General features: G+C 37.6%; 3 protein-coding genes across 5 annotated transcripts; all 3 read left to right on the top strand.

Annotated features, from left to right (window-relative positions):
* Nucleotides 1–45,981: 45,981 nt before the first annotated feature.
* LOC113282044 (senescence-associated protein AAF, chlorolplastic-like) lies at nt 45,982–49,938 on the top strand. Of its 3 annotated transcripts, XM_026530973.1 has the most exons (14): nt 46,091–46,205; nt 46,340–46,378; nt 46,945–47,359; nt 47,474–47,611; nt 47,693–47,766; nt 47,902–47,978; nt 48,095–48,166; nt 48,318–48,386; nt 48,470–48,516; nt 48,596–48,722; nt 48,902–48,970; nt 49,066–49,169; nt 49,343–49,418; nt 49,537–49,938. In XM_026530973.1, exons 3-14 carry the CDS (start codon nt 47,013–47,015, stop codon nt 49,729–49,731), a joined length of 1,395 nt encoding a protein of 464 aa, XP_026386758.1. In that variant the 5' UTR covers nt 46,091–46,205; nt 46,340–46,378; nt 46,945–47,012; the 3' UTR covers nt 49,732–49,938. The 3 variants fall into 3 exon arrangements, with proteins under 3 accessions (XP_026386759.1, XP_026386757.1, XP_026386758.1); XM_026530974.1 differs by lacking the exon at nt 46,340–46,378 and having other exon boundaries at nt 45,982–46,205; nt 47,480–47,611; XM_026530972.1 differs by lacking the exon at nt 46,340–46,378 and having other exon boundaries at nt 45,982–46,205.
* A 164-nt stretch (nt 49,939–50,102) lies between these two features.
* LOC113282045 (probable NAD(P)H dehydrogenase subunit CRR3, chloroplastic) lies at nt 50,103–51,270 on the top strand. Its single transcript, XM_026530975.1, has 3 exons — nt 50,103–50,380; nt 50,471–50,607; nt 50,705–51,270. Exons 1-3 carry the CDS (start codon nt 50,160–50,162, stop codon nt 50,827–50,829), a joined length of 483 nt encoding a protein of 160 aa, XP_026386760.1. The 5' UTR covers nt 50,103–50,159; the 3' UTR covers nt 50,830–51,270.
* Nucleotides 51,271–52,765: 1,495 nt separating this feature from the next.
* On the top strand, nt 52,766–58,052 carry LOC113282043 (putative clathrin assembly protein At2g01600). Its single transcript, XM_026530971.1, has 15 exons — nt 52,766–53,053; nt 53,160–53,229; nt 53,327–53,424; nt 53,803–53,941; nt 54,078–54,205; nt 54,783–54,875; nt 55,016–55,066; nt 55,758–55,823; nt 55,918–55,983; nt 56,158–56,238; nt 56,334–56,411; nt 56,636–56,812; nt 56,932–57,007; nt 57,093–57,205; nt 57,413–58,052. Exons 1-15 carry the CDS (start codon nt 52,964–52,966, stop codon nt 57,800–57,802), a joined length of 1,716 nt encoding a protein of 571 aa, XP_026386756.1. The 5' UTR covers nt 52,766–52,963; the 3' UTR covers nt 57,803–58,052.
* Nucleotides 58,053–72,089: the final 14,037 nt, after the last annotated feature.

Genomic DNA, 72,089 nt, shown 5'->3' with positions numbered 1-72,089 from the left:
TCACATAAGAGGTTTGGGGATTAGGTTTCCCAGTTACTAGAGTTCTCCCTTATATAATATTCAAATCAAGGTTTGATAGCTTTGGAACAAAGCAATCAATATTCATCGTAAGATGAAACCTGATTTAAGATTCAAGCTAATATGTTTCCACCGTTGAATGGTCTTAGCTTGTTACACACAAATGAAATATACCTTCATTTAGATATGGGTAACCGTACCTAAACGTGTATATTCAGTTGTCTCAATAACAGTTAACCGAAGTTAGCCATATGTGTTAGAGCACTTCTCGGTCGAACTCGCAAGTATTGCTATCTCAATCTTATTTGTCAAGTTTAGTTGCCAAAACTATAAGTCTTGATTTCTAGTCTACTTATAGCTAAGTCTCAGATTAGGATAGTAAGTGTAGTTGAGCCTTAGACTCCACGACGTTCATCGATTGAAGACGAAGAAATACTCAAGGGAACTTGTGGAACTTCATCAACAAAAGGTATGTGGAGACTTGAACTCATCTATCTCTCAAAAGTCTATCTACTCTATCTCCTATTTGAGACAAAAGTTGTATTGCTATGTAGACTTCAATTATACACATTTGCTATTTCGAGCTGAGTTTATCTCGCTTATCTATTTCTAGAAATATGTGTTGGTAAGCTTCGCTTTGGCCAAGTTCATCTTTACTCGTGACGAAAGTCATGTTGATTATTTCAATAACTTGAAAATCGCTTTGATGAAAAATAGTTCGTGATTAACAACTATATATCATCCTATAAGAAAGTTTAATGATCGAAATGAGAGTTTAGAACATGTAACCATCTTTGGATATAAACATAGTGTATTCTCACATTTGTGTAAAAGTCCAAAACCGGGAACCCAAAGTATGCGTATCCGTACGCGTACTGGCGGTTGTTGGAAATCCGGGTGAGTATGCGTACCCGTACGCATACTGGCGGAAAGTTCACGTCCGTAAATTCCGGCTGGAGTTTGAAAGTGAAAACCAAACTCAATCGGGTTACTTAAGTATGCGTACCCGTTTGCATACTTAGGTAGGTTACTTTCTAAAATCGATTTATTCATGAACTAAAACATTTATATAATAAGGAATGCAATATTTGCAAACCATGGATATAATGTTCATGAATCAATTCGAGTGAATCAAAACCGATTTTGCTTCGATTGTTTCTTGTACACTTCTATAAGATCTAAGCAATTGAACAACTCTCTAGCTAGTTCATTTGAGTCATTTGAGCTAGTTATAGTAAAGATGCGAATAAGGTTGATATGAAAGTGCTCATATGGCTAAAAAAAAAACTATTGTTGAACCAACTAAGTTTACACATTTAGGTACGGTTACTCAAAACTAAATGAAGTTACATTTCATTTATGTATAACAAGCTAAGTTCGATCACGGTTTAAATATATTAGCTTGAATCTAATAAGGTTTTCATCTAACGATGAATATTGAATGCTTTGGTACCAAGGTAACTTAGATTGCAAACCCTGATTTGAAATCTATATAAAGGAGAACTAGCAACTGGGAAACCTAATCCCCACACCTCCTGTGTGATACTATTTGTATAAGCTAGAGTCGATTCTCCTTTAACCTTAGGTTTTTCACGAAACCCTGTAGGTTAACGACTTAAAGACTTCATTGAGATTGTGAAGCCAGACCCAACTATTTTCTCTGTAGTTGCGTGATCGGATCTTGTTGTTTCTATCGTGTTTGAGTACAATCTTAAGATTGGCTTGAGATTTATATCTATGTTAGGCAAGATATAAAAGTAGTCATAAACACCTTCGTCTAATTGTTTGTGATTCCACAATATCTTTTTTCGTTAATCGATTAAGATTATTGTAAGGTGATTGATAATTCTAGGTTGTTCTTCGAGAATATAAGTCCGGGTTATCAATTGGTTCTTGTTCACCTTTATTTATCAAAATACGGAATAAAAACTCGTAGGTATATCTGTGGGAGACAGATTTATCTATTCAATAGACTTTTCTGTGTGATACAGATTTGTTTATCAGTTCTTCGACTTTGGGTCGTAGCAAATCTTAGTTGTGGGTGAGATCATCTAAGGGAATTAAGTGCCTAGTATCCTGTTAGGATCAAAGACGTAAGGAGCACGACTGTACCTTGAATCTGTGTGAGATTGATTAGGGTTCAACTACATTCCATACCGAAGTTAGCTTTGTAGTAGGCTAGTGTCTGTAGCGGATTAATACAGTGTGGTGTTCAAATCTGGACTAGGTCCCGGGATTTTTCCGCATTTGCGGTTCCCTCGTTAACAAAACTTCTGGTGTCTGTGTTATTTCTTTTCCGCATTATATTTTGTTATATAATTGAAGTATCATAGGTTGTGCGTTGAATCGATCAATTGGTAAACCCAACCTTTGGTTGTTGATTGAAATTGATTGTGAAAAAGAGGGGGTCTAACAACACCACCCAATAATTCGATTAGCAATATGTATGGACAAACTCCAATATACTTTTTATGAGAATCAACTAGACAATTAGACTCAGTCAATAAAAAGATATATCAAAGTGTTTATATCTCAATCTCTCGATTTGATCTTTACTCAAGCAAATGGAAATCTGCGAGTCTTCATCAAAGAGAGATAACTTGGACGGAACCAAAGACCAATGTCCAAGGATCAATCAATATCAATCAATAACCAAAGGTTGGATTTCCAATTGATGATCTTTAACGCACAACCTGTATTATTTCAATCATATAAAAAATATAATGCGGAAAAGAAATAACACAGACACCAGAAGTTTTGTTAATGAGGAAACCACAAATGCAGAAAACCCCCGGGACCTAGTCCAGATTGAATACACACTGTATTAAGCCGCTACAGACCCTAGCCTACTGCAAACTAACTTCAGACTGGACTATAGTTGAACCCCAATCAGTCTCCCACCGATCCAAGGTACAGTTGTACTCCTACGCCTCTTATCCCAGCAGGATACTACGCACTTGATTCCCTTAGATGATCTTACCCACAACCAAGAGTTGCTGCAACCCAAAATCACAGACTTGATAATAAACAGATCTGTCTCATACAAAAAAGTCTATCAAAGGATAAATCTGTCTCCCACAGATAAACCCTAGGTTTTGTTCCGTTTTAAGATATAAAATTAAGGTGAACAGGAACCTATTGATAATCCAGTCTTATATTCCCGAAGAACAGCCTAGATTAATCAATCACCTCTCTACAATCCTTCCTGACTACACAGGCGGTTTGTCGAGTTATCAAAAACAGTGAGACGAAGATGTTTGTGACTTCTTTATCTTGCCTATCGGAGAACTCTCACGATCTCAAGCCAATCAATCGATTGTACTCGTACGATAGAAGATGCAAGATCAGATCACACAACTACGATAAAGTAGTATCGGTCTGGCTTCACAATACCAACGAAGTATTTAAGTCGTTAACCTGATTTTAGAGAAGAAAATCAAAGGTTAATGGAGAACGACTCTAGCGGGCGCACTAGTAGCACACAGACGTGTGGGGATTAATTTTGCACAATGCTAGATGTCTCCTTTATATAACCTTCAAATCAGGGTTTTGCCTTAGGTACAAAGCAATCCTTATTCACCGTTAGATGAAAACCTGATTTAGATTCAAGCTAATATTTCTCAACCGTTAGATCGAAAACTTATCTTGTCACACACACTTGGGTAGACGTTTACTGGGTTTGTGAAAACCATGCCCAAACGTGTACGTGTATGTTGGTTCAACATAGTAACACAAAAGGTTAACCATATGAGCAATTCATATTAACCTAGTTCTTCTTCACCATAACTAGTTCAATTGACTCAAATGAACTAGTTAAAGAGTTTTTCAATTGCTATGAGATCTTATGTAACTACACAAGACACAATTGAAACAAAGATGATTCGATTCGATGAATCGGCTCATGAAATTTATAGCCACGGTTTGCATAAAGCATTCCTTAGTAATTTAAGTTTCATGTTCAGAGCACATATTTAGATCATAACCACTTAAGCTCACAAACAAGTTCGCGTACTTAAGGCAACCGGCAGAGTTTTCCAAACTCAGCAGAAAATCTCGGCAAAGAGACTTCCGCCAGTTCGCGGACTAAACACGCAAACGAGTTTTTTGGAAAATCCCAGCAGAAATTCTCGGTAAGAGAACTTCCGTCAGTTCGCGGACTTGGCAAAGCCAATTCCTCCGGTTTCTCTCAATCAACAAAGTTCGAAAACATCGGATTAAGGAATACGTGGTTATGTAATCTAAACTTTCATTCCAATCATTGAGACATTCTCAGAGGACGTTATATAGCCGTTATTCACAGACCGTTTCACGTCAGAGAAATTCTCAAAGTAATTGAAACTTTTCATGACTTTCGTCACTAGGTGAAGATAAACTTGATCAAGCGAAACACTTTACCAACACACGATTTCGAGAAAAAGATAAGTAGTGAATACTGAGCTCGAAATGTCAAATGTGTATGATCCAGTCTATATAGCATACGAATTTTTGTCTCATAAGAAGTAGGAGATAGAATAGATAGACTTTTGAGTGATAGATAAGTTTAAGTCTCCACATACCTTTTTGTTGATGAAGTTCCACGGTTCCTTGAGTAGATCTTCGTCGTTGTATGATGAATCGCCATGAAGTCCTTGAGCTCAACTACACCTTTCTATCCTAGTCCGAGACTTAGCTATAATAGACTAGAAATCAAGACTCATAGTTTTGATCACTAACATTGAAAAACATGCTTGATATATTAACGCATGCGATGTCGACCGAGCTATGCTCTAACAATCTCCCCCTTTGTCAATTTTAGTGACAAAACTATTAATACATATGGAATACAAAAAAGATAAACTTTAGTGGCTCCTATTCCAAAGTATAATCTTCAACGTTCCTTGAAATCTTCGTCCTTCCAAGTTTTCAAATGATCCAAAAGGTTGTAAGTTTAGCACCACCGTTGTTGAATATCCGTAGCTATAACAATGAGAGAAATCGAGATTCTCGATCATTATTATACAGTGTCATAGTATCATTATGTAACATCAAATTCCAATTGCATCACGACTTTAAAAACAATACTATGGTGATATGTATCACTCCTCCTTAGTCAATACTCCATGTCGATCATGGAAACCACTCCCCCCTACACAATGATCCGAAAACCATATGTATTTGTAGTATGAAATACATTATTTCTCCCCCTTTTTGTCAATAAAATTGGCAAAGGTAAAAGAACGGGATCATAATGAAATTTCCACAAGAGACATTTCATAGACTAAAAGAAAAAATACATACCAACTTAATTTAGATGCAATCATAAAGCCGAAGCTAAATGCATTCATCAAGGAGTTTTAAGATACAAGATAACCCCTATAAAATTCCACAGCTGTACACCCTGTAAGATATTACCATTAAGCACAAGTTCAAAAGAACTCTCCCCCATTTGATGTCATTCCCGAAAGAACAACAAGAGCGACCTTAATTTCGAAAGAAAAGAAGGATTTTTTAATTGGACACCAAAAACCATGGAAATGATTTTCTATATCCAAAACTCAACCAAATTAATCACAAGTAAACCCATGATTAATTTAATTGGAATACGCAACTAAATAAAACCACAAAAGTGATCAATTTAATTGATTGTGCTCAACATAAGAAAACTCACGGAGCTACGACTAAGATAACCACACATAGATGACTACCTTAATCGTTCAAATACTCAACATAAGGAAAACCTTACGGAATATACGACTATATCAACCAATAGAACATGATTAGTATAGCCGTTCATATACTCAACACAAGAACTTGTGGAATATATGAAAAACTCAACTAGATTAATTACAAGAGAACCTATAATTAATCTAATTGGAATACACAACCAAACTAATCACCGAAGCAATCAATTTAATTGTCAAAAGATTTTGCTCGACAAAAGAAGACTTTCAGAGAAAATAACTAAATAACCAATCAAGATGATTAATTTAGTTCAAGAATACTCAACATATAGCATCTCATGGAACAACCAACAAGGCCAATATTAATCGACATAGTTGTAAGGTGCTCAACATATGATACACAATTGAGCCTTCACGGTAAAACATAACAAAATGGATCAATGAAGATCAATACCGTGGATAACATACAAGGATCTATTCTATTTTCCATCACTATTTGCATAACGACATAATAGACTTTATCCTTGTCAAACAAAAGATTTCTAACTATTTTCCATCAAATAAATGACTGCATAGGCATAACTTTTGTAATTGTCAAAACTCCATTCGTCCTTTCATCAACACGAATATCAATTTATGAACAACTTTACTTTTGACACAATATGGGACCTTCAAGTTCACGGACGCAAACAATACATATCCCATAAAAATATTGCAATACTTCAAAACAGATTACTACTGCAATAATATCGTCCTCCAAATATTTTTAAAATTTAAAAACCAATAAATCTAAAAACAAGAAGATGAAACCGTTGGACATAGCAATGTGTAATCACAATAATGGATATTCCAAACTCTAGTAATCCTTCTCAAAAATAAGAATAAATTCTCATAAGAAGTTTCGTAGGCAACAAGACAAACTCGTAATGCACATACAAGATGATTTGTCCTTATAGGGTAGAATCAATCTTTTTCACATGGATTTATACTAATAATAGCTACCAAAGGCGTATAAAAAGATTTTCTTAATCAAAGAAGAACATACAAAGTCAATAACGACTATGCACCATAGTTCACAAAGGATGATTGTGAACATTCAAGAATTCCATAGCACTGCGTACTACTTTCCATTCTTGAACTTCCTTCTTTGTGATTCACCAACAACATTATTTTAAAAGCTACGAATTATCTTAGAAGAGTAGTACTCCAAGAATCCAAGTGCCCAAGTCCAAGAAGTGGAACAAGTGCAACAAAACAGAGCAAAACACTCAAAAACAAGAGATAGGACAAATACCAATCTTAACTCATCGAAATTCAAAGTTTCTCATCTTCATTTTGAATAGAATTCAAAGAGGAAGAGAATGCAAAAAGAATGAGGTCATTCCGAGTTCGGACGAAGAAGATACGGCCAAAACAAGTTTACCGAATATCGACGTCAAGTATGCATACGGGTTTGCAAACGAATTTTCAAGTCCGCGAACTTAAACCCATGTATTTTGATTTTAAAATATTCTATGCATACCTGGTAGGTGTACCATGTAGTCCAAACATCCCGAACTATTATTTTCAAACCTAAACATTTAAGAACCTTAAACACAGATCAAGTTAGGTAGAAAAGAACGATAAGAAAGGTATGTGAATCATTATAAGTTCTCTAAGAAAATAAAAGTACAAATCTTTCTCAAGTTTATAGACATACCTTTTCAGATAAATTCAATCGAATTCTACCGTCTTACCGAACATAATCTGTGTGCCCCAATTTTTGTGCTTCCCTCACCGTATACAAAGCAGGGCATTCCTTGGTGAGGATGCACTTCCAACACAATCAAGTTGCGTTGGGGTGAACAAAGTCTTGCTCACCACAAGTGACCTTTGGATTATCATGAAAGAGATCACTTTTAGAACCTTTCACATCCAATTCCATTTTTCCAAAAAACTTGTTAAGTTACAACATCATGGATACTGCCTTTTCCATAGTCATGGAGTTTTCTGGAAGATCATTCCTTTTCACACTCAAAACATCATTGTCTTTCTTCGGTATCCACTTCTGAGTGCGTTTAGGAACAGTCAGAACCTTCTTCCCATCACTCTCTTCTAGAATTCTCGGAAGAGAATTGGATTGACTATTCTGTTGTAAGTTAGTCTTTCTCCAATCGGGAGCATCGTATCTTGTCTCGTCTTTACGAAGTTATCCTTTTGATAACCATTACGATTGTGAAAAGGATTCGTACGACGTTTATAGGAAAATCTAGGTTTATCATAGCACTGATTCCTTTGCCTAAAGGTTGGACAATTACAACCTGTAACGTTAAGAGGATCAGTCTTAACGTATGATCTTGGCTTTACAACTTCTTGTGATTCCCAAACAAGAACATCATGAAGTTTCTCATTCCTTATACGGAAACGACATCTCCTTTCCAGGTGACCTTTATTTCCGCAATAATGGCAAACATCAGGAGTGTTCTTACCTCAATCTGTGTGTGGTAACTTTGGAGGTTGATAAACTTTTCTCTTTTGAACCTTAACTGCCGATGAAGGTATTTCACCTTTTCCATCAGTGTAAACCTTTTGTTGAGAAGAATCACTAGCCTTGACAAATTTTACCTCTTTGCTAGTACTTGGAGCATCTATTCCCTTATAGCCCAATCCTCGTGTATCACGATGATTTTTACTTGTTCCTAGCATAGTGGTTAATTTGCTTGAACTAGTATTGAACTTTTTCAAGTCATCTTCCAGCATCTTGATTTTATCAAGAGTAACAGCTAAATCAGCCTCAAGGCGTTTTTCTCGAGCACTTTCTCTGTCGTCAAAACTTATTTGCTGGGAGTTAAACCTTGCTTCAGATTCTGCAAATTTCTCTTCCAACAAAAAGTACTTTTGATAAAGATTATCACATTCAAGTGACTTCATACGTAGGTTTTCCTCAGAATCCTTGAGGATCGATTCGCAAGAACGATTCGAAAAATAAACACCTGCGTAACATCTTCTCAATTTCTTGTTTTCTCGACAGAGAGGAATCATAAGAGATGAGAATGAGAAGTTGTAATCTTCTTCATTTTCCATGAATCCAAAAACTTAACATACTATGAGACTTCCTCATCAACATCTCTATCAATATCTGAATCACCTTCATCAGAAAGTTCATCCAACTGTTCTTCTAAGAGAGTTTCCCAATCAACAGTTTTTACATCAAGAGAATGTTTAGATATTGACTTAGATGTGACAGTTCTCTCAGGTGAATCCAAGCTTTTAGAATCATCTGGTAATTTCTGAACTGGTACGTTATTAGAGATAGACTCGTCCATAATCAGATCGCTACAAACACAGACTTATAAGGTCTTTAACGTGTTTGCCTTCTCTGATACCAATTGAAAAGGCGGGGGTCTAACAACACCACCCAATAATTCGATTAGCAATATGTATGGAAAACTCCAATATAGTTTTTATGAGAATCAACTAGACAGTTAGACTCAATCAATAAAAAGATATCTCAAAGAGTTTATATCTCAATCTCTCGATTTGATCTTTACTCAAGCAAATGGAAATCTGCGAGTCTTTATCAAAGAGAGATAACTTGGACGGTACCAAATACCAATGTCCAAGGATCAATCAATATCAATCAACAACCAAAGTTTGGATTTCCAATTGATGATCTTTAACGCACAACCTGTATTATTTCAATTATATAAAAAATATAATGCGGAAAAGAAATAACACAAACACCAGAAGTTTTGTTAACGAGAAACCGCAAATGAAGAAAAACCTCGGGTCCTAGTCCAGATTGAATACACACTGTATTAAGCCGCTACAGACGCTAGCCTACTCCAAGCTAACTTCGGACTGGACTATAGTTGAACCCAAATCAGTATCCCACTAATTCAAGGTACAGTTGTACTCCTACGCCTCTGATCTTAGCAGGATACTGCGCACTTGATTCCCTTAGCTGATCTCAACTAAGAGTTGCTGCAACCCAAAATCGCAGACTTGATAATAAAAAAATCTGTCTCATACAGAAAAGTCCATCAAAGGATAAATATGTCTCCCACAGAAAAATCCTAGGTTTTGTTCCGTCTTAAGATATAAAATCAAGGTGAACAGGAACCAATTGATGATCCGGTCTTATATTCCCGAAGAACAGCCTAGATTAATCAATCACCTCTCAACAATCTTTCTTGACTACACAAACGGTTTGTCGAGGAATCACAAACAGTGAGACGAAGATATTTGTGACTTCTTTATCTTGCCTATCGGAGAACTCTCACGATCTCAAGCCAATCAAAGATTGTACGCGTATGATAGAAGATGCAAGATCAGATCACACAACTACGATAAAAGTAGTATCGGTCTGGCTTCACAATCCCAATGAAGTCTTTAAGTCGTTAACCTGGTTTTAGAGAAGAAAACCAAAAATTAAAGGAGAATCGACTCTAGCAAGCGCACTAGTATCACACAGACGTGTGGGGATTAGTTTTGCACAATGCTAGATGTCTCCTTTATATAGCCTTCAAATCAGGGTTTTGCCTAAGTTACAAAGCAATCCATATTCACCGTTAGATGAAAACCTGATTTAGATTCAAGCTAATATTTCTCAACCGTTAGATCGAAAACTTATATTGTCACACACACTTAGGTAGACGTTTACTGGGTTTGTGAAAAGCATGCCCAAACGTGTACGTGTATGTTGGTTCAACATAGTAACCCAAAAGGTTAACCATATGAGAAATTCATATTAACCTAGTTCTTCTTCACCATAACTAGTTCAATTGACTCAAATGAACTAGTTAAAGAGTTGTTCAATTGCTATAAGATCTTATGTAACTACACAAGACACAATTGAAACAAAGATGATTCGATTCGATGAATCGGGTCATGAACTTTATAGCCACGGTTTGCATAAAGCATTCTTTAGTAATTTAAGTTTTAGTTCAGAGCACATATTTAGATCATAACCACTTAATCTCACAAACAAGTTCGCGGACTTAAGGCAACCGGCAGAGTTTTCCAAACTCAGCAGAAAATCTCGGCAAAGAGACTTCCGCCAGTTCGCGGACTAAACACGCAAACGAGTTTTTTGGAAAATCCCAGCAGAAATACTCGGTAAGAGAACTTCCGTCAGTTCGCGGACTTGGCAAAGCCAATTCCTCCGGTTTCTCTCAATCAACAAAGTTCGAAAACATCGGATTAAGGAATACATGGTTATGTAATCTAAACTCTCATTCCAATCATTGAGACATTCTCAGAGGACGTTATATAGCCGTTATTCACAGACCGTTTCACGTCAGAGAAATTCTCAAAGTAATTGAAACTTTTCATGACTTTCGTCACTAGGTGAAGATAAACTTGATCAAGCGAAACGCTTTACCAACACACGATTTCGAGAAAAAGATAAGTAGTGAATACTGAGCTCGAAATGTCAAATGTGTATGATCCAGTCTATATAGCATACGAATTTTTGTCTCATAAGAAGTAGGAGATAGAATAGATAGACTTTTGAGTGATAGATAAGTTCAAGTCTCCACATACCTTTTTGTTGATGAAGTTCCACGGTTCCTTGAGTAGATCTTCGTCTTTGTATGATGAATCGCCATGAAGTCCTTGAGCTCAACTACACATTTCTATCCTAGCCCGAGACTTAGCTATAATAGACTAGAAATTAAGACTCATAGTTTTGGTCACTAACATTGACAAACATGCTTGATATAGCAATGCATGCGAGGTCGACCGAGCTATGCTCTAATAGATATATCCTTGAACATTGGTCTTTGGTACCGTTGAAGTTATCTCTCTTATATTCAATCGGGCTGGCAAACTATTATTTGTTTGATTGAGGATTGAATTGAGAGATTGGGATATAACTCTTTGATATACTTTTATTAAGATTGAGTCTAACTGTCTAGTTAATTCTCTTGTAAGTATATTGGAGTTAGTCCATACAGATTGTTAAGCGAAATATTGGGTGAGGTTGTTAGACCCCCGCTTTTTCAATTGGTATCAGAGCAGGCAAACACATTTAAGACCTCATAAGTCTTTGTTTGTAGCGATATGACTCTGTGGACGGAAGTTCATTTCTTGCATTACGCACACCAAAATATCTTCCAAAGCTTTTAATTATGCCAAATATCTTGGGATTGCCTCAAAGGATAACTCCTTAGATGATTCTTCCGAATCCCGAAGTAGAAAGTTTGTTTTATCAAATTTTGATAACATTCCCTCAACTGAGACATTTGACACTCTGTCAAAAGAAGAAATGGAAATGGATCTCACCAGAATCTCAAAAAAATCTACCGAGGCTATTGATTTTTCAAAATCATGCTCAGCTCATTGATGAATTTGAAAAGTCTCTTGGTCGAGAATGGGAACTCTATAGTATCATTGAGTCATTCTCCAACAATATCGAAAAACTAATTCAAGAAACTACCCTACTGCGTGAAAAGATTAGTGTTCTTGAGAATATTGTTAAAGAAGACTCAATTAGAGAAAAACGTTTGATCGAGACGCATTCATCTGATCTAAACATACTTCGTGTTGAAAAAGATAAACTGGGTGCATCCCTTACTCTAGCCCAATAACAGTGCAAATCCTTGAAAAAAGAAAACCCCATTTTAATGAGAAATTCTTCTGTACCGATCACCAATTCTCATACAGAATTACAGTACATGAAGAAATGTTCACCAAAGGAAGTTCCTGCTAAGAAATATTTACATAACCTGCAATCTTCTAATAGGGCTATGAATTTAAAACGGGTTCCTTCCAATGTTTCTCTTCCACGAACCTGTTCCTTCTGTGGGAAAAAGAATCACTATGTTCATCATTGTTTTGCTAGAAAGAAGCAGATTTCTGATCTTCAAAATCTAATTCTTTTCACTGTCAACAGAGTAAACTCTCTTATGACCACTATAATGGATTTCATTCCTGCAGAAAAACAGGATTCTCATAAAATGGATTTCAATGGTCACTCATCTCGAAATCCCCACAGGAATCGTGTTCCTCCGAATGGTGCAAATTCTTACACCAAAAAAATAAAACACATTCTCAGTATTTATGAGAATAAATCTGGTAAATCTAAGTCTAGATGATGGAGACATGTCTCTTATAATCCTCTGGAACCAATTTCTAGAGGTCCTAGGATCACCTAACAAGGTTATGTTGAATTCTTCAGGAATAAGAAATAACCGAAAGAAGGTAAGAAATAACAGGTTCAAACTTTCAGATGGAATTTACAACTCATCTCTCAATACTCATAGTGGGATTACATCTCACTTGTCTACCTAATCGTAGGCAATTTCATTCTTGTGTCTAAACTTGAGGAATGCAAGAATGACTTTTGGGAGATACTCAAGTCCACTATTATTCTCCATTATATTGTGTTTGACTATGTTGATTTCTTTGTGTGAAAGTAGAGTCACGTCTTGACTCCTTGTTGCTCTATATCTCTTTCTTATGCTCTGATTAATTTTTTAATTCTTGAGTCATGATGATGAGGGATATATGAAAACAGAGAGTATTTTATTCTTCTTGGATCTCTTTTGATCTGTTTTTTCTAGTCCACGAACGTCCTTGTCTCTCTTGGGAGTTTTAGGGTTTCCACAACAAGGGTGTCCCTCTCTTGGTTGAAAAACATATATATATCTTATATTGTTTTGCCTTCCCTAATATTAAAAAAAAGGTATGGAAAACTCCTCAAGACCTCAAGAAGTTGTGAATCTTAAGATGGAATATTGTTAGAGCACTGCTCGGTCGAACTCGCATGCGTTGCTATCTCAAACATGTTTTTCAATATTAGTGATCAAAACTATAAGTGTTGATTTCTAGTATACTTATAGCTAAGTCTCGTACTAGGATAAAAAGTGTAGTTGAGCTCAAGACTCCATGGCGATCATCATACAAAGACGAAGAACTACTCAAGGAACTGGTGGAACTTCATCGACTAAAAGGTATGTGGAGACTTGAACTTATCTATCACTCATATGTCTATCTACTTTATCTCCTATCTTGAGACAAAACTCGTTTTGCTATATAGACTTTGATTATACACATTTGCTATTTCGAGCCGAGTTTATCTCACTTATCTATTTCTCGAAATATGTGTTGGTAAGATTTCGCTTTGGACAAGTTCATCTTTACTAGTGACGAAAGTCATGATACATTTCAATTACTTGAAAATGGCTTTGACGAAAAATGGTTTGTGAGTAACAATCATATAACGTCCTCTAAGAATGTTTTAATGATTGAAATGAGAGTTTAGATTATATAACTATGGTTGGATATAAACATTGTGAGGAAACTCATACATGTATAAGTCCTTATTCCTTGAACCAATGTATGCGTACTTTGCTGCTCAGGAAAACCGGACCAAGACCGCGTACCAAGTCCGCGTATTTTCCGAAGTTCTCATACCGAGAATTTTTGTTGGAGTTTGTGATTTGAAAACAAACTTATTCTGGGTACTTAAGTCCGCGTACCAGTCCGCGTAATTAAGTTGGTTATATTCTAAAAACGGTTATTCGTGAACTTAAACTTATATCAACTAAGGAATGCATATTTGCAAACCGTGGCTATAAAGTTCATGAGTTGATTCGATTGAATCAAAATCTTTTTGCTTATATTGTGTCTTGTATACTTATATAAGATCTAAGCAATTGGACAACTCTCTAACTAGTTCGTTTGAGTCATTTGAACTAGTTATGGTAAAGAAGAATATGGTTGATATGAAAGTGCTCATATGGATAATCGTTTGGTTAACTACTGTTGAAACAACTAGATGTACATGATTGGGTACGGTTACACAAACCTAAAAACGTGTATTTCTTTTGTGTGTAACAAGCCAAGTTTCGATCTAACGGTTGAAAGATATTAGCTTGAATCTAATCAGGTTTTCATCTAAATGTGAATATTGAATGCTTTGTTACTAATCTAACATTGATTGCAAACCCTGATTTGAAAGACTATATAAGGGAGAACTCTAGCAACTGGGAAACCTAATCCCCAGACCTCCTGTGTGATACTAGTTGTATTAGCTATAGTCGATTCTCCTTTAACCTTAGGTTTCTTCTCGAGACCCTGTAGGTTAACAACTTGAAGACTTCATTGGGATTTTGAAGCCAGACCGATACTACTTTCTTGTAGTTGTGTGATCTGATCTTGCTGTTTTTATCGTATTTGAGTACAATCGTAAGATTGGCTTGAGATTGGTATCTCTGATAGACAAGATATAAAAGTAGTCACAAACATCTTTGTCTCATCGTTTGTGATTCCACAATATCTTCTTTCGCTATTCAATTCAAATTATTATGAGGTGATTGATAATTCTAGGCTGTTCTTCGGGAATATAAGTCCGGGTTATCAATTGGTTCCTGTTCACCTTGATTTATCAAAAGACGGAACAAAAACTCGTAGGTATTTCTGTGGGAGACAGATTTATCTATTACCGCAGACTTTTCTGTGTGGTACAGATTTGTTTATTAAAGTCTTCGACTTTGGGTCGTAGCAACTCTTAGTTATGGGTGAGATCAGCTAAGGGAATCAAGTACGTAGTATCCTGCTGGGATCAGAGACGTAAGGAGCGCAACTGTACGTTGGATCAGTGTGAGATTGATTGGGGTTCAACTGCAGTCCATACCGAAGTTAGTTTGTAGTAGTCTAGTGTCTGTAGAGGCTTAATACAGTGTGTGTTCAATCTGGACTAGGTCCCGGGGTTTTTCTGCATTTGCGGTTTCCTAGTTAACAAAACTTCCGTTGTCTGTGTTATTTCTTTTCCGTATTATATTTTGTTATATAATTGAAATATCACAGGTTGTGCGTTGAATCGATCAGTTGGAAAATCCAACCTTTGGTTTGGTGATTGAAATTGATTGATCCTTGAACATTGGTCTTTGGTACCGTTCAAGTGATTTATCTTGTATTCAATTAGACTCGCAGATTCCTATTTGCTTGAGTAAGTATTGAATCGAGAAAGATAGATATAACTCTTTGATATACTTTTATTAAGATTGAGTCTGACTGTCTAGTTGATTCTCTTAAAAGTATATTGGAGTTAGTCCATACATATTGCTAAGCGAAATATTGGGTGTGGTTGTTAGACCCCCGCTTTTTCAATTGGTCAGAGCAGGCAAACACGTTTAAAGACTTTATAAGTCTGTGTTTGTAGCGATCTGACTATATGGACAATAATCTCTATGATAACGCAACATCAGATCAGAGTTCCCCTAAGATGTTTCAAAATCCCGAAACATATAAGAAATCTCCTGTTTCTGCCTCTGTGTTTGAATCTGACTTCAACTGGGAAAAGTGTCTTGATGAACAGTGGATGACCTTTCAGATGAGAGTGATTTTGAAGAAGGACAAACTATTGATGAGGAAGTCTCCCAATATATCAAGTTGTTTGACCATGATTTGAAAGAAAAGAAGTCAACAGCTTGCTTGAGAAAATATTTCGTACCTCTCTGTCAAGAAAACTGAAAGATGAGAAAACTCGTTAAAGGTTATGATGGTGGATATAAACTTTTACAATCTACCGTTAAAGATCGAGAAGAAAACTTACGCTCAAAAAGGTCTGAATGTGATAATCTTCTTCGAAATCTCTTTGTGTTGAAAGAAAGACTTGCGGAATCTGAAGCAAGATATGACTCTCAACAAAAATGTTCTAATGACAGAGAACTCAGTCTCCTCGTCAGAGAAAAATCTTTGGAGACCGATCTCGTTGCTGCCCTTAAAAAGGTAAAATCACTGGAGGAGAATCTGATTAGATTCAATTCTAGCTCTACAAAATTATATTCTATGCTTGGAGCATGTAAAGAACATAGTGATACACGTGGTCTAGGCTATAAGGGAATAAACGCTCCAAGTACTGATAAGATCAATTTTGTTCAAGCTAATGCCAAATCTTCATGTGAAAAACCTTACCAGCAGCCGACGGTTTTGGAAACAAAGATTGTACCCCTTCAAATTTAACTCGCATGAGAAAAGTCAAAAACAAATCTTTTAACTGTTATTATTGCGGAAATAAAGGGAATCTTGAACGAAGATGTCGTTTTCGACTGAGGAATGAGAAACTTCACAACATTCTTGTATGGATGTCTAAAGAAGTAATTAAACCTGTCTCTCATATTGCTGGAGTAAAAGGCAGTGTCTGCAATCAAGAGAAATGTTGTGATGAGTCATTTCTAGATTATGATTTTGAGACAAAAAATGCCTACAATTGTAGAAGGAAGAATGTCAGGTGGATAACTGACTCTTTAAATTACTCTGAGAAGAGAAAAAGGCATATGATAAAGAAAGAAAAGCCAAATTCCTTATCTCCTTCTAAAGAAGATAGTGAACCCGAGGTGTCTTCTCCAGATTTCATTCATATCAATAATCGAGTCTCGGAGCTCAAGATCAGCATAAACAGACTCAAACGGAGCATTAAAAAGGCAAGGAAAGCAGCAGGTTCAGGTATTCCTTGTTCCCCTCTGGTTCAATCTCTTTCTACTAATCCTAATGATTATTCTGAAAATCTTCAAAAAGGAAAGAGAGAAGAAGTCAATATTCTTGATGAGAAAAAAATTAATCAAAATACAACATGACTACTCAATGTAGCATCCTTCTTGTAATATGGAAGGATACTTATAATTCTCAAGAAACATGTGTGTCTTGAGAAAGTAGTTGTTGTATATTTCTTTTTGTTTTCAAAACGATGATCATTAAACTGTTGAGCCTTGCTCCAGTATTTTACATGATGTAATGTTTTTTGATCGTTCACTCTTGAGAATAATTTCTTGTCGATTGCCTTGATTTTCAACAATTCTCTTATGTTACCTTGAACTAAGAAGGTCATCCTTTGTTTAGAATGATTCTTAAAGTATTTCAAGACCTCTTCTAAATTTAGCTCCATTTTTATTTTGGTCTCGTACCAAGGTTGTAACCATAAGTCCACGTACACCTGATCCACACGGAACGTATACGAGTATCCCTAGGGTTTCCTAAGAAACGCTCATATATATTTATATGTATCATGCTCAGTTTTGGTACATACACGTTCTGTAACGTCAAAAGGTTCACCTGATTTCTGTGTGCACAATGGATGGATGCAACAAGGAAGACAATGTTGAGAAGAGCAAGCCTATCGAGTTTCACGAGAACCCTGTTTTCATAACCTGCTATCATGTTGTTGATCATGAAAACAAACTAGCAGTTCAGATGTCATCACAACTGGTCGGAAATCTTATTCGATATTTTGAGGTGGTACGTGAACAACTTGGAATTGCAACAAGGAATCTTGATTTTCTGAAAAAACGAACTGAAGAAAGCAAGTGATGAGCTTGTTCATGCTGGCTATGTTTAATGTTTTTTCAAAATCATGATTCTCTAAGAGTTGATTTTTGTCTAGTAAATATTTTTATGAGAATTTTATTCTTGTGTTTTTAGGAAGAATAACTATAGCTTGGAATAGCCATTATTGTGATTACACATAGCTATGTCCAACGTTTTCATCTTTATTTTTTAGGTTTATTTGATTAAATTCAAAAATTGTTTGGAAGATTTTGCAGTATTAATCTTTATGGTTTTATATATTGCAAATTTATTATGGGAGTGTGTTTGCGTCCGTGAACTATGATTATCCCATACCTTGTCAAAAGTTAAGTCTTTCGTATATCGATATGCGAGTATTGATAAAAGAATGAATGAACATTTAACATGACAAAATTTTTAAGCCTATTATATGTCATTATGCAAATATTGATGGAAGATAGGATGAACTTTTGTTTACGAGGATTATGTCTATTGTATGTCATTGTGCAAATAGTGATGGAAAATAGAATGAATCCTTGTCTATTCCGCAGTATTGATCTTCCCTGATTCATATTTTTTATGTGTATACTGTGTGGCTCCATAAGTTCTCTTATGTTGAGCATTTCCGATTAAATTAATCATGGGTTTTCTTGTGGTTAATTTAATTGAGTATTTTTGGATTCAAATTCATATTCGTATGTGATTTGTTATGTCCAAAGAAATCCTTCCTTTCTTGCGAAAGTAAGGTCGCTCTTGTTGTTCTTCCGGGAATGACATTTTATGGGGGAGAGTTCTTGATTGAACTTATGCTTGATTGCCAAATCTTTGTGGGGAGTGTGTTTGTGGAATATTGTAGGAGTTATCTTGTATCTTTATAAACTCCTTGATGAAAGCATTTAGCTTCGGCTATATGATTGCATCTAAAAAGTTGGTATGTGCTTTCTTTTGGTCATGAAATGTCTCTATGGAAATTTCATTAGGATCCCACTAGTTTTCGTATCTTTGCCAATTTTATTGACAAAAAGGGGGAGAATTAATGTGTAGTTCACACTACAAATACATATGGTTTACGGATCATTATGTAAAGGGGAGTGGTTTCCATGTGAGATGGAGTATTGACTAAGGGGGAGTGATACATATCACCATAGTATTGTTGTCGAAGTTGTGATACAATTGAACTTTGATGCTATGTAATAATACTATGGCACTGGTAACAATGATCGAGAATTCTTGTTTTATCATTGTTATAGATACGGATTTTCAACAACGATGATACTAAACTTACAACCTTTGGAATCATTGGAGTACTTGGAAGTGACGAAGATTTCGAGTAATGTTGAAGAACCAAGAAGATCAGGCATGTGGAAGAGAAGCTACAAAGTTTATTTATTTATTTTGTATTCCATATGTATTGATAGTTTTGTCACTAAAATTGACAAAGGGGGAGATTTTTAGAGCACTGCTCGGTCGAACTCGCATGCGTTGCTATCTCAAGCATGTTTGTCAATGTTAGTGATCAAAACTATAAGTCTTGATTTCTAGTCTACTTATAGCTGAGTCTCGGATTAGGATAGAAAGTGTAGTTGAGCTCAAGACTCCATGGCGATCATCATACAAAGACGAAGAACTACTCAAGGAACTGGTGGAACTTCATCGACTAAAAGGTATGTGGAGACTTGAACTTATCTATCACTCAAAAGTCTATCTACTCTATCTCCTATCTTGAGACAAAAGTCGTTTTGCTATATAGACTTTGATTATACACATTTGCTATTTCGAGCCGAGTTTATCTCGCTTATCTATTTCTCGAAATATGTGTTGGTAAGCTTTCGCTTTGGACAAGTTCATCTTTACTAGTGACGAAAGTCATGATACGTTTCAATTACTTGAAAATGGCTTTGACGAAAAATGGTTTGTGAATAACATCATATAACGTCCTCTAAGAATGTTTCAATGATTGAAATTAGAGTTTGGATTATATAACCATGGTTGGATATAAACATTATGAGGAAAATCATACATGTATAATTCCTTATTCCTTGAACCAAAGTATGTGTACTTTGCTGCTCATGAAAACCGGAACAAGAGTTCGGGTACCAAGTCCGCGAACCAAGTCCGCGTCCTGTCGGAAGTTCTCATACCGAGAATTTCTGATGGAGTTTGTGATTTGAAAACAAACTTATTCCGGGTAATTAAGTCCGCGTACTTAAGTTGGTTATTTTCTAAAAACGGTTATTCGTGAACTTAAACTTATATTAACTAAGGAATGCATATTTGCAAACCGTGGTTATAAAGTTCATGAATTGATTCGAGTGAATCAAATCGTTTTTGATTCGATTGTGTCTTTGTTTATGGGTGAAAACTATTTCTGCTGGTTTTGGTAATTTGGGGTGTGTGGATGAGAAATGAATCTAAACCCTGAACAAATGCACTGCACGGGAGTGCTTTTGATTCGAGAGATCAATCTGTACAATTCTGGCCTAAACCAAGAAATGGCCGTTCCAGACTTGCTTCAGTCACAGAGTGAAGGAGATGGGGTTGATCTTAGGGAGGGAAGCGAAGAAGGTGTTGAGATTGTGGAGGTGTTGGCTGTTTATGACTTGTATCAGAATACCGAACTGGCTTGCAATAATGTAAGCAATCAACTCTGGGTATTTGAATACATTGTATCAACACTTGGTTTCTGTCTTGTCTGTGTTGGAAATAGGGAGGAGAACCTATTTATACAAGTCATTGAGCCTAACCCACGTCTCTCGTGGGAAGTGGGGTAGGTGGAGTAGTGGAGTCGTGTTAGTGATTGACACACGATCAGGTATAAGCCCACTTCTCCCATCATCACTAACCGTCCATGTCTTCCGGACACGTTCTTGTGATGGCGCGTTGCACATTGCACGCTGTAAACCGGCAGACCAATACCCCAGTATGTATCCCCCAGTTTGTGACATGCTTGATGTCTCGATTGTGTGGATCGTGGGACCCACATAAGGTAGCATACGGTGCTAGGTTAAATAACTAAGTTATTTAGGAAGTCGACACTCATGAAATATCGTGTGTACTCTATACATGTAATGCATCAAATATAATCAATGTGTATGAAGCATCGTTGTTTTAAGGCTTAACGGAGTAAGTCGCGGATTAAGCGTCTTAGAACAGATGCATGTTTATCTATCTTCGAATGATGGTTTGGAGGTTGCACAGGCAAGCCCTCCCTTGGCCGATCACATGATGTGGTAGAGTGATGGATGGTAATCACCACGACACCTTATTGGCCATTTAACTCCTAGCCTGGGCTGCCTAACCAAGCTGGTAGAGTTGAAAGGATAAGATGATATATGACGCTCATCTGCGACCGTTGATGAAGTTTTAGAGTTTTGAAGAGGTGCGCAAGCATCACTCTTCAGCTTGGTCGAAACCAAGTATGGGAGGTGTTTTTGACAGGACCGACCGGGCAGGCGTATAGACGGCTTGCCGGTGTGCATGTCCATACCTCACTGCGCCATGAAGATGCGATCTAGGCCACTCAAGTTTACCAGTAAAGTGGAGTGGCTGAGATCGATTTGCGGAAGGAATCCTGTGCCGCAAAAGATTTCCAAAGGGGGGCAGCATGCCACCTTCAGGGCGCACGAATCGAGACGTCTGGTCCTGCCTTGCTCTGGTCGATCGGACATAGAGGTAGACGGGACCCACGGTGATCATGTAGATACTGTCTAGACCTCCTTAGTCTATTCCTGCACCCTTCATCCAGGCCGGCGAAGATGGACGCTCGTGATCGATTTACGACACATGTAATATGTCGCAAACCTGAATTAGGGGTTTATGTTGGTCGCGCGCATGCTACTTTGGTCGGACGAGTTTGCATGCTATGCTCTTCGTTTGGATTGGCCGACCATGTGGGACCCACATTGGGACGGTGGTGAACATGGTGATACCTGATTGACGTCCATAGACCTGATCTAAGCCATCCAAACATGCTGGTGAAGTTGGATGGTCGTGATCGATTTGAGACCCTTAATGGAATTTCCTGCGACCCTTTAAGCCTCACGCCGGCCCAACTTCAGGAAACCGCACGTCATTCCGTGGCTAGGTCAGGGGAGGATCGATTATGCAGGTAGGAAGGGGGCTCGCCAGTGTACACCACGGTACTTGTCCGACCGGACTTGGAACAATCTACGTCGTCCAACTGTGCCGGCGAAGTTGGACGGCCGTGACTGTTTTTAAGTCTGCCTTGGTCGGCCCTTGTCGCGTGATCCTTCAACTCCACACCATCCTGGACATCCAACTCTGGGCTGGCGTTTGGTGGCTATTTGAAGGGCGTGGTATGTATTCGACCGACCAGGGCAAGAACGGGCCCGCTGGTGGTCATTGTGGTGATAGCCTGCTCCTACTGAGGATCGTCTAGGATATCGAATCATGCGGACAACCTGCATGGCCATGATTATTTCTGAGAATGGCACGGGCAATCCAGATTATACTCAATTGGGCTAGTATAAAACACCGAGAGGAATGCTCAATAGGGATAGTATAACACACCGAGAGACTTTACTCAATCAAGCTAGTATAACACACCGAGAGATAGCCTGTACGGGCATTTCGTGCATGCCTCACTATTGACACTCGGAGATTCGTGTTACTCTGTTAGGAGCAACACTCAGTCCTCATGCCGCACCAATAGTGAGGGTTCCCGGGAACAACACATGAAATACAAGGCTAATAAGGCATTAATTAATAATGCTATAAATCCACAGAAAATCAGGATTGTTGCTACATGCTCCGTTCTGGGTGTATCTAATTCACAGGGATTGTTGCCACATGCTCCATTCTAGGTGAATTAATAAAGTGAAGAAGTATTCATCACTCAAATAGCTTTATCCTTTACAGGATGTCAGCCTATTAAAATTCGGATTTTACAATTTTAGCCTTAAACAAAAATCCACCATCAACATTAAGTCTCCTGCCTAGCACAAAATGGTTACATTATTGTGGGGTAGGCATGAGATGGTGACAGTATGCACGTAAGAAGAAGTTTACCTGGAGGAGTTCCAGCCCTGCAATCATCCATTTGGGTACGATGGGTGTGACCACGACCTTGGTGGGACCGGTTTCCTCCTTCGGGTATTTGAGCCAAGAAGGGAATAGAACTTGTATGCTCCTCTTCCCACAGAAAACCGTGCATGTAACCATGGACGAATGTGGACCCTACCATGTATATGCTTCGACTAAACGTCACCCTGTTGCACCTGTTTGATAGGCATGTGGGCCCGCCTAATTCGCTCAACCGTGGGACTCATCATGCGCCTGCTTGATCGAACGTAGGCTTGTTGTGCCTGCTTCGGTTAGACGTGGGTCCACTGCGTGCCTGCTTCGGTCGAACGTGGGACTCGATGCGAGCATGCTTGTTTCGAACATGGGCAGCTATGCATGCTTTGATCAAACACGGGTCCTCCATGTATATGTTTAAAACGTTGCCCGTATGGTTGATATGCTTGCTCGAGTGTCATCCTTGCTACTTCGACCAAACACCGACCCTGCTATCTTGACCAAACACCGGCCTTGCTGCCTGCTTCGCTCGAGCGTGGGACCCACCGCGTGCTTGCTTTGCTCAAAAATGAACCTTGTGTGCTCAAATGTGAATGTGGGTCCTGCAGAGAGCGTTGAAGCAGCTTCTGGAGCGAGCAGGTCTGGAGAGCGTTGAAGCAGCTTCTGGAGCGTACGTCTAAGCGGGTCACGGAAAGAGCGTTGAAGTGTTGAAGCGACTTCTTCTAGAGAGAGAGCTGAAACGCCTTCTTCTGAAGAGAACGCATTCTTCTGGAGAGAGAGCATTGAAGCGACTTCTGATGGAGGGAGCGTTGAAGAAGCTTCTGTAGCGAACGTCGAGGTGGATCCTAGAGAGAGCATTGAAGCGGCTTCTGCTGGAGAGAGTGTTGAAGCGGCTTCTTCTTCATTTTGGTTTCCCCGTGAGAATTACATGCTTCTTGATTGACCATTTATCTTGTGTTGAAGAAGTTCTTGACTGACGGCGAAGGAATTTCATGCTGAGCCTCAGTCCCCAAGCGTGGTCTACGTGGCTCTATCTTGTATGCCCGATGGGTCTACCATAATAAAGGTATCGCCATCCAGCCTTCGTACTAGTAATCATATTACTTCTCCATGGGTAAAAATATGCAGAAGTTTAGATTACTTTTGTACATAGTAGTCATTGATATGGTGAAGATACGGATGGTATCAATCGGCGAGCAACAACGGTTCTTGGAAGCAGTTGTGATCATAATAGACCGGCAGGGAGAGGCGTGGTGGCAACTTGCACGAACTTGTCACCCCTCATACAATGGTAGATATCGTCTCGTTATTAAAGGGAGAAGTAGGAACCGATGGCTTTCTTGATGTTTCTTCATGGAATAGAGAAGAGGGAGACAATCCCCTGCCCACGAGTATCCACTGAGATTTCGACTTGATAGATGTTGTCACGCTAAGTTTATGAGGCCGTCTTTACGTCTGCTCACTTGAGTATATCCTCGTCTTTGGACATCTTGGAATCATAGTGATAGCGTGCTTGCATCTCTCTAAATTCACCATCTTTGAGATGGGCAGTGCTAAGCAGTCCCCAGTCATACTCCTTTGTTATTATCATCTTTGGATCGTGTCTTTGAGGAGTAGGGAAGTTCCTTCATGCGAATGAATTAACTAATAGGTTCTGAAAATACGATGAAGCTCTTGACATGGAGGATCTGTATGTACCTATCAAGTCCCAGGTGCAATCTCCTTTGGTAACGCAACTACTTCTTCTACGAGAGACAAATTCTGAAAGAGTCTCTCATTGATGTAGTTACCGTCGATCCAGATATGGAATATCTTAGACGTTGTTTCATCATTGTGGCAGTCGTGCATGTGGTACTAGAGTTGAAGTTGGCAATTTTGGACGCGCAAGATGTTGTATCTCAGTGGCTTTCCTTTTGCTGGTTCTTTCTAGCAGGGAAGATGCTATTGTAGATGAGCGTCCAACTGCTTCACGAAGTCCAGAGGATGACCAAAAGCGCAGATTCTCCAACATAGCACGATAGACATGCACCATTGTCTGATAGAGTAAATTTCCCCGGATCTTTCTCGACATGACGCGCGGACATCGTTATCTTCTTTAGGCTGCTTCCCTTGAGGTATCGGGCTCCAGTGGAATATTGCCGTCATAGAGCGTTGATACGTTGCACAAGCATTCTTTAAACCAAATGACATTACAGTATAATAAAAATTTCCGAGAGGAGTTTGAAAAGCTGTCTTACTTGTGTCATGCTCGTACATCCGTATCTGATTGTACCCGTTATATCCATCCATGAAGAAGAACATGTCATGTCCGTTGATGGAGTCTACTAACATGCCAATGTTAGGTAGAGGAAAATCGTCTTTAGGGCAGCATTTGTTCAAGTCTATGAAATCCACGCAGCACCCGATCTGTCAGTTTTTCTTTTCTGGTCACGGTTTTTCATAAAAGTTCGTTCCCTCTTAGCGTGAGCCTGGGTTGCGTCTTCCCCGGATGAAGAAGAATGCCTTGTCAGCAAAGATGCATCGTGGGGCTTAGCCCTCAATGATGTGAGTCGGTCCTCCTCCTGAATTAACGCCCACGTGGGGAGTGGGATGCAATGAACTTTGTCTGATCCTTCCTGCGGAGCTTCTCTTGGTTCAAAAAATCCACTCCACATATCAGTGCATAGGGAGACAGCGATGCATGGATACAAATGACTTTTTTATTCAGCATAGTCTTCAGGCACTGGTGATATGTCGAAGGGACAATCCTACTGTCACGAAGCCACGGTCTCCCCAATATCATGTGATAGTCTGGCTCTTTTTCTATGACTTCGAATTTCACCTTTGAATGGACGAGCCCTACAGATAAATTCAGGTTGACATACCCCTACGTGTTGGTTTGGTTTCCCTCGAAGTCTATCATTGTAGTAGGCTTTTGTACGATCTTTCCTAGGCGAACCTTGGCCGTCCTGAGAGTCTTAAGAGTAATCACATTCGAAGACGCTCCCGTGTCGATGAGATCCCTCTTGAACTCTGAATCCTTGATGCGTGCGGTAACATGTATGGCACGGTTGTGACCTTCCTCTGGTTGATTGCAGCAAACGTCTCCGCCCGCTAATTCTTCGAGAGGTGTAAAAGTTCGCATAAACTTTCCACTAGAGAAGTCGCTTCCTGATCCACCGTCCTCTGGTTCATAGTGAAACTATTGACTTGAGGAGGATCGTTGTGAGGATCAGTCCCCAGTGTAGGAGTCTCCATGCCAAGACCGCTCATATCTGATGTCATTTTGTTGAGGAGATCGAGAATGCCGTTCATCGCTTCTTTGATCCGGTCCATATAGGCCCGCGCCGCTGAAGTACCTTCTCCGGGTGCGTCGAATGTGTTCCTTGTTGGCTTCAGGGGCTGTCGCGGCTCTTGTGGCAATCGATCAGTCAATGTCTTAAGAAAAGTGAGTACCTCTTTCTGAATTGTAGCCACGTCCATTTGGGCCCTAGCGAGAACTTCTTGTCACTCCATCAAATCCACCATGGTAATAGGGGGTTTTCCTCCTCTGTCTCATCCATCTCCTCGTCCCGATGGAGGAGTGGAAGTTTCTCTGATGACGGCTGGAGGCGTTACACTTGAAGAGATGCAAGGGTTTGTGGCTTCTCTGGCTCTGGTGATAGGAGGTGTCACGCCAAATAGAATATCTCCTCATGCTCCGCTGGTGCTGGTAGTAGAGGAAGTAATTCCACGAGATACATTGATGGTATTGACTGGCTGCAGGTGACACCACTGATTGGGATATCAACACCGAGAGTGTTGTCAGCACTAGTCCCGTCAGGATTGGTTGCTGATCCATACCTAAGATCCACAATTTTCGAAATCAATAAAATTGAATTGGTATTGAAGAAATTGACTTCACAACCGAGAGATTAATCTCCCACTGTGGTCGACAATTGTTTATGGGTGAAAACTATTTCTGCTGGTTTTGGTAATTTGGGGTGTGTGGATGAGAAATGAATCTAAACCATAAAAAGATGCACTGCACGGGAGTGCTTTTGATTCGAGAGATCAATCTGTACAATTCTGGCCTAAACCAAGAAATGACCATTCCATACTTGTTTCGGTCACAAAGTGAAGGAGATGGGGTTGATCTTAGGGAGGGAAGCGAAGAAGGTGTTGAGATTTTGGAGGTGTTGGTTGTTTATGACTTGTATCAGAATACCGAACTGGCTTGCAATAATGTAAGCAATCAGCTCTGGGTGTTTGAATACGTTGTATCAACACTTGGTTTCTGTCTTGTATGTGTTGGAAATAGGGAGGAGAACCTATTTATACAAGTCATTGAGCCTAACCCACGTCTCTCGTGGGAAGTGGAGGAGGTGGAGTGATGGAGTAGTGGAGTCGTGTTAGTGATTGTCACGCGATCAGGTATAAGCCCACTTCTCCCATCATCAAAAACCGTCCATGTCTTCCTGACACGTTCTTGTGATGGTGCGTTGCACGCTGCACGCTGTAAACCGGCAGACCAATACCCCAGTATTTATCCCCCAGTTTGTGACATGCTTGATGTCTCGATTGTGTGGATCGTGGGACCCACAGAAAGTAGCATACGGTGCTAGGTTAAATAACTAAGTTATTTAGGAAGTCGATACTCATGAAATATCGTGTGTACTATATACATGTAATGCACCGAATATAATCAATGTGTATGAAGCATCGTTATTTTAAGGCTTAACGGAATAAGTCGCGGATTAAGCGTCTTAGAACAGATGCATGCTTAGCTATCTTCGAATGATAGTTTGGAGGTTGCACATGCAAGCCCTCCCTTGGCCGATCACATGATGTGGTAGAGTGACGGATGGTAATCACCACGACACCTTATTGGCCATTTAACTCCTAGCCTGGGCTGCCTAACCAAGCTGGTAGAGTTGGACAGATAAGATGATATATGACGCTCATCTGCGACCGTTGATGAAGTTTTAGGGTTTTGAAGAGGTGCGCAAGCATCACTCTTCAGCTTGGTCGAAACCAAGCATGGGAGGTGTTTTTGACAGGACCGACCGGGCAGGCGTGTAGACGGCTTTCCGGTGTGCATGTCCATACCTCACTGCCCCATGAAGATGCGATCCAGACCACTCAAGTTTACCGGTAAAGAGGAGTGGCTGAGATCGATTTATGGCAGGAATCCTGTGCCGCAAAAGATTTCCAAAGGGGCGCGGCATGCCACCTTCAGGGCGCACGAATCGAGGCGTTTGGTCCTGCCTTGCTCTGGTCGGTCGGACATAGAGGTAGACGGGACCACGGTGATCATGTAGATACTCTCTGGACCTCCTTAGTCGATTCCTGCACCCTTCTCCAGGCTGGCGAAGATGGACGCTCGTGATCGATTTACGACACATGTAATATGCCGCAAATCCTAATTAGGGTTTTATGTTGGTCGCGCGCATGCTACTTTGGCCGGACGAGCTTGCATGCTATGCTCTTCGTTTGGATTGGCCGACCATGTGGGACCCACATTGGGACGGTGGTGAACATGGTGATACCTGACTGACGGCCATAGGCCTGATCTAAGCCATCCAAACATGCTGGTAAAGTTGGATGGTCGTGATCAATTTGAGACCCTTAGTGGAATTTCCTGCGATCCTTTAAGCCTCACGCCGGCCCAACTTCAGGCAATCGCACGTCATTCCGTGGCTAAGTCAGGGGAGGATCGATTATGCAGGTAGGAAGGGGGCCCACCAGTGTACACCACGGTACTTGTTCGACCGGACTTGGAACAATCTACCGCGTCCAACTGTGCCGGCGAAGTTGGACGGCCGTGACTGTTTTTAAGTCTGCCTTGGTCGGCCCTTGTCGCGTGATCCTTCTGCTCCACACCATCCTGGACATCCAACTCTGGGATGGCGTTTGGTGGCAATTTGAAGGGCGTGGTATGCATTCGACCGACCAGGAAAAAAAGGGGTCCGCTGGTGGTCATTGTGGTGATATCCTGCTCCTACTGAGGATCGTCTAGTCTATCGAATCATGCGGCCAACCTGCGTGGTCATGATTATTTCTGAGACTGGCACGGGCAGTCCAGATTATACTCAATCGGGCTAGTATAACACACCGAGAGGAATGCTCAATCGGGCTAGTATAACACACCGAGAGACTTTACTCAATCGGTCTAGTATAACACACCGAGAGATAGCCTGTACGGGAATTTCGTGCATGCCTCACTATTGACACTCGGAGATTCGTGTTACTCTGTTAGGAGCAACACTCAGTCCTCATGCCGCACCAATAGTGAGGGTTCCCGGGAACAACATGAAATAGTGAGGGTTCCCGCACCAATATTCTGGGTGTATCTAATTCACAGGGATTGTTTCCACATGCTCCATTCTAGGTGAATTAATAAAGTGAAGAAATATTCATCACTCAAATGGCTTTATCCTTTACAAGATGTCAGCCTATTAAAATTCGGCTTTTACAATTTTAGCCTTAAACAAAAATCCACCATCAACAGTCTTGTATAATTCTATAAGATCTAAGCAATTGAACAACTCTCTAACTAGTTCATTTTAGTCATTTGAACTAGTTATGGTAAAGAAGAATATGGTTGATATGAAAGTGCTCATATGGCTAACCGTTTGGTTAACTACTGTTGAACCAACTAGATGTACATGTTTGGGTACGGTTACACAAACCTAAAAACGTGCATTTCTTTTGTGTGTAACAATCTAAGTTTCGATCTAACGGTTGAAAGATATTAGCTTGAATCTAATCAGGTTTTCATCTAACGGTGAATATTGAATGCTTTGTTACTAAGCTAACATTGATTGCGAACCCTGATTTAAAAGACTATATAAGGTAGAACTCGAGCAACTGGGAAACCTAATCCCCACACCTCCTGTGTGATACTAGTTGTATTAGCTAGAGTCGATTCTCCTTTAACCTTAGATTTCTTCTCGAGACCCTGTAGGTTAACGACTTGAATACTTCATTGGGATTGTGAAGCCAAACCGATACTATTTTCTTGTAGTTGTGTGATATGATCTTGTTGTTTCTATTGTATTTGAGTACAATCGTAAGATTGGCTTGAGATTGAATCTCCGATAGGCAAGATATAAAAGTAGTCACAAACATCTTCGTCTCATCGTTTGTTATTCCACAATATCTTCTTTCGCTAGTCAATTAAGATTATTATGAGGTGATTGATAATTCTAGGTTGTTCTTCGGGAATATAAGTCCGGGTTATCAATTGGTTCCTATTCACCTTGATTTATCAAAAGACGGAACAAAAACTCGTAGGCATTTCTGTGGGAGACATATTTATCTATTACCGTAGACTTTTCTGTGTGATACAGATTTGTTTATTAAAGTCTTCGACTTTGGGTCGTAGCAACTCTTAGTTGTGGGTGAAATCATCTAAGGGAATCAAGTGCATAGTATCTTGCTGGGATCAGAGACGTAAGGAGCGCAACTGTACCTTGGATCAATGTGAGATTGATTGGGGTTCAACTACAGTTCTGACCGAAGTTAGTTTGTAGTAGGTTAGTGCATGTAGCGGCTTAATACAATGTGTGTTCAATATGGACTAGGTCTCGGGGTTTTTATGCATTTGCGGTTTCCTCGTTAACAAAACTTCTGGTGTCTGTGTTATTTCTTTTCCGCATTATATTTTGTTATATAATTGAAATATCACAGGTTGTGCGTTGAATCGATCAATTGGAAAATCCAACCTTTGGTTGCTGATTGAAATTGATTGATTCTTGAACATTGGTCTTTGGTACCGTTCAAGTGATTTCTCTTGTATTCAATTAGACTCGCAAATTCCTATTTTCTTGAGTAAGTATTGAATCGAGAAAGAGAGATATAACTCTTTGATATACTTTTATTAAGATTGAGTCTGACTGTCTAGTTGTTTCTCTTAAAAGTATAATGGAGTTAGTCCATACAGATTACTAAGAGAAATATTGGGTGTGGTTGTTAGACCCCCGCTTTTTCAAATGCGCTAAAGGATGCGATTTTGTTCAAGATCTTGTATTGAAAAGGATGATTGAAAGAAAAAGAGTACAACTCCTGGGTTGGAGAATCTGTTAAGTATTTAATTCTTTTTCAGAATGACTCTAGGGTCAAGTTTGCAAACCTTCAACTGCAAATAAATCAGCTTATTGATGGTCAAGCCAAAATCCTTGATAATCAAAATATCTTGATCAGGAATCAAAAGAAGCTCATCATGGACTGTGTCAAAGCTAGGCATCTTGCCCGCATTGTTAATCGAAAGGTTAATGTTCTCACTCATGAACATGGGGTCTCTACGGTCAAAAGAATCAAGGATACAATGATACCTTTTATGATGGACCCTTTCAAAGGTATGATGTTATCAAAGAAACTCGATTCTTGTATTGTCTAGGAAACTTCTTATGAGAACTTATTCTTATGTTTTTAAGAAGGATAACTAGGGTTTGGAATAGCCATTATTGTGAGTACACATAGCTATTTACAACGATTTTCATCTTGCAATGTTTTTAGATTTATTTATTTAAATTCTAAAGTTTATTTGGAAGATGATTTTGCTGTATTAATCTTTATGGTTTTATATGTTGCAACTTGTTATGGGATATGTGTGTTTGCGTCCGTGAACTATGATTGTCCCATACGTGGTCAAAAGTTAAGTCTTTCATATGTCATTATGCAAGTATTGATAAAAGATTGAATGAACTTTTGACAAACAAAAGATAAGCCTATTATGTCATTATTCAAATATTGATGGAAGATAGGATGAGCTTTTGTTTACAAAGATTAAGTCTATTATATGTCATTGTGCAAATAGTGATGAAGAATAGAATGAATCTTTGTTTATTCCGCGGTATTGATCTTCCCTGATCCATATCTTTATATAAATACTGTGCGGCTCCGTAAGTTCTCTTATGTGAGCATTTCCGATTAAATTAATCATGGGTTCTCTTGTGGTTAATTTAATTGAGATTTTTGGATACAAATTCATATTCTTATGTGATTTGTTAATGTCCAAAGAAATCCTTCTTTTCTTGTGAAAGTAAGGTCGCTCTTGTTGTTCTTTCGGGAATGTTTATGGGGGAGAGTTCTTAATTGAACTTGTGCTTAATTTCCAAATCCTTGTGGGGAGTGCGGCTGTGGAATATTATAGGGGTTATCTTGTATCTTTATAAACTCCTTGATGAATGCATTTAGTTTTGGCTATATGATTGCATCTAAAAGAGTTGATATGTGCTTTTCCTTTGGTCATGAAGTATCTCTATGGAAGTTTCATTAGTATCCCACTAATTTTCGTACCTTCGCCAATTTTATTGACAAAAAGGGGGAGAATTAATGTGTAGTTCACGCTACAAATACATATGGTTTTCGGATCATTATGTAAGGGGGAGTGGTTTTCATGTGAGATGAAGTATTGACTAAGGGGGAGTGATACATATCACCATAGTATTGTTGTCAAAGTTATGATACAATTGAACTTTGATGTTGTGTAATAATATTATGATAATGTATAACAATGATTCGGAGTTATTGTTTTCTCATTGTTATAGCTACGGATATTCAACAACGATGATGTTGAATTGAATACCTTTAGAATCATTGGAGTACTTGGAAGTGACGAAGATTTCGAGTAATGTTGAAGAACCAAGGAGATCAAGCATTTGGATGAGAAGCTACAAAGTTTATTTATTTTGTATTCCATATGTATTGATAGTTTTGTCACTAAAATTGACAAAGAGGGAGAATGTTAGAGCACTGCTCGATCGAACTCGCAATCTTTACTCGTGATGAAAGATATGTTGATTATTTCAATAACTTGAAAATCGCTTTGATGAAAAATAGTTTGTGAATAACAATTATATATCATCCTCTAAGAAAGTTTCAATGGTTGAAATGAAAGTTTAGAACATGTAACCATATTTGGATATAACATAGCGTGTTCTCACATTTGTGTAAAAGTCAAAAACCGGGAACCCAAAGTATGCGTACTGGCGGTTGTTTGAAATCCGGGTGAGTATGCATAACCATACGCATACTGGCGGAAAGTTCACGTCCGTGAATTTCTGCTGGAGTTTGAAAGTGAAAAACAAACTCAATCCGGTTACTTAAGTATGCGTACCCGTTTGCATACTTAGGTAGGTTACTTTCTAAAATCAGTTTATTCATGAACTAAAACATTTATATAATAAGGAATGCAATCTTTGCAAACTGTGGCTATAATGTTCATGAATCAATTCGAGTGAATCAAAACCGATTTTGCTTCAATTGTGTCTTGTATACTTCTATAAGATCTAAGCAATTGAACAACTCTCTAACTAGTTCATTTGAGTCATTTGAGCTAGCTATGGTGAAGATGTGAATAAGGTTGACATGAAAGTGCTCATATGGCTAACCATTGATTAACTATTGTTTAACCAACTAAGTGTACACGTTTAGGTATGGTTACTCAAACCTAAATTAAGTTACATTTCATTTGTGTATAACAAGCTAAGTTCGATCTAACGGTTGAAAGATATTAGCTTGAATCTAATCAGGTTTTCATCTAACGGTGAATACTGAATGCTTTGCTACCAAGGTAACTTAGATTGCAAACCCTGATTTGAAATCTTTATAAAGGAGAACTCTAGCAACTGGAAAACCTAATCCCCACACCTCCTGTGTGATACTAGTTGTATAAGCTAGAGTCAATTTTCTCCTTTAACCTTAGGTTTTTCACGAAACCCTGTAGGTTAACGACTTAAAGACTTCAGTGGGATTGTGAATCCAGACCCAACTATTTTCTCTATAGTTGTGTGATCTGATATTGCGGTTTCTATCGTGTTTGAGTACAATCGTAAGATTGGCTTGAGATTTATATCTCCGATAGCAAAGATAGAAAAGTAGTCACAAACACCTTCGTCTCATCGTTTGTGATTCCACAATATCTTGTTTCGTTCATCGATTAAGATTATTGTGAGGTGATTGATAATTCTAGGCTGTTCTTCGGGAATATAAGTCTGGGTTATCAATTGGTTCCTGTTCACCTTGATTTATCAAAAGACGGAACAAAAACTCGTAGGTATATCTGTGGGAGACAAATTTATCTATTCAATAGACTTTTCTGTGTGATACGGATTTGTTTATCAAGTCTTCGAATTTGGGTCGTAGCAACTCTTAGTTGTGGTGAGATCAACTAAGGGAATTAAGTGCGTAGTATCCTGCTGGGATCAGAGACATAAGGAGCATGATTGTACCTTGAATCAGTGTGAGATTGATTAGGGATCAACTACATTCCAGACCGAAGTTAGCTTTGTAGTAGTCTAGTGTCTGTAGCGGCTTAATACAGTGTGGTTTTCAAATCTGGACTAGGTCCCGGGGTTTTCTGCATTTGCAGTTTCCTCGTTAACAAAACTTCTGGTGTCTGTGTTATTTCTTTTCCGCATTATATTTTGTTATATAATTGAAATATCACAGGTTGTGCGTTGAATCGGTCAATTAGTAAATCCAACCTTTGGTTATTGATTGAAATTGATTGATCCTTGAAAATTGGTCTTTGGTACCGTTCAAGTTATCTCTCTTATATTCAATCGGACTCGCAAATTATTATTTGTTTGATTGCGGATTGAATTGAGAGATTGAGATATAACTCTTTGATATACTTTTCTTAAGATTGAGTCTAACTGTCTAGTTGATTCTCTTGTAAGTATATTGTAGTTAGTCTTACAGATTCCTAAGCGAAATATTGGGTGAGGTTGTTAGACCCCGCTTTTTCAATTGGTAGCAGAGCAGGCAAACACGTTTAAGACCTCATAAGTCTGTGTTTGTAGCGATCTGACTCTGTGGACGAAAGTTCATCTCTTGCATTTACGCACACCAAAATATCTTCCAAAGCTTTTAATTATGCCAAATGTCTTGGGATTGCCTCAAAGGATAACTCCTTAGTTGATTCTTCCGAATCCCGAGGTAGAAAGGTTGTTTTATCAAATTTTGATAACATTCCCTCAAATGAGACATTTAACACTTTGTCAAAAGCTGAAATGGAAATGGATCTCACTAGAATCTCAAAAAAATCTACTGAGGCTATTGATTTTCAAAATCATGCTCAGCTCATTGATGAATTTGAAAAGTCTTTTGGTCGAGAACGGGAACTCTATAGTATCATTGAGTCCTTCTCCAACAATATCGAAAACTAATCCAAGAAACTACCCTACATGGTGAAAATATTAGTGTTCTTGAGAATATTGTTAAAGAAGACTCAATTAGAGAAAAACGTTTGACCGAGACGCATTCATCTGATCTAAACAGACTTCGTGTTGAAAAAGAGAAACTGGGTGCATCCCTTATTCTAGCCCAAGAACAGTGCAAATTCTTGAAAAAGGAAAACTCTGTTTTAATGAGAAATTCTTCTGTACCGATCACCAATTATCAGACAGAATTACGGTACACGAAGAAATGTTCTCCAAATGAAGTTCCTGCTAAGAAATGTTTACATAACTTGCAATCTTCTAATAGGGCTATGAACTTAAAACAGGTTCCTTCCAATGTTTCTCTTCCACGAACCCGTTCCTTCTGTGGGAAAAAAATCACTATGTTCATCACTGTTTTGATAGAAAAAAGCAGATTTATGATCTTCAAAATCTACTTCTTTTCACTGTCAACAGAGTAAACTCTCTTATGACCACTACAATGAATTTCATTCCTGCAGAAAAATAGGATTCTCATAAAATGGATTTCAATGGTCACTCATCTCAAAATCCCCACGGGAATCGTGTTCCTCTGAATGGTGCAAATTCTTACACCACAAAAATACACATTCCAGTATTTATGAGAATAAGTCTGATAAATCTAAGTCTACATGGTGGAGACATGTCTCTTCTAATCCTCTGGAACCAATTTCTAGAGGTCCTAGACTTAATCCTCAGAAAAATATATCCGATGGATCACCTAACAAGGTTATGTTGAATTCTTCTGGAATAAGAAATAACCGAAAGAAGGTAAGAAATACCAGGTTCAAACTTTCAGATGGAATTTACAACTCATCTCTCAATACTCATAGTGGGATTACATCTCACTTGTTTACCTAATCGTACGCAATTTCATTCTTGTGTCTAAACTTGAAGGATGCAATTGAAGCAAAATCGGATTGATTCAAAAGAATCATTTCATGAACATTTTAGCCACGGTTTGCAAAGATTGCATTCCTTATTATATAAATGCATTTGTTCATGAGTATTAAATCATATTTAACCTATTTAAGAACTTGAACACTAAAGTTTGCAAACAGGTAAGTAAACTTAAGTTCCAAACATTGGTCACAAGCCGACAGTTTGCAAATGGGTACGCAAACTTTAGCTCCGGACTGAACTCAGTTGAAACCGTTTGTGAACGGTTACGCAAACTTGGTTCCCGAACTTCAACAGTTAAACCAGTTTGCGAACGGGTATGCAAACTTAAGTACCCTGACTTAAACAGTTGAATAAGTTTGCGAACGGGAATGCAAATTTTCGGTCCCGAATTCCATCAAAACAGTTTGTACACAAACCATAATGTATCCAGACATGGGTTTTAGCTCTTAACTCCCATTTCAATCATTGAAACATTCTTAGAAGACGACAATAGCTGTCTCACACAAATTATTAGCTTATAAGCAATTTTCAAGTGATCGAATGATCAATACGAAATATTCCGAGCCTACATCAAATGACTATCTCACACAAATCATGTAAGATGTTACCAGGTGATTTTCACATGATCATCTTTTGAATTTCGTCAAGAATTATGAATATGGTTAAAACAAAAAGCTTTCCAACACATATTTCGAGAAAGATATAAGCGAGTTAAACTCAACTCGAAATATCAAATGTGTATAATGTGAAGTCTATATAGCTATACGACTTTGTCTCAATATGAGATATAATAGAATAGACTTCTGAGTGATAGATGAGTTCAAATCTCCACATACCTTTTGTTTATGAAGTTCCACAATCTCCCTTTAGTAGTTCTGCGTCTTCAATGGATGAACGCCGTGAAGTCTAAAGCTCAACTACACATTCTATCCTAATCCGAGACATGGCTATAAGTAGACTAGAAATCAAGACTTATAGTTTTGATAACTAAACTTGACAAACAAGCTTAAGATAGCAACGCTTGCGAGTTCGACCGAGCGGTGCTCTAACAGTCGTGAAGTCTAAAGCTCAATTACACATTCTATCCTAATCCGAGACATAGCTATAAGTAGATTAAAAATCAAGACTTATAGTTTTGACACCTAAACTTGACAAACAAGCTTGAGATAGCAACACTTGCGAGTTTGACCGAGAAGTGCTCTAACAGAAACTTCATCTCAGGTCATGACGCAAAATTTGAGCATGCAGCATGCTAAAAAACGGGGTGTTATATTACTCCTCTCAAAGGTTTTAAACATATCCATCTTCGAAGCCAAGATATCAACTTTCCAAACTTTCCTTTTCATATTATACACAATTTCCGGAACCAAAGACAGATTTTCATTACGTAGGAGAAATTATCTTCTCAGCATGCTTCTTCATTCCACTAGCAATTATTTTAGAAATAATCTTGTATGAAGGATTGCAAAAGGGTAATTGGTCTACAGTCTTCAGGTTCGTGAGGAGTCTGATTTTTGGAAATGGGAGAAAATCTGGTCATGTTGAGTTGTTTGAGTATAAAAGTAGAGTGGGAGAAGTTCTGAACTAACTACACTACATCTTATTTTACTACTTTTACATTGAGTCTGATAAAATCCTATAGGAAAACCATCTGGACCTGGAAAGGTCTAGGCTTCCATGAAAATCAATGTTCCATAAGTTTCAGCTTTATCAGGAATTTGGATTAATTCTGCATTATCTGATTCAGAAATACATTGAAGTATGTGCTGAAGGAAAAAAAAACTATTACCAGGAGCAAAAAAGTACTTATCTCATGCTTATCTCGTGGAATGGTCAGAAATAAGAACTTCCAAAGATTCTTCGGATAGTCTGTTCATTCCAATATGGGTCATTACGAAGATTTTAGGTTTAGTGGAAATTTAGGGTCCCCAAATTTTGGGTAAGAGGGAGCATCTTGGGTCACAATAGCAGGTTTTAGGTTTGATGGTTCACACTAGCAATTTTTGGGTAACATGTTGGATTTTAGGTTATGGGTATATGTTGATTAACACAAAGTTGTTGGGTATATTTGGATCATAATGCTAAAACCGTAGTTACAGGGCTTATATCAAGTAACAAGCCAAAAATTTAATTGGACGACAGATACACAGTTCTGGTAGTTCAAAACTCAAACTAAAATCTTGTGAGAAGAAAATACATGTAATTTCATATTTTATGGTAGTTTTTTGTTTATCAGGAAATGGTATCACAAAGTTTAGTACTTTGAAGCTAAATTTACATGTAGATGCTCCAAGACTTGAGTCAAGTTTCAAAAGAAACTACTCCAGACTCAAATATTCATCTGTTTAGCGTAGTTAAGAGTGTATCAACTTTCAAACACCATTTTCGGCACCGAGTACATCTTCGTACAACGCCTACTATAATGATCGGACCCTCTACCGATACTGTCCTCATTTAGCTACTGCGGTTATCCGACAGTGTGGGGTTTTCCACGGGCATCGTTGCGGTTATCCAGCAGCAATTTCCCAAGAGGTCACCCATCCCTGGGTTTCTCCCCGCCCGAGCATGCTTAATTGTAGAGTTTTCTGCCAACTCTGGAGCCAATTGTGCCGAAAAGGCCTCGATGTTAGGAAAGGACAAACCATTAGTTATATTCCATTCGGACAACCTCTGCTGAATATCGGGGTATTACAATAACTCCACCTTAAATTATAGCCGTCCGCGGCTCCGGAATATATTCAAGCCCAGATCTCCGACGTTCCCTACCTCTCATGTGACAAACACCTGGACCAACCCCGTCAAGCGTACCTTTCTAACCATCGGAAGGTGACCCATCTTCGACTCTGATACCATTTGTAATGACCCGACCCTCCACCGATACTGTCCACACTTAGACACTACGGTTATCCGGCAGTGTGGGGTTTTCCACGGGCATCACTGCGGTTATCCAGCAACAATTTTACGGGAGGTCACCCATCCCTGGATTGCTCCCCGTCCGAGCATGCTTAACTGTAGAGTTTTCTGCCAACTCTGGAGCCAATTGTGCTGAAAAGGCCTCGGTGTAAGGAAAGGACAAACCACTATTTATATTCCATTCGGGAAACCACTGCCGAATATCGGGGTATTACACCTACTGCATACTTGGAAACTGAGCATAATGTCAAGCGCTTATTCTCAACGTCGTTAATAGGATGCCAATTTGCTTGGCGGTGCACGAATCCAATGATGAGAGATATTTTGTCTTATATGAATTTTGGTATATCCCCAAATTATTTCTTCTTACCCATTAGCTCCATGTCATTTTAGCTGAGCCACAACAACTTTTAAAATGCTATATCTCCAGAAAAATCCCAAAGCGCCACCAATAACCAAAAAAAAAAAAATGGACCCACTTTAATCACATCCATACCATTGCTAGAACTGTTAGAACTATTGTTGATTTCACTCCTGCAAAGCAAAGGTTAAACACAAAAATTGGATTGCGGCTGAGTCACGACCAGGTCGCTCTCTTTAAGACGTTTCATGGCTCTGCCTTGAGTTTTGTGCAAGCAGTCTTTCTTTGTCACAACGTCCCCAGGATAAAACAACCAAGAAAAACTCTCGTCGATCTCTCACGCAGACAGTGAGAAATCGATCACTTTCACTCTTTTAATCTTGCTCAGAAAAAAACTTGGTCTCTTGATTCACAAAAACAGTATATGGAAAACTCCTACTTTTCTGTTTCTCAAAACTGGCTTATTATAGCCTTCGCAATTAAGATAAAATTAATGGGAATAAATTTTGGTTTTAATTGTCTCCATAAAATCCTGTGTAACAGTCCAAAAACGGTCAAGTAATTTATGCCAGAATAAATACTATTTAATATGTAATTAAAACCTGTGAAAACGTTTTGAAAAAAAAACTTTTTAAAAAGGAGCAAAAACTACTTTCCAAATTCAAGAGACCTCCCAAGACCCCCAAGGTCCCGCTCCCGGACTAATTTTATATATATTATTTATATATATATACACCCATCAGTAGGGGGAGGGATTCGATCCTGAGACCTATCCCTCAAAGCCCAAAATGCTTAACCACTAGGCCAAGCTCGAATTGTTGATATAAATGTACAAAATAATTATTTTAAAACATATATCCCAACAATCCCCCACTTATATTTTTAAAATCATTGAGCAAGATCCGTATAGTTATGTGCATAAGCAAAGGTACCTTTCGGTTTTGAACCTTTACATAGTATTAAATTCTCCGAACTCTGACACAGAGTGAACATATGTCTTTGAACTCTATGGAGAGAACGAATTACTTAATACACACACAACTATACTAAGAGTAAATTCCTAAATGCCAGCACATTACGGCCTTGTGCCTATCCCAGTTTCAATGAATGTTCTAGAGAACTGCCCACGTTCTCATAGAAAGAGGCCACATTTTCTCATTCACATAGGTGAGTCTATCAAAAGTACTCATGTAGCTTGGTACCCCACTCTATACAGAGCTATAGACTTCATTAAGAGTTAAAGAACTCAACCTTAACCCGTTTCAGGATATCATGCCATGGGAAAGATGTATGATTCTATCTCCATATCATTTGTGAATAGGTATTCCCTTTGAACCTATTTCTAGGTGAGTATCCATCACAAAATGACTCAACTTCTAGTGGGCAAAAGTCCCATGCCTTTAGAGGTATATAATACCTTTTCCCTAGCTAATCCTTTCGTCAAAGGATCAGCTAAGTTCTCTTCCGACCTAACATGGTCCTCACGTACAACACTAGTTGTGAGAAACTCCCTAACTGTGTTGTGCTTTCGACGCATTTGTCGATTCTTACCGTTATAAAAACAGTTCTGTACTTTTGCAATTGCCGCTTCATTATCACAATGGATCATAATAGCTGGTACCGGTCTATCCCATACAGGAATTTGAGAAAGCAAGTTTCTCAACCATCCTGCTTCTTCACTAGCTGCTGCTAGTGCTATCAATTCAGACTCCATCGTAGATTGAGCCAGAATTTTCTGTTTCTTTGACTTCCAAGACACAGCGCCACCAGCAATATTAAACAAATATCCACCAGTGGACTTGGAGTCATCTGAAAGAGAGTTCCAATCAGCATCACTGTATCCTTCAAGGACTGCAGGAAATCTCTTATAGTGTAATATCCTAGGTTAACGGTCTTTTTAAGATACCGCATAACCCTCTCAACTGCATTCCAGTGTTCCAAACCAGGACAACTGGTAAACCTGCATAAAAAACCCACTGCATGTGCAATGTCTGGTCTGGTACAATCAGTTGCATAACGAAGACTACCAATTATACTAGCATATTCAGATTGTCTAATGCTATCACCAGTATTCTTAAACATTGTAACACTAGCATCAAAAGGAGTACTCACAGGTTTACAATCAAAAAAGTTGTACTTCTTTAAAATCTTTTCAATATAATGAGACTGATCCAAAGAAATGCCATCATTAGTTCTAGTAATCTTAATTCCCAGAATTACACTAGCTTCACCCAAATCTTTCATTTCAAAGTTAGACTTAAGCATATTCTTAGTTTCTTCAAGCACAGACAAGTTTGAACCAAAAATCAGCAAATCATCCACATACAAACAAATCATGATGCATGTATTATTTTCAAACTTATAGTATATGCATCTGTCACTTTCATTAATTCTGAAACCATGTGAAGTCATCAAGTTATCAAATTTTTCATGCCATTGCTTAGGAGCTTATTTCAGACCATACAGTGACTTATCTAACTTACACACTTTATGTTCTTGACCAGGAACAACAAAACCTTCAGGTTGTTCCATGTAAATTTCTTCTTCTAATTCACCATTCAAAATAGATGTTTTAACATCCATTTGATGAACAACAAGATTATGCACAGCAGCAACATCAATCAAAACACGAATAGAAGTCAATCTTGTAACAGGAGAATAAGTATCAAAGAAATCTACATCTTCTCTTTGTCTATATCCTTTAGATACCAACCTAGCTTTGTGTTTGTCTACTGTACCATCAGGGTTCAACTTCATTTTAAGTACCCATTTACAACCTATTTCTTTGCAACCAGGGGGTAAATCTGCTAGGTGCCAAGTTCCATTAAGATTATGGGAGTCCATTTCATTATCTATGTCTTCTTGCCAAAAACCGGATTCAGGAGAATTAAGTGCCTCTTGAAGACTAGAAGGGTCTTCCTCTAGGGTATAGACTTCAAAGTCAGAACCATAATCTGTCCCAATCCTAGCCCTTTTGCTACGCCTAGGTTCAATTTCAGCGTCTCTAGTTTCTGCAGTTCTATGTTCTTCTATTCTAAGTTCATAACTCGTACTAGGTAGAGAACCCCCACTATTTCTATATTTAAAAGGAAATCTATCTTCAAAGAAATCAGCATCAATAGATTCAATAATAACTTTATTATTAAGATCAAAAAATCTATAAGCTTTACTGTTTTGAGCATACCCAACAAAAACACATTCATAAGCTTTACTAGCTAGTTTTGATCTTTTAGGATCAGGAATACGAACATAAGCCAAACAACCCCATACTTTAAAATAAGATACATTTGGTTTTCTGTTTTTCCAAAGTTCATATGGTGAAATTTTAGTTTTTGAATTTGTAACACGATTCAAAACATAACAAAACAGTCAACAAAATTTCTCCCCACCAATGAGGGGCAGCACCAGAACTCAGCAAACATGCAGTCACAAGAGTAGTAAAAGTACGATTCTTTCTTTCAGCTTTTCCATTCATTTCAGGGTTATAAGGAGCAGTTTTTTCATGTATAATTCCAGAAGATTCATAAATTTCAGTGAATGGTTTAGAGTCATATTTAGTTCCTCTATCACTACGAAATCTCTTAATTTTCCTACCAAATTGATTTTCAACTTCAGCAACAAAAACCTTGAATTTTTCAATAGCTTCATTCTTATGACTTAGCAAGTAAACATAGGTAAATAACCATCAATGAAAGTCATCACATATCTTTTTCCATTTCTGGTTAATATACCTTCATATTCACACAAATCAGAATGCACTAATTCTAAAGGATCAGATTCTCTAACAACAGATTTATAGGAACTCTTGGTTATTTTTGCTTGACTACATGATTCACATTTTTCAAAATCATGCATGGAAAGTTTTGGAATAAGACCTTGCTTGCTCATGGTATCTACTGATCTACTGTTCACATGACAAAGTCTAGCATGCCAAACATTAAAAGTACACACCGTATAAAAAGAAGATGTAATTTTATTCATTTCAACATTAAGCTTAAACATTCCATCAGCAGCATAACCCTTTCCTACAAACACTCTGTTTTTAGTAATTGTGTAAACATCAGATCCAATAATTTGATACAACCCATCCTTGTTGAGAAGATAGCCGGAAACAAGATTCTTTCTCATTTGTGGAGTGTGGAGGACATCTTTCAGCATAATTTTCTTCCCAGAAGTAAACTTCAGTTCTACCGTACCAGAACCTTTCACATTAGTGGTATGGGAGTCTCCCAACAACACTTTCTTATCCTTGATTTCTGCATAGCTCTTAAATAGGGACCTATCAAAACAACAATGGCGTGAAGCACCGCTGTCTATCCACCACCCATCGGTTCCACCAACCATGTGAATCTCTGGATCAGAAACCATGGAAATTATAACGCTTTCAGCAGCATTATCTTGTGCGTTATTCTTTCCTTTGTTATTCCTGCAATCCCTAACCATGTGGTTTGGTTTACCGCGGGAATAACAAAGAAACTCAGAATCAGAATTCTGAAATCTCTTGGATGGGTGTGGGTTCTTGTTTTGATTAGGTTTTCCTTTCCTTTGGTTCTGGTCAGGTTTCATTGATTTTTTCTTAGGTTTCAAACTCGGTTGAGTCTGATTCTTATTGTTGGAAACGATAAGAATCTCTTCCTTTCTGTCTTGTTTCCGTGCTTCCTCTTCAACCCTGAGCTTAGAAATCAAACTTTCAAGAGAAAACTCCTTAGTTTTATGACGCAAAGTATTACGAAAATCTTTCCAAGATGGGGGTAATTTATCAATCAATACAAATACTTGAAATTGTTCATCAGTTTTCATACCTTCCGTCATAATTTCATGAGCTATTTTCTGAAGTTCATGAGCCTGAGAAACGACTGATTTTTCATCCACCATTTGATATCTCAGGTAGCGGCTTACAACATATTTCTTTGATCTGGCTTCTTCAGTATCGTATTTCTTCTGTAAGGCATCCCACACATCTTTAGCAGTATCAAATGTAGAGTAATATTCGTATAAATCGTCAGAAAAAGCATTCAAAATATAGTTTTTGCAATCAAAGTCATTATCAATCCATTTTTCATAGGCTTTTTGTTTTTCTTCAGCAGTTTGGGTCTCAACAGGTTCTTCAGTTGGTTGAGGAGTTGCAATTGTTGCGGCTGGAGTTGCTTTTTCCGCAGCTTCTGCATCTTGTGGATTAGCTGGTTTGATGGAGTCCACCATCATGTGCAACTTCATCAGTTTGAGGTAGAAAAACAACTTTAGCTTCCATCTTCTGAAATGAAGTCCTTCAAACTTGAACGACTTGTTGATATCAGCAACGGTTTTCTTTTCAGATTCCATGGCAGAAAGACACGTCTTAAAATTGTTAGAACTATTGTTGATTTCACTCCTGCAAAGCAAAGGTTAAACATAAAAACTGGATTGCGGCTGAGTCACGACCAGGTCGCTCTCTTTAAGACGTTTCGTGGCTCTGCCTTGAGTTTTGTGCAAGCAGTCTTTCTTTGTCACAACGTCCCCAGGATAAAACATCCGAGAAAAACTCTCGTCGATCTCTCACGCAGACAGTGAGAAATCGATCACTTTCACTCTTTTAATCTTGCTCAGAAAAAAACTTGGTCTCTTGATTCACAAAAACAGTATATGGAAAACTCTTACTTTTCTGTTTCTCAAAACTGGCTTATTATAGCCTTCGCAATTAAGACAAAATTAATGGGAATAAATTTTGGTTTTAATTGTCTCCATAAAATCCTGTGTAACAGTCCAAAAACGGTCAAGTAATTTATGCCAGAATAAATACTATTTAATCTGTAATTAAAACCTGTGAAAACGTTTTGAAAAAAAACTTTTTAAAAAGGAGCAAAAACTACTTTCCAAATTCAAGAGACCTCCCAAGACCCCGCTCTCGGACTAATGTTATGTTATATATATACACCCATCAGTAGGGGGAGGGATTCGGTCCTGAGACCTATCCCTCCGGACCCAAAATGCTTAACCATTAGGCCAAGCTCGAATTGTTGATATAAATGTATGAAATAATTATTTTAAAACATATATCCCAACAAAAACAACCGCCAAAGGCTATTGAATTTTCGTTCGGAAGAAATCTCGAGGCATTTTATGATGTGTCTAACACAAATGTATAGTACATGTGTTTTCAAAAAAAAAAAAAAGAAAAAAAAATGGGTAAAAACTAAACAAACATGCTAGATATCCAGGGGTCGGCTAAGCGGGATGTTTCAAGGGACAAAACCTGGTAAGTCTAGAATCGTTGAAAACTAAAACCTATACACGACATAATTTGTAGCATTTTTGACCGCCTCCAGCCTACCAGAGTGGACTGTGGAAGCTCCAAAGAGACAACTCAGCTCATGAAGGAACACAAGTGGAGATATGTTCGATGCATTTGACATTTGAGCCATCTCCCACCGTCTACCGACGTCCTCAAAATCCAACTTCAAAGGCAGTAGAAACCTCTGAATGGTCTGGATAAAAGTTCGATTCGTCGTACAAACTGTATGCATGTAAAAAGACTTTGTATTACGAACCTCTCATAGTCTCATCTCATATTATCTTTATCTACTTTGTTTTCTCCACTAGCAGTCAATAACAAACATGTTTTTTCCAACCACACAAACTCACAACTACTCACATTATTCTCCTAACTCCTTTGTTTGCTTTGAGGGTTGGCAAATGAGGGTCCATATACTTCATTTGTGGACTCAATTTCTTGTTGTAAGTTTTTTTTCTATGGTCCCTCTCTAACTCTTATTTATCACCCCTTTCACTTCTTACACAAAACTTTCTTTTTTTCCATCCTCAACTCCTCTTCTTCCAATCCCGTTGTTGCAGCTCTCTCTGTCTCCTCCTGGTTATCCACAGTTGAAGAAAACAATACAGGTCAGTAATGGAATTCATGGAGCTTCTTATCTGCAGTTAAAATAACCCATATGTTCTACAAGAATTGTTAAACTAAATGACCATTTTCGTTTGGGATTTACATGTTTCAGTTGATACTAATTCACTGTTTCCAGGTTATTACAGGAAAATATCAAACAAACAAAATTGTGAAGGTGTTTCTTTCTTTACAAAATACAATGAATGGCTGAACTTAATTTGGAGTCTTTATAAATTACTATCCCCACTTTGTTTTCCATGGGAGGAATTTCTAATTCAGTTTTAGTTGTGATGGGTACTTAGAACTAGGCACCATATCTGAAATCTTAACTTAGTTTCCAATGGCTTATCAGCTGAAGTTGTAAGTTACTTTTTCAATGAATCTCTTCTCTGATCTTTTGGGTTAGGGTGATTAGCATTTTTGTTTTAGTATTGTCGAACATCCAACTCAAAACCATTTGTTAGTGAGTGGAGCTGCCCACATTGAAGTATGGATTAGCTAGGATCTCATTGTCCATGTTCTCAAAACCCCCCCTCATGTGTAGCATTACTTAAGCCTAAGATAGTTACATGCTTCTGAACTTGTGTCTCAACATATGTAAACCCCTTAGTTTGGCTGTCAATATGTCTGAGTTAAAATCGCATTGACTCTACTTTTATCTGTTTCTTTTTTAACGCTGTGTAATTTTCACAAATCTTGTATCAGTACAATATAGTGATTCGGTAAATTCGCTTGTTTCAGGGTTGAGTTGTGGTAATATAGTTCGGGTTAAGAGGGAAATTGATGATTGATTCAGTCTTACTACATTGATGAGCTTAATGGCACTCACTACAAGCAAGATTTCAGCTGGTCCAATGGTTGCTAATAGAGCAAATGGCAGTGAACAGTGTGGGATCATTAGTTCCTTTTCCAAGTCCACACAACATAATGGATTGTATTCAAACTTCCATAGAATTGAATTCCGGAGACCTGGATGTGGATATCTGTTATCCGCCAAGCTCATGTTGTCTTCCGAGGTTTTGTGGCGCATTTCTGTTAAGCCATGTACTTATGCTGTAAATCGGGAAAATTCTTTTGTATGCCATTCAAGAGGAACACGAAATGCAGAAGCTAAAGAATGTGTTAGGAACGCTGATGATTGCACTGATACAGTGAGGTAAAGGTGTAAGATTTTAATTGTATTATCTTATTTGCTGCCACAAAGTATATGTTAATAACAGTATTATGCCTACTGGTGTGTTCTTTCATATTCATTAACGTCCATATTTAGTTACAGAGCTCAAATTGGAGATGAGGAAAACACTTCTATTTACCCAACTCAGGGCTTAGGTGGCATTGGTAAATTTGTTGACAATGATGCGAAGTTTGTAAATGAAAGAGCACGTAATGACCTTGTCTTGCTTTCACGGTAAATTGTACTTTCTTTTTCATCTCTCTTATATAACGTTTGTTTTAAAGGTCTACTTATTATTGTTCAATCATGACTCAGTGGCCTAATGAGGTTGAATGACCGTGCATGCCAAGATGTTGCAGTTCTTGGACTGGGTGTTCTTAAGCTTGATGGTAATTTCTTTTGCTTTTGGTTCCTTGATTGAGTCGTTGGAATTGGAATATTATACATCCATTACATTTTGATCTAAATATACGAGTCATTTTCTAATTTGGGCTGTTACCTTCATTTTATGAATCACTGGGTAGCTCGCGCAAGAGAGGATACTGAGAAGATCGACAACAGTGTGAAGGCAAAGGCTGAGCGCTTACATCATATAACAACAGTATGTTTTTCTACCATAATGCACAGCTTTTCTACCAGTACAGAAATTGATACTACCGCATGATGGTTATGCAATTGAGTTGACTCTTAATAACTTCATCTCCATCCACCACCCAGATTCTAAAAGAGATAGCTGAATCCAAATTGTTGAGTGTTGCTAACAAGCATTGGAATGATGGGGCGTTAGAGGTGCTTTTGCGACCCCTCTTACATTTTTATGCATGGTCTTTTCTTACTCTTTTCCAGAATGCTGAACTTTGAAGTGTGGTGTAAAGCTTCACACCCCCTAAATGCATGTGATACTTCGGATAACCAAAGCTATCTTTTGATTCCTTTCTAGGCTGATTTGAGGCGTGCTGACTTCTTGGCTAAAAGACGTGCCATGGAAGATGCCTATACGGCTTTGGAGGTAACGAAACTTCAAGATTCCGTGTTTTTGTTTAAGCCTTTCATGAATTAGACCTAACTTCTCTGTACCTTTTCTTGTTACAGTTTGTGAAGAACATCCATGACATGATGGTTACTAAGATGTACAAACTGTAAGTATAAAGTTCCTGCTCTGATGATTGCGTTTATTTATTTATCTTGACATTATGTAAGCTGATGCTTTGTGTGTAGACCTATACGTAGGAATTCAGATTCTTCATCAGCTAATGACATCAGAAGTGTAATGCTTGAAAAGAATGGGAAGACTGCTGATTTTTTTCCTGGGGAAATTTCGTCCAGCAGCATAAACTCCATTAAGGTTTGTCTTATTGATCATATGGATTCATTTTTGTCATTTTTTTTGATCTGTCGGTAGGAACCAGAGTTATGACTTTTGAACTTGAGTCGTAGACTCGTATGTATCAACACCCAATGCTTTTACAATGACTACTATCTATGACATTTTTGTACCTTTACTCAATGCTTCATTACTAACAGGAAGTTTATTTGAGTATGGCGTCTGCTCTATCTGAAGCTGATGGAATTGACTACACTGACCCTGAGGAGGTAGGTTTGTTCCTCGTATTCATTCTAATTTTGTTCATGTCATCAGTTTGTCCATCCGAAATGACTGACGGAGATCTCTCATTATACTGGTGCAGCTTGAATTATTAGTTTCAGCTCTTATAGATCTGGATGCAATGGATGGTAAAAGTAGTGTCTCTTTATTGGCGGAGTGCTCAAGCTCTCCTGATGATAGCACAAGGTAATTTGCAATGCCTACTCACAATGTGTCTACAACCTAGTTATATCTGAAATTGCTTCAATAGTGGTCTATGTGCTGAATTGGTAACGTTCAGTTCAACTCAAACTTATTGAGATCAAGCGTGAATTCAACATTCAGTGTTTGACACTTTTTTTAACGTTTTGCTTGTGTAGACAAGCACTTGCCAATGCACTGTCAGCAGCTCCATCAATGTGGACTCTTGGGAATGCCGGTATGGGTGCATTACAGGTAAACTCAACGGCTTATAATTCAAGATATGCTTATATAATGCTAATATTTTACTTAGACATAATAGAAGTCTTTGGGGGGAAAAGTTATTAACTGGTGCTGTTAATCTGAAAAATAGAGATTGGCAGAAGACGAAAACCCAGCTATTGCTGCAGCTGCATCAAGAACCATAGATGAACTAAAGAAACAATGGGAAATTGAAGAGGGAGATAGTTTGAGATTCATGATGAACGACAAGCCATGGAAGGATACAGAAGAAATTGATCTCAAAGACGATGAGGAAGAAGACGACACAGATGTCAAGAAAGATTGAGAAACTCAGTGCTTTTTTATTGTAAATATATAGACGAAGTTCACCAAATGATGATCAATAGACTGTTAATTCTTCAAGAACTGAAACAAGCTGATAATATGTTATGATAAAAGCTGTCTCATTTCTTGTTTTGTCATGTCTCTAGACTCTCAGACGATTAATTCTCTAAATAAACAAGTTCTAATCTAATTCCATAAGTTCACTTGATCTTGAGAGCTTATTGTCCATTAAAAAAGAGTGTTTGTATAAACTGAAAAGCTCCAGTGAAGCTAGAACCAGAACTCACAGGCATATATGTACATGGTTTTGGCATCAAAAATTGATGGTCCTCAAAGCTCAGGAGTTGCTGTCTCTATCTTATCATCTCTGTCTAGAGATATAGTGTTTGTGGTTCAAAGTTGAAATTTGTAGAGGGTTAACAGAACAGAATGGCTAGCCTAAGATGTTCTTCTTCTGTAATCACCAACTCCATTTTCTCAACTCTACGTAACAGCAACAACAACAATGTCACCAAAAGGTCACCTGGTTCTTCTGTTACAACGCAAAGCAAGACAAGACAACAAGGTCTGAAGAGGATAAAACAACAGCCGTCTAAAGCAGAAGTCGAAAAGGCTATCGGTGCCGGCATGTACCGCAACAGAGATTCAGAGTATGTCTTTAATCTTTCTCCTCTCTAATCTATCTATATTCTATACGATGGAATACGCATTTGATTGTGAACAAATATGCACATTGACAGAGACTCTGGAGAAAAAACTCTATTTGATAAAATTCTGACAAACCCATTTGGAGAAGAAGAAGGACCTGTTGAGCAGAAACTTCGAGAAACCGGTGAATGGATCCTCGACACTACAGAAGGGCCAACTCGTTCAGCTGGTATTATTCCATTCCATTCTTCTTTCCCACTCTTTTCTAATGTATTATCCTGATTTCATTTTGGTCTCTTATAACCAATCTTGATATGCTGCTGCAGGTAAAGACATTTTTGTGATACTATGCACATGGGTGCTGCCTGTCTGGGTTTTGTGCCTCTTGGTTGCTTGCGGCTTTGTGAAGTTGCCATTTGATGTCCCATTTCTTGATGACTTGATAATGTAAAAAATTTCAAGACATGCAAATAACCTCATCTCTGCTGCATTATCCCAACTCCCCAGAGCAGATCCAGGCATCTGTAGAGGCAGTCGATTCCCCGACCTCTCGGCTGCACTATAGACGAAAGGGAATGGGTATTACAATTATAATAGACAGTGGAACCCAATTTAAAGGCAATACTTGAGCAGAATCAAAGAATATATGTAGTGTATGTACTAGATGATGGTGGTTGTACACTTGTACTCATGGTTTTTAATTATGGGCATAAGTTTCTTTAAGGAAGCATCAAATCTTTGTTGTCTATTCTACCTTTTGAATGATTAATAATTATGTACACGAATCAAGTATGATTAATGCTTGCTTACGTATAAAGCAACCTTAATCTCTGCTTAATGTTGTTTTTTCTCACAGGTTCCCCTGTTTTTTTAACCAAGAGAGGTTCTGAAATGGCAAATGTTAAACTACTGTTATTTTCTTAAAGGTTACAGTTTACTTACAATATACTAAGAAGTTTTAGGTGACAACTCATACTCAAGATTGGTTAACCAAGAAATTTGTGGTTAGTTAACAAATCTCTTCTCTTCTACCCACACTTTGGTTGTCATTGTTATTGTCATCAAAAGTATATAAAATTAAGATAATCTATCATGGATGTCAACAAGATATGATTCATTTAAGAACTGCATTGTCATAGTCGGTGATATAAAATATAAACATGTTTTCTCTTAGCTCTATTCAGTTGGAAGTTTTGTACCTTTCAAAATTCTGCATACTTCTTTGCTTGTTTATACCTCCAGTCCATGCCAACAAAGGTAATAAGATGGTGAGGGTAGTTAGCCTAACAAATTTCTTTGGAAAATCCTAAGAGAGTCAACGGGATGAATGTGCCGTCAAATGAGAGTGGAAAGTCAAAGATTTGAATACATGTCAACGACTCAACTCGCAAAAGTGCAATAACCGAGTTCCCTGGGCAATCAGCCGAGCATTTTTAGATGCAGGATTGTTGCAATGCTAATGAGTACTGACAAGGCAGTGGTCCTAGATACCAAGTAATATCCTCTTAATAGAAAGGGGGAAAAAGGGAAGCATCACCAAATAGAGCTGCCATATATTAACTGTCAGACAACAAAAACCATACCGGTGTGAATAGTAAAATATCCTCCCATTAACTTGTACATTTTATCCTAACATTTGTGTCTTCTTTTCTTTACGCTACTTTTTATAGAAAAAATCGTCAGTATTGGAAATGTCCTTGGAGACATCTAAAGTCCAGAAGACTCCAACCAAGCCAAACGAGATAAATTCTTGTTCGACGGAAATAACCATACTCGGCAATGATGTCTTTAATAAAATAAAACAAGGTAATGGGAATCACTAGGACCACTGCCTTATCAGTACCCATTAGTTGATCGAATCTCTTCCCCCAAATACAGTTTTGTGGGCTTTAAAGCTTACTGTTTAATTGCCGATTGCAACTTCTTGCCATTGCGAGCTTACGTTTGTTAGCATCAATTTCACTTTCCCGTGTCTTCTTTTGTAATGAATTCTCTATACCGGTCGGTTTTAGCAGATTTCAGGAGATTTAGAGTACTGCAGAAAATCACACTCAAAACATGAATCACTTGCACTTTCGACAACCCACATTCATGTCACGTGTCGCATGAAATGCTTTCTTTCTTCAGGCCACCTGTCGTACTCCAGCCCGTTAGTAGGGTCCTATGTGTACACATAAAGTAGTGGTATTTCTTAGAAAATAAACCAAAAAAATAATCATAAGAAACTAGAATAGAATAGGGCCAATAGGCCTTGGCAAAAAAAATAAAAAAAATAAAGTGACAGCCATATCGCAAATGTATGCACATGGATTATGATACACACATAATTTGATATGGTCGACTCAGTCACATGAATGAAAGACCATCATTTCTCCGATTTTTCACATTCATTTCGTTTGGTTCTCTTCTCTGTCAAAAATAAACCATCCACGTAAGATAAGAACCAAACCAACCCCAAAAGAAAGGTTCTTTCTTTCTTTCATCTTCTTCTTCGTCTTCCCTCTTTTACCGAGAAAGAGAGCGATCGAATCGCAGAGTTGAAGGGAAGAGAGAAACTGTCGGGATTTGGATAGATTGATAGATAGATGGCGACTTTACAGTCATTGAGAAAAGCATATGGTGCTCTCAAAGACTCTACTACTGTCGGTTTAGCCAAAGTTAATAGCGAATTCAAGGTCAGATTTCATTTTGCTATTTTTAGTTTCCTTCTTTTTCTCATTCCCTTTTATAAATCTTAATTTTCTGATTTTTTTTCTGTTTTTTTTTTGGGTGAAATTGAAGGATGTTGATGTCGCAATTGTTAAAGCAACGAATCATGTTGAATGTCCACCAAAGGAAAGACATCTTAGAAGTAAGTTTTTTTTTTTCCTCAATTGAAGTTATTTTGGTGAGAAATTTCTTAGATTCTTCTTTAATTGAATTTGGATTTTTTTCAATTTTGATAACAGAAATCTTGGCTAATACTTCTGTGGTTCGTCCACGAGCGGATGTTGCTTATTGTATACATGCTTTATCTAGGAGATTGGCAAAGACTCATAACTGGACGGTATGCTATACACTTTTTCTCTCTCTTTTGGAATGTTGGTTTTGGATCTTAGACTGCTGTTGAATTGTGAATGAATTCTGTTGAGGAGGAGCACTTAAATTTAGTTTAAGATACTGGAATTTACTGAGATTTTTTTATGTGAGCGGGTCGACATTTAAGGAAACTCAGGAGATCTTGAAACTAGTTATAGAAGGAATTAGAAATTACAACTTCAGTGGAAGTTGAGTGTGACATTGTATAGTGCTGTTTATTTGGGTGAATGACCGTTAAATGCATATCAGAAAACACCGCCACTAATAATGTCTAACTGTCACCTTCCTGTGTTTGGGCATTTAATCTATTCATGTTCATTTTGTAACTATTGTGTTGTGTCCGCAGGTGGCATTGAAAACACTTATAGTTATCCATAGAATGTTACGAGAGGGAGATCCTACTTTCAGGGAAGAGCTCTTGAACTACTCTCAGAGAGGGCGTATTTTACAACTATCCAACTTCAAGGATGACTCAAGTCCTATTGGTTAGTTTGTCATTGTCCACTTGCCTCACAGGATTCTCCGTTATTTACGTATCCATTTTATAGTTTACGTAACTATTTATTTCTTCATTTAAGGAGTAGCAGAACATGCAGTTGAATATATTTGTTTCTTTTTCAGCTTGGGATTGCTCTGCATGGGTTCGTACATATGCACTTTTCCTGGAGGAAAGACTAGAATGCTTTAGGGTTTTGAAGTATGATATTGAAGCTGAACGTTTACCAAGGCCTGTCCAAGGTCAGGATAAGGTATGTGCTTGAAGTAAGATTCTTGCTCCATCCAAATATATATAGTCTGTCTTGCTAGACAATGTGGTGTATGATAAAATAGTAGAAGCAAAAGACTAGGAAGCAATCAGGTTCCGAAAGAATGATTATTAACTACTGAAAGATAAAGGTTAACAACAATGTGAAGTAGTTTAGTTTTAGATGGCATCAACTGTAAAATTTCTCCACGACATGAAGCTCATATAGTATTTAACTATTGTTTTTTTCCTTTTGGAAAGACAGGAATTTCTGTTGGACGTGTAGGGTAGTTAGGGTACCATCTGACTTAGAGATATGATTGTATTGTGTCCCAAGACGCAGTAAGAATCCACATCCTTTTGAAATTCAGTCAGTAGAGAATAGTAGAGAGGCCTGCGGTTTTATTTTTAGAGCATGTTGAATTTTGGTTATGGCGGCATCTCTAGTTCGTATGCTAGAAACCAAGATGGTTTCTGGATGACAGCTTACTCAGTCTCTGTCGCATCATACTTATACTTCAGGGTTTTTTCACCACTCGCGGTTGAATTACATTTTTACCCTTTCTTGCTTTTATTATCAGGGGTACAGCAGGACTAGGGATTTGGACAGTGAAGAATTGTTGGAGCAGTTGCCTGCCTTGCAGCAGCTGCTGTATCGTCTTATTGGATGTCGGGTAATGCATGCATTTCTGATAAAAAGATTGTACCTTTTAGTCGCATATTACACCTTCTTTCTTTGTAAAATGCAGTTTGAATTTTGTTATCATTTCTTTGTTTTACTTTGGAAGACTGACATTTGACTTTGACTCTACAGCCAGAAGGGGCGGCGGTTGTCAATTATGTGATACAATATGCTCTTGCTCTGGTAAGTCCATGTCATACTATATATTTTATGTTGTCATAATGATCTCGCTAAAAAGTGCAAATCTCTGAGTGACAGCTAAACTAACAAGTAGTAGAAGTGACAAGATGATAAGGGGTTGGTTACATTAATTACTCCCTCCGTTCTTTTTTAATAGGCCAGTTTTGTTTTTAGCGAAATTTAAGGAAATTAAGAGAACTAATCATTGAAAGTGGTCCTCATGACACTTGTCAATAAAAGAAGTGAAGTGAAATGGTCCTCATGACACTTGTTAGCAAAAGAAGTAAAGTGAAGTGGTCCACATGACACTTGTCATCAAAAGAAGTTAAGAGAAAAGTGGTCCCAAAAAATTAAAATAACATTTGACTTTCCCAATTAGGAAACTGACCTATTTTCTTGAAACTTTTATTCATAGAAACTGACCTATTAAAAAAGAACGGAGGGAGTAGTAGATATGAAAATAATACCCGAAGGTTTCATCCCTTTCCATTCAATAAAATGATTACCTAGTTAAACGACATGGAGTGAGTTAGAAACTTGTTATATTTGGAGGATAGAGGTAAATGATTTCCTGTTCCACCCATCTGTCAGCAACATTAAATAATGCTTGGAAATGCCTGATCATGGTTCTTAGTCGTCTTTTTAATAACTGCATGATCCCATTCCCTGCTCAACCTTTTTGTTACTCTTTCAGGTACTAAAGGAGAGCTTTAAAATTTATTGTGCCATCAATGATGGCATTATAAATCTTGTTGATAAGGTATGTTATCTTCTTGTATCATAGTTTACTAATCTTTATAGTTCCAAGCAACATCTTGCATATTCTTTACCTTACCTGTTTGTATCTTGTACAGTTTTTTGAGATGCCAAGGCATGAAGCCGTGAAAGCCCTCGATATCTACAGACGAGCTGGACAACAGGTATTGCTGCAGGCTTGGTTGAAAATAAATCCTGAAGTTAATTATTTGGATTGTATACATCTCCTCTTTGCACTGAGGGGTAGTGTCTCTTGAGGGCCTAAGCATAATGAACCTTAAACGAAAGCTTTTATGTCTATTCTGGTGTACTAAAGAAATTTGTGTTTTGCTTTTTAGGCTGGGGGACTTTCTGATTTTTATGAGATTTGCAAAGGATTAGAACTTGCCAGGAATTTCCAGTTTCCAGCCTTGAAAGAGGTAATCCTTCTAAAAGGGACCAAAGGTCATTTCGTTTACTTTCCTTTTGGGAGACTCTTTTGTTGAAACTAACCTGTTCTTCTTTCCCCATCCAGCCACCCCAGTCTTTTCTTGCAACAATGGAAGAGTACATAAGAGAGGCACCGAGGATGGTTACTGTTAGGGAGCCATTGGTTAGTTTTAACACCCTCTTCGCATTCACATTCACATTCTATCAGCATGAGAATTTGGTTTTAGAGAAAATTCTTGATCTTGATTTGGCAGTCATGATATTTTTGTAACAAATATTTCATTTGATTACCAAACAAGGTGAAGAGAGAAATCTTTTCACTTGTAACAAAACTTGGATTTGCGTGAGAAGATTTATATTGAGTGACAATTGGTCATCCTGAAACAGGAAATGCCTGAGAGGCTCCTCTTGACATACAAACCGGAAGAAGGTCCCTCTACTTCAGATGATATAGAACCATCTTTTGAGGAACCAAATCAACTGCCGCCTGATGTGGAATCTGCATCTGACATGGACGCTCCTCCTCCTCAGGCTAACAATCACCTGGATGACGGTGATCTGCTGGTACAACCCCTCGGTTGATTATATTAGCTCTTTTTTTTGTCTTTTTTGTTTTTAAAATATTTTACTTTGCGTTGTAAGTCGTACCGATGTGTATTGTTTTGTTGCTTTATTGTGAGTAGGGGTTAAATTCTACACATCCGAATGCATCTGCAATTGAGGAAAGCAATGCATTGGCTCTTGCCATAGTTTCATCTGGTAAATCTTGCTCGATAAGTTCTGTTTCTTCTACCTAACTATAGTCGTACAGGCCCATTTATGCTTTATATTTTACAACATGCAGATAGCTCTGCTCCTGCTCCTGCTCCACCAAACGCATTTGATCCTTCTGGATGGGAGCTTGCTCTGGTTACCACTCCTGGAACTGACATTTCTTCTGCCAACAATAGACAATTGGTTGGTCCACTCTACATATCTTTGTTTGCTTTTTATTAGTTCCCTAGCGTATTTTCCGTGCATGATTTGTGATGAACTTGAAGAAACACTGTCCACATAGATATGCCATTTTGATGAAGAGTTTCAACTATTTGTCTTCCGAGATGTGTTGCACATGTTGGATTTAAATCTTGAACTTGAAATGGAAACTTCTGAAATTATTCACAGGGTGGTGGACTGGACACACTGACTCTGAATAGTTTATTCGACGAAGGAGCCTACAGAGCATCACAGCAGCCTGTTTATGGAGCGCCTGCCCCGAATCCGTTTGAGACTATGCAAGATCCTTTTGCAGTATCAAACAATATTGCACCTTCTCCAGCAGTTCAAATGGCAGGAATGAACCAGCAGCAGATGAATCCCTTTGGTCAGTATCCACCACAACAGCCAACAACAGCTTATCAAGGACACCAGGATCTAATCATGGGGCCTTCAAATCCAAACTTAAATATGAATGCATCAAATCCATTTGGTGACATGGGATTTGGGCCTTTCCCTGCGAACCAGAACCCTTCTCATTCTCACAACAATCCTTTCGGAGCCACCGGTCTCCTGTAACCGCATCAATCGCATCAAACTTACACACTAGCCACGCCAGACTTACACACAAGCGAGGTTCGGCGGGGTTATCTTTTCTTTCTTTTTTTACTCAATGTGTATTCTATTCATGTATTAGGCTTTGTTTTGCCGATGTTTTTGAGTTGCAAAAAAGAAAGAAAGAACAGGAGTTGTAATATTTGGATTGCATAGAAAGCTGTAAGATTTTTCAAGTTTTATATAGTAGTTTATATGCTGATAATAACTATTACCTTTGTTGTAAATGCCAGTTGGAAACATGGTCCGCTTCTAATCTCTGTAAATTTGGGGAAACTTTTTTCAACAATAAGATGACAGAGGAGAAAGTCATAAGCTTCTAGATCATTGGTTTGAATTGAATGTCATTGAAAACTCTTTTCAACCATTTCCCTTTCATAAATTCCTCAAACTATTCTCTGACTCGATCTCTAAACTTCATATACTTCTCATCCTTGAAAATATCAACCAAGAACAAGAGCGAAAATTTAAATTTATCGAACACGATTTTGCAATAATGAGTTGTCACTGAAACAACAATGAGATTTTTTTTTTTTAATTTTCTTTGGTCAGAAAGATGTCAATTGTCACTGATCCACTACTGCTGCAGCGGCGCAGCCATCACCCTAAAACCAAATTTTGGAGTACATGGATGGGCAATAGGAAGTGGTTCTGAAATATTTGTCCCTGCAGTGTCTGGTATGTTGATTATGATAATCATTCTTAATTAACTTCTAAAACAAAATAAATAAAAGCTACAGTGTACCAGTTAATTCCGAACAATGGTCCATAGGGACCACAATTGCATGCTTTATCAGAAATAATCACGATGCGTCACAGTGCCTTAAAAAAGAATCAGTGACGTTTCAACTTAAACTGGATATAATTGATTGATTGGAACATGTTTTTATTACACTTTTAACATTTCTAGCAACAGTTCATCAGATTAACGTTTCTAATTACAGGTTTTTACAGCTATGTTGCAGCGGATAATCAGTATCTCATGTTCCCCTATTAAACTGGCAGCTTCAGCCTATCTTGGACGAGATTTTGGAGGTTGTCTATTTATAACAGAAATTAGGAGTTTTGAGTCCATGGAACTCAGTCTAAAATACTTGCTCTCAAACAGTTTGGTCAGAGTGACCTATCAAAAAAAAAAAAAAACAGTTTGGTCAGAGTCCCAGAGTTCTTTGAATAGCTTTTCAAAAGTAAAAGAGAAGGTGCTAAAATTAGCACGAAAAAAATCTAGACAGAGAAAGAAAAGAGGAAACCTCAAAAAGATCATTCATTCAAAGTTTCATTTACATATATATAGTTCCTTCTCTTTAATTACTTTTCCTTTGTTCACAGTACCTGGGCCTTCTTTTTCAAATTCATAAGCGTACATTTGTTGACAGCTAGGGCCATCATCTCATTTACTGATTCATTATTTTTTTCTGTACAAAAAAGAACTCGGAATATTTTGGATCCAAAGTTTCTGTTTAATATGGAAGACTAGAAATGTAGAAAACATTCCATATGGATGGGCAGCTACAATGGGTGAATACCTGACAATAACAATGAGAATTACATTTTTTGTTAGCATAAAACAATTTATCAGGTCATTTGTTTAGCCTAGCGTCATCAAGGGAGACCCTGAAAGAATTAGGAGCGACTTTTTTAATCCCAATCCATAGACACGGTTATGGGATGTCTTAATTGTTGGAGATTACCTAAGTGTCCTTACACAATCGGTAGTTTAAAATACTGGTATTATCTACGGATTGTTAATGTATAAAACTCGAAATGGAACTTGTGGCTGTTAGCAATCGGTAGATAGGTGAAGTTCATAAATAACTTCATAAACTGCCGATTACTCTGAACCAATCTCGAAATTTTTGCCAACTTATTAATCGGACATTTGGTGAAGTTCGTATACTACCGATTATTCTAGTTCCCAAATTCGAAAAAAAAAATTGAGATTTCGGCAAAAACAAAATTTGGGGCAACTTTATAATCAGAAGTTAGGTTAACTTATTAACCTACCGATTATGTAGTCGGTCATCTACAAAATAGAGCCGTTGGTACTCTAAACTATATAAGGATGGTATCCTCTTACCCTCTATGCAACACAAATACATTTAAACTCTCTCCAACGCCGTCTACAACATAATGGCCCAACCATTCATTAATCCTACGGAGTTCACGATAGAAGAAGATTTATCTTTATGTAGGCGCTATGTTCAATTCTATCCGAGACGAGGAGAAGAACGTAGGCAAGGAGGCGTAATGAGTATGAGTTATTTGGGGATAATTCACGAAAAATTCTGCGCCGACACCGGTAACCCAAATAACCGTCATTCCGCTGATCTTTTCTGCAGAGTTGGTTCAATAAATGGACGCGTCGAAGAATTCGTCCATTTAACTTATCTTGTGAATCAATATCGATTGAGGGGTGAAACCAATGATGAGGTTATAGCACGATCTCTCGGGGAATGGCGGAGATGGAAAAGATCAAGCTTCCGTTATGAAGCTCATTTCAGAATCCTTAAGGCGATTAAAAGATTTAATCCGTTTAGGGCTCGTCCAACACGTCCACGACGCTAATCACAAGACCTTGTGATAGAATTGTGGAAGTTCAATCAATAGTTACGATTGTAAAATTATTATGATTTGCAGGTGATATCGTTATGATTTTCAAATTATCTATGACAATCGGAAGTTTGATTTCTTTACCTAACTCTCGATTATATTCCAACGGCTATTTCCTCATAGACCTCACTATATCCATTTCATGTAGTTTTAACTTCGCAACCATTACATGTCCAATAAGAGTATCTGGATCATCGTGGTTCTGACAACCATTAACAACTTTAGACATTTTCCACTATTTACCTTCCCTACCATCGGGCTTATAGAAGACAATCTTAAATGGGCATCCAATCTTCTTTGTATGAGTTCGGTATTTCCTCATCTCCGTCTTCCTTATATACTTATGATTCTTTCCCTCGTGACTCTTTTTCACCCCACCTCGCTCACATATCATTTCAAACCGAATATCCTTCACACAACGATTGTGAACTACCACGCACATCTTCTCCTTTGCCTTGTTGATAAGCCATTCCCTTGCCTCCTCCGTACTTTTAAATGACTAAATGTGCATATAAAAAAACAAACCTCATAAGTATAAGCATTTAACATATATTATTTGAAGAAAAGAAAAGAGTAGTCATGAGTATACCAAATCGTTTGCATAGTGGTGAGAAGTATCAGGCCTCAAATAAAATTCATCATCCACCACTACAATAATCTACAAACAATAACAACAAGTTAGGCCACTATAATCGGAAGTACGGGATATCACATTACTACCGATTAATGAACAATCAGAGGAGAAAAAAAGTTTGTAAACTCCCGATTACATACTTTCAAAAGTTTACGGTTTCTGTATAAATAAACTTGAATAATCGGTAGCATTTGTATTTGTCATTCCCTAATTATTACTGAATCGGTAGAAAAACAAAAATAAACTACCGAATATGAGATCCGAAGAGTTCAAAAAAAATCAGTTTTGGAGGAATTTGAATTTGGGGCGACAACCATAATCGGAAGCTTAAATATTTTTATAATCTACCGATTGTGGAAGATGAAACAAACCAATAATTGAAATTTTCTGTATTTGGGGAGACTTTGTCAATCGGCAGTTATGTAAATTTGCCAAACTACCGATTATTAAAAATTGAAATTTTCAATTTTGGGGTTTTTCAAAATCGGTAGCAGTCTAAGTTCCCTATTCTACCGATTATTGATATATTATTACACAGTAATTGATAATCGGTAGATATATAACCACATTATCTACCTATTTTGGGTAGTTCATGGCATTCAATGCATGCAAAAATCGAATTTTCTCGTTTAAAAACTCATACAAAGTGGGTTATGAGTTTCTTAACACAATACCTGTGTGTTAGATGCATCGTTAGCTTCGATATCGGGTGTTTCTCCGTTTTCTTCCATGAAAGCGTCGTCTAGGGTTTCCTCTCCACAAAATATTGGATCATTCAACATATACCCCAAATCGTCTTCTCTAAACGGTAGTGAAGCTTCAACGTTATGTTCTTCACCTTCTTCTTCATACCCATCCATGTTTCTTGTTGATTTAAGAAAAATGGTATACTCCCACTTCTTCTTCTTTCTCTTCTTATTCTCTCTCTCTATCCCATCAAAACTAAAACAAAATAACTCAAAAAAGTTTCCTAAAACCAACTATATACACCTTAACGGCCGATTATAAAGTTAACTACGGATTGTATACACCGAAACTACCGATTATGAGAAACTACCGATTATGAGAATATCTACCGATTGTATACACCAACACACCTGATTATGGAATTAACTACCGATTATGGTATTCGTAGAAAAAGAATGAGGCAGACCAAATTAAACTACCGATTGTAGTTTTATCTACTGATTGTAGAGGGTATATTTGCCATTTCAAAAAATCAGAGATAAGAGATGGCTTCAATGTAGGTTTGGGTGACCCTATTTTGTCTTATTAGTCTCCCCTAATTCTTTCAGGGTCGCCCCTAATGACGCCAGGTTGTTTAGCCTGTTAGAGGATTAAATCTTTGACTCCAGGGATAGAAAGCTTCATCTGTTTGGATGGGATACCTTGTGCTCACCTAAGTCTTTAGGTGGCCTAAGATTTAGGAAAGGTAAGCTAAACAATTTATAATTGATAGCTAGGTAGCTGGTGAAGGGCCTAAATTTTTATTAGGAAGTGCTCTCAGGTCTTTAAGTACTTTTCTAAACCCCAGAATCATAAAATAAGTACTTTTCTAATGTTTTATTTCTTTTTGTAAATTAGATAATCACTCAAAAGTCCTAATGAAGGGAGTTAGCAACCTTTACATTAGAGTGAGTAGAGCCTTCGAATGTTGGGATTACAGAGTTTTCCCTACCATTTGATTTATCTATTTCAAAAGAGATTGCACAATACAAGGAGGAGGGACATTCACCCAATCCAAATGGGATGTAAAAGATCTAGGCTCCTTAGCTAGGATATCAGCCACATTGTTTGTTGTTCCAGGAAAACAAAATACCAAAAAAAAATTAACAAAAACTAATTTCCTGTTTCACCTCTCCCATGAGGTTCTGATTTTGCCAAGATAAGTACTTTTCTAATGCCGGTTGAGTGATTTTCCTAATTCTGCTTCTCCGAAATCTTGTTCTTGGAATTTGAAAGTGTATGATCACTATTAGGGAGCTCTATAAAGCTTTCATCCTTTAGACTATGGGTGATGTCCAATTTATAGATCTTGGTGTGACAAATGGATTCCAGTCTTCGGAGTTGCTACTCTCAAATATTTTTCCTCTCCTAATGTTTCTCTTAGAGTTGTTGATATTGACCATGTCACTAGAACGTCGAAGTAATATGGCTAACTTTGATGATGCTTTTATTCAGAAGATTATTTTGTTCCCTTAAGAAAGTTATGTACTCCATATATGACGGTTTTTTTTTTTTTTTTTTTTTTTTTTTTTTTTTAAGAACAATAAGTTCTCTTATAAATCAGCATATTTGGGGATTTTAGAGGACTTAAGTCCTCTCCAAATAAGAATCTTTCGGAATGTGTTTGGAAAATCAAGACTCATTATAGAGTCCGGTTACTTATTTGGAACGCTGCTAGGAATCATATTTCTGCAAAGATGGTTCTTAACTTTAAACCACCAATTTTTTTTGTTATCTGTTTTAGATATTTTTGAGTGACGAACCAGAATTTGTTCGCTTCAAGCGGGTCAGGGTTTGACCCATTTGGCAAGCTCCAACTTCCCGATACACCACTCGAGAAAAACGATTTCAAATTTTGCGCTTCAATCTAATTTCACCAAGTAAATTTTCATCGATTATTAATTTCGATTACCAACTTATCGAATAATTTACCTTTTAAACGGTTGTTCATAGAGTTGTCCCAAACTGCTTTATAAACACACAAACAAACAACATCAAAATAATCAAATGATATGAATTACCTTAATAGGTAATAATAATCTCCTAGCGAACACCAATGCCTCTTAAGCGGGATTCACATTGGAATCCTAAAAAGGGGTTTTCACCGAAACTGCAGTCTGCAGATAGTTGCAAACCCTTAGATTCTGTTGGACAACTATTTAGTTTTAATTACCTCATGCGGTCTTTGTGGAGCCTTGGGCCTATATATGTGAGACCCATATTGATGGAACAAGTGCTTACCTCTTAGTTATATACAGATGCTTAAACCTATCTAATATATGCAACTCACCTCTAATGAATAAGAGTTCTCCTTTTCCCCTTCTTCCATATTCTAGTAATAATAACACAATATCCTCTTAAATTAATAATTAGAAAAATTGTTTTCTTTTATCGGAGAGTTATTTTAGTTAATTTTAAGGTTTTAAACATAAAATAAAATTGAAAAAGAGATTTATTAGATGTAAAATTAAGTGAAATTGTCTCCCTCGATTGAGGTTAATAACCATAAAGAAAAATCATTCTACCTAAGTAAATTAAACACACAACCATAAGCTTGTTTAGCTAGTAGGTCTGCAGAACTATGGTTCTCTCTCGGCACATATCTACATTTCCAGTTATCAAAACTTGACAATAGACTTATGCAGTCCGGAATAACAGGAGTTTTTATCCATCTAACTAATTTTTTTTCCCATTGATAGTTGACATTACATTCATATTATCTCCCTCCAAGTACAGATGTGTTGTATTCATTTCCTTATCCCATAGAATTGCTTCCTCTGGACATAATTCCTCCGCTTGATCTTAATCTGCATCAGGTGCTTGTAAGCCATTTGATCCTTTACAACTCCCTACATCAGATAGAATGATTAGACCAACCCCAACAATTTTTGTAATATCATGAAAAGTAGCATCAAAGTTAATCTTTTCGAAACACCGTAGTCTAGTTTACCAATCCAGAAGCGATTTTGTGATATTTTTTGGTCTAACTAACCAAAAGGCAAAGTAAAAGTTCATTTTAGCTTAACCAGACTAGAGTGGTAAAATTCAGACACACTTTTAGGATAAAATTCAAATTCATACATACTTTCGCCTAAAATATGTCATATCTGTGGCTGCACCTTAACTTGATAAACGAATGTTGATACTGATTAGTTATTATTAATTAGTGGAAATTATTAGTCGTTAACGATGCTTACATAATTATTAGTTGTTAGCGGCAGAGATGAATTGTATTATCTCGAGGTAGGTTTTATTCTGGTAGCCGGTATAAAAGTTCTTGTATCCGTTTTTTTTGTGGTTATGAAATAAGAACATAATATTTAGACTGTCATGTTTGTTAAGAGACATATTTTGTTTGTTTGTGAGAACGGTTTGTTATACCAATTTGTTCTCATCATAATAATTGGTATCATAGCAGGTTTACATCTCACTGTGATAAAATCTTCAATAAAGGAATTAAATAGTAGTTTGGATAGTCACGCTAAAGAGATGAAGCTGCTACTGACCATGCTGACAGAGGAGCTGGCATCTAAAGCTTCACATGAATCTGAAGAACGTTTAACTTCAATGAAAAAAACAGATCAGACCTTGGACATCGTATGCAACCTCCTTGTTTATAACTCAACCACAAAAACACCATGAAGGATATTCTTATCCAAACTACCAACACACAAGATAGGAATAAGTCAATCATTGATTTTTTTCTTCAATAAGTATGTATCTAAGATGGAGGTTGAGACTTGGGAGCTCATGGTTTCTTTATATCAACACCTAAAGGAGAGTGAAGTTTCCGGATGTCTCAGAATCTAAAGTATAACACCCACAAACCCCCAAAACTATATTTTCTAAGATTTGATGGTGAGAACTATATAGGGTGGATTCGAAAGTGTGAGAGATTTTTCTCTTTGAAAAATATTAAGGAATCTGAGAAAGTAGGTACAACTTTTCTCTATCTCGAAGGAAAAACAGATGCATGGTTTTGTAATTATCATACAGGTAAAGATTATATATATATATATATATATATATATATATCAGACTCACTTTTGCTATTTGTACTCTCTTTGAAAGTTTAGCAAATGATAACTAAGTGGTATGTTTAAAAAGTTTGTTCAAATTTATATTGTGGAAGATTATTACGAAAGTTTAAATCCCTCAAGGCTATTATACTTAGCAAACATCCTCAACACTGAATCTTATTTTGTTCTTAGTTCCATTGATGGATTAAAAGAGGAACTCAAAAATACCATACTGATATTCAAACCCACCACCTCTGCAGAAGCTTTTAATTTGGCTAAATGACAAGAACTTATAATGGATGGCCAATTTTTTTTAGATATATCTATAAACCTCAACCCATTATTACTTATTTTCTTTTTCTTCCGCCAATACTTCTAAAACCACTCTATCAAAAAGAATCCACTTTCACTAAAAACTTTTTCCATCCAAGGAGTTATAACTCAAGATCCGTATTCAATCACCCTTTTAAATCATGAACAAAGAAGGAGATAAGAGATAAGATCCCCGGTACAATTATGATGAGAAATTTAAACCAGGCCATAAGTACAAATGACAACATTTGTACATGTTGATAGCTGATGAACAAGAAGAAGATACAAGAATCCATACACAATGTTGAGGAAGAAGTGAAGGTTTCACCGGTTGAGCCTGACATGGAAATATATTTACATGCTCTAACTAGGAGTACAAGCAGTGAGATTATCATAATTCCTGGTCATTTCAAGAAGAATTTCATCTCCATTCACATAGACACACGAAACACTCATAGCTTCATTGATACTGAGTTAGCTCAACAACTAAACTCTGTAGTAGATCTCACATCTCATCTCCTTGTTAGAATGGCCAGTTGAGACAAGATAATCAGGTCTGGTATGTACAATCAACTCCAATGGTAAATCCATGGTCATAAGTTCATTGGAAGCTTGAGGTTGTTACCACTTGGCGGATGTGATATGGTTGTAGGAGCTGACTGGCTCAGAACTTTGGAAGATGTGATTTAATTTTGAGAAGATTTGCATCAGTTTTATTCACCAAGGAAAGAAAACTACTCTCTCTGGTGCTAGAGAAGATGACGAGCACAAATGCAATTGGAAGATTCTTCCAAAAGAACATTCATGAATGTGGCATTTATTTTCAATCTCTACTTCAAATATAACTCAACCAAGACATATTTCTTTCGAAACCTTGCATCAAGAATTTTAAATACATTGAAAGAACCAAATTGACTACCTCCTTAACATAACCATTAAGGACAAGCTCATTGTTACTGTGATTGATAAACTTCTAGATGAATTGCATGGTGCTCAAAGTAAGATGGATCTCAGGCCAGACTACCAACAAATCAAAATGCATGATCCAGATATCCATAAGACAGATTTTAAAATTCATGAGGGTCATTATGAGCTCAAGGTAATTCATTTTGGATTAACTAATATTCCTGCTACATTCCAAGACATTATAAATGAGGTATTAAATCCTTTTCTTAGAAAATTTGTGCGAACGTTCTTTAATGATGTCTGGATTTATAGCCATTCACACTCACATCATGTATACCACTTGAGAACAAGTGTTACAATTGTTAAGTCAACATCAAATCTTTGCTAAGATGTCTGAATATTATTTTACACAGGAAGAGTTGAAGTACTTGGAACACTTAATCACACCTCAAAGAGTAGCAGCTTGTTAGAGCACTGCTCGGTCGAACTCGCAAGTTTTGCTATCTAAAGCTTGTTATCAATGATAGATGTACACAACTAGATCTTGATTTCTAGTCTATTAAAGTCAAGTATCATAGTAGGATTAGAGTATGGTAGTTAAGTATCAAACATTACTGAATAACCCTCGAAAATTGAAGACTGAAGGACAAACGTACTGAACCATCTTATTTACTCATGGTATTACCATTCTATCTTATGAGGCTATGTCGTATGATTTTAGTAGATTTAATATTGCAAAGAAGAAATTTTGAGTCAAGCTTGTCTTGATAACTCTCTCGAATTATGATTCAAGTAATAGATGTTCTTAGATCTTTAACAATCTTGGTTAAGAACAATTTGTTCATGAACTATATGTTTTTGTTTCAAGTTGATCATTGAGAAATTTCACAAGCAATGATATTTATTGTCTATGACTATTGGAAATATTTTAAATCTTTTAATGAGAGTTTCCAAAATAGTCTGAATTCCGCGAACATGATATGTATGCATACTTAGTACGCGTACCCTGTTGATATGAGTTCGGGAATAGGGGGAGGTATGAATATCTAATACGCGTACTCCTGGAATTTGATACTGAAAACTGGATTAGGTACATATACCTGGTATGTGTACCCCTGGATCCTGAGTAGACTGGCCATATGTATGCATACCTGATTGACATACCTACCCAATTCTGATTTAAGCAGGAGCTCACAAACTATTTTTATTTATTAGGGTTTTTTACAACTCTTGTAGACACTTCTAAGACAAATTTTTTTTCACAAAATCTTTTGAGCTTATCATGGTTTAAGTCTTGAGTGATATTGAACATCGTTTATGCTTGATAGTTCAATAGGAATACTTGCCAACATGAACCATTATTGTGCACGGTTTCAGAATACTGCACCATACCGTATATTCTTCTGTGTAATTTCAAGGCAGATATCTCATTTGTTTACATGGATCCCTATTTATCTAAACTGAAAAAGTGTTTGATTGAATTCCAAGAAAAACTAGTTGGAATTCAAAGCTACATCGAACCTTGAAAATCTATAAATAAAGAGATTCTTACAACATGATTTCTCAATCCCTAGCATTCTTGTATCCTAGTTGAAAACTAGAGTCTTCCTCTATAACCTAGTATCTTAATAAATTTGTTACAACTTTGAAGACTTCACTTGGTGATTCGTGAAGCCTGGTAAGACTATTTATGTACCTTATAGTTTGTGTATCCGGATCTTGTTCTTATTGATCTTTGAGGTTTTAGTAATCTCAGATCAGGAACGAGATAGATAAAAATCACAAAGTTCTCTTTGTTTCAGACTTTGTGATTCCTCAAGATATATATATTTCTTCTTTGATTTGTTCAGATTGTTCTTGAAAGGTGATTAAGAATCTGGGCTTCTCAGCTAATCAAGTGTAAGTTACCGGATTTGTGAGGTTTATTGGACTTGTGTACTGCAAATAGATTTCCAAACCTACATTGTAAAATCAAAAGGGAAATCAAATAGGATTGTATGTTAAATACATATTGGTATTGAAAGTCTTTACTGAGCTTTAAGCAACTCTTAGGATGTAAAGGACGTCAGCTAAGGGAATCAAGTGCGCATAATCTTGCGAGGTTCAAGTGGTATAAGGAACACGACTGCAGGTACATTACTTGGAGGGTTAATTGGGTCTCAACTGATTATTTTCAATGATGTTGTAGTAAAAGATTCTTTGAGACTTGTGAAGGAAGATTTTTTTAGACTTAATTTTTATAAATAAAAATAACAAACTCAATTAAAAAGTGTTGTAAAAATTATGGAGAGACCGGGGCTAGGATTCCACCATTGGTCGATATTAGTGATTTAATAAAGCTATAATTATGCAACTCAACATTCAAATTGATTCTAATAGTATTGCCTAGACATGTAGATTTTCAAAAGAATAGATGTTAATCCAAGCATAGAATATCAAAACCCTAAAGCAAGCATATTCTATCAAGAGAAAATACACCTAACTAATTAAAATCATATAATTAAGTTTTAATTCAAAGCAAAAATCATAATAGAGTTGTTATAATTAATTAAAAATAGAAATGTATCACTTTTACCGAAACAACGGCTTCCTCCATAGCCCCAAGGATTGGGGTCTAGCTCAGCATATTGGAAACACACTCAGAATAATTTTTCATTACTCAAAAGTGTTTACAAGTGATGAAATGGGAGAAGATAATGATTAAACCGGGTTTGCTCTAAACGATCCCCAAACTCTCCATCCCCTCACTGATACCCAAGACACTCTTATTTATACTGTGAAGCCAATCTTAGGTCGACAATCATCTCAATTACTCCAAAAGATCTTTGTAGTTAATGAAAGTATTTCACGGAAATATTTCCTCTCCATTTTCACACGTCTTCTGAGTTGTATGGTATATCCAAATCTTCTCATTTAATTGAGCCAAATAATGAAGAGAATATCTTCAATTAATTCCGTGAATAATTCCTTCCTTGTTTTCGAAAATATCCAAAAGTATACGATTTCCTTCCATTCAAGACACGTACAAAATCTTACTGTCATGGTAAGAAGATAATAATGTCTTAAAGACACAAATATCCCCATAATATCATGACCAGAATCTCACACAGTTGAGATTTCTTTTCCCGCCAAATATCTTTCTCGTGAAGAAGAAGATGGGTGCCCCCTATCCGGTCCTGGGGTGCGAATAGCAGATGCCATGAGGGTTGTCTCTGATTAGCTGCTTGGGTGCAAATATCCTTTGGGTACCCCTTATCATTTGGGCGCCCCTTATCCAAAAGTGAGAGTCCGAATAACACGTTCCTTCCGGTGCTTTAGACGACTTTTCGAGCCGATTTTTCCAAGAATGTTTATTTCCAAAAATACCTAAAAACACATAAAATACCATAATAAGTACAAAAATCGAGTACCAACAATACATGAAATTAAGGACAACGTAGACACAAAAATGGGTCTATCAAATACCCCCAAACTTATTATTTGCTAGTCCTCGAGCAAAACTAATCTAGAAAATAAAATGACTACACTTAGCACGTGCAACAAGCCGTTAAACCGCTAGGTGGCCCTAGCCGCGGAGTGTTGTCTCCGGAGGGTTTACCATAGGTGTACCCACAAAACCTTTACTCCAGACCCTAGCTATCTATGTGGAACCTTGGAAGGCACTAAAGAATCTCCTTGGTTGGCATACTTATTGACTACAGGAGGAAGTACCCTGATGCGAAATTCCAATTGTTGTACACGAGTTTGCACTCAAGCATACTAAAATTCATATAAAGTGACAGAGCTCTCCTCAGATAGTTTCTGGACATCATAAACCGGAGTCAACCAATCACATGGATAGATTAAGAAGATGGATGTAGAGAAAAACGCAGATGATGTTAACTAAGGTGAACCTATCCTAATGGACTGAGATACTAGTTTGGACTAATATCAACACACCTGCATATACAAGGGAACCAGTGGTCGATAATCCTAACTCTAGGTCAACTCAGCTGGCATATACAAGTGTACCAGTGGTCGACTTTATTGTATTTATTCCGGTTGGTCTGGTCTCGATTTTTTTTTTTTTTGATCTCAGTCACTCTATTTCACCCTAGCAATGGTAAAAGAAAAAAAAGAACTGATCAGGATTCTTTCGATGTTTCCATCACGAGGATATGGTGAAACTACCATGTTTTCTTTTTTTCTAACACCTGAGCTCGTGCTTTTATGAATAGACTCTTCTAGATGTTTCCATCTAATCAGATTGGTTCCTCAACTCCTACAACCAAAATGCTTCCATCCACTTAGATTGGTTAGTGCCATCCTTAATAAACATAAATTTCTAGGCTCTGGAGTTTATTTATTGCAGCTAACAAAAAGTTTCTTCCCCACCCCCAAACTTAAATCTAACATTGTCCTCAATGTTCTAAAAATGAAATTAAAAGCATGAACAAGGAGAAACTGTTACCACTTGAGGAAAAGAAACAAGGAAGGATATTACCGTGTCGCATGAGCGCGGGTGCCTCCCAGTAAATGCTAAATTTAAAGTCTCTAGCTAGACATCAAATACCTCAAAAAGGATTGCCACCTCCCAAAGTCGTATACCAATAGTCGAAACAATTGTGGGTCCACAAGACCAAATAGAGCTAACACAAATATGAGACAACAACACTGGTTCAGAAAAATGAAAAGAAGGAGCACATCCTCGTCTAAGGTTTCTGTCAAGACAACTGGGTTTATCTGGGTAGCATAATTGAGCTTCTTATGTGTATCTTGATAAATAGATTCATCCGAAAAACGGGTCTCTAATACCTGAGTTACCTCCTGGACAGTATCAGGTGGATCGGGTTGCGGAGTCTGAATAGACTCAAGTGATATCTCAGATGCACAAAGCTCGAGTCCCAAGTTAGGGACTCTAATTAGGGATACGTGACAATCATAAGAACCATCACTACCCCCAAACTTAGGGTTTTCACTACTCACAGACAAACCTCTAACTATTGCTTGAATTTCCGGATCTTCAGAGTCCTTAAAATACTCAAGAGATTCTTCCAAAGATTGA

Source organism: Papaver somniferum, chromosome 5 (genome assembly GCF_003573695.1).
Source record: "Papaver somniferum cultivar HN1 chromosome 5, ASM357369v1, whole genome shotgun sequence".
Classification (NCBI taxonomy): Eukaryota; Viridiplantae; Streptophyta; class Magnoliopsida; order Ranunculales; family Papaveraceae; genus Papaver; species Papaver somniferum.
This window is presented reverse-complemented; position numbering and strand designations above follow the sequence as displayed.

Excerpts from the sequence above, each read along its gene's own strand:
- LOC113282044 (XM_026530972.1), top strand. The coding sequence starts at position 47,013 with ATGAGCTTAATGGCACTCACTACAAGCAAGATTTCAGCTGGTCCAATG. Across the intron at positions 48,167-48,317 it reads GGAATGATGGGGCGTTAGAG|GCTGATTTGAGGCGTGCTGA; the intron begins GTGCTTTTGCGA and ends ATTCCTTTCTAG. Across the intron at positions 48,971-49,065 it reads ACTACACTGACCCTGAGGAG|CTTGAATTATTAGTTTCAGC; the intron begins GTAGGTTTGTTC and ends ATACTGGTGCAG.
- LOC113282045 (XM_026530975.1), top strand. The coding sequence starts at position 50,160 with ATGGCTAGCCTAAGATGTTCTTCTTCTGTAATCACCAACTCCATTTTC. Across the intron at positions 50,381-50,470 it reads TACCGCAACAGAGATTCAGA|AGACTCTGGAGAAAAAACTC; the intron begins GTATGTCTTTAA and ends GCACATTGACAG. Across the intron at positions 50,608-50,704 it reads AGGGCCAACTCGTTCAGCTG|GTAAAGACATTTTTGTGATA; the intron begins GTATTATTCCAT and ends ATGCTGCTGCAG.
- LOC113282043 (XM_026530971.1), top strand. The coding sequence starts at position 52,964 with ATGGCGACTTTACAGTCATTGAGAAAAGCATATGGTGCTCTCAAAGAC. Across the intron at positions 54,876-55,015 it reads ATCGTCTTATTGGATGTCGG|CCAGAAGGGGCGGCGGTTGT; the intron begins GTAATGCATGCA and ends TTGACTCTACAG. Across the intron at positions 56,813-56,931 it reads TGGATGACGGTGATCTGCTG|GGGTTAAATTCTACACATCC; the intron begins GTACAACCCCTC and ends TATTGTGAGTAG.